The 62,159-nt window shown below is 51.3% G+C and overlaps 1 protein-coding gene across 1 annotated transcript; it reads left to right on the forward strand.

The window, feature by feature from the left end:
* Positions 1–2,370: 2,370 nt before the first annotated feature.
* CASTOR1 (cytosolic arginine sensor for mTORC1 subunit 1) lies at positions 2,371–48,289 on the forward strand. Its single transcript, XM_024197878.2, has 9 exons — positions 2,371–2,505; positions 4,458–4,528; positions 41,821–42,014; positions 42,478–42,610; positions 43,963–44,086; positions 44,939–45,052; positions 45,364–45,446; positions 46,024–46,118; positions 46,989–48,289. Exons 1-9 carry the CDS (start codon positions 2,393–2,395, stop codon positions 47,052–47,054), a joined length of 993 nt encoding a protein of 330 aa, XP_024053646.1. The 5' UTR covers positions 2,371–2,392; the 3' UTR covers positions 47,055–48,289.
* Positions 48,290–62,159: the final 13,870 nt, after the last annotated feature.

Consider the following 62,159-nt stretch of genomic DNA (forward strand, 5'->3'; position numbering starts at 1 on the left):
TAGGGAGGTTGTGGAATCTCCATCTCTGGAGATATTTAAGAGTAGGTTAGATAAATGTCTATCAGGGATGGTCTAGACAGTATTTGGTCCTGCCATGCGGGCAGGGGACTGGACTCAATGACCTCTCGAGGTCCCTTCCAGTCCTAGAATCTATGAATCTATGAATCTATAAACCCCATGAGTGACTATTCAATTATTTAGTGGAACAGTTCCAACAGGAGAGTTGGACTCCACCCATAGTGGTTAGGACACTCACCTGGAATGTAGGACACCCAGATTCTAGTGACTATTCTGCCTGAGCAGGCGCAAGGACTGGAACTTGGTTTTTCCCACATTGTAGGTAAGTGGCCTAACCACTGGGCTATTGACTATTCTAACACAGGGAAGCCCTCTACCCTGATACATTTCAACACACATAAAGCATTTTTGACAAAATTGTATTTTCCAGCAAAGTCTGATTGAAAAATTTCCCATCAGTTCTATCCTGTAATGAGCTCCATGGCATCAGTCCCATTGTCGCCCAGCTGCTTCTGTTTATCATTTGTTAATTAACTTGTATTTCTGTCAATGATGAACTAAAACCTGGATTAACTGGAATTATAACTTTGGTGGGTAGTAGTCATCTAAGATAAATTGCACAATGGTTTTTGCTATGACCTTCTGCCAATAGTTGCTTGTAGCTTTCCACACAATTGTCTTTTGGGTTGAAATTTTCCATGCTTGGGCTCCACGCTAACGTGATGATTGGGTGGGGTTTTATTAGTTTTTTTTTTTAATATATAATTTTGAGCCAGTTGCATTGAGTGGTTTCTGAGGAAGATGAGCTGTCACTCAGCAGTAAACCCAGTTGAGGCCTGTTGGAATAGATACAGAGATTTTTTTCTTGGTTTTCCTTCAAACCCCATTGCCTCCTCCCAAAAATACCTAAGAAATTAAATACAAATAAAACCTTCATTCGTTCAATGTTCCGGACGCACAGCTGAAATCTAAAGAGATCAGATTCCTGCAACAAGGTCAACTGATGATAGGATCCCTGCACATTTCAGAAGCAGGCCTGGGCTCCACGTACCTGCCAACAGTACTAGGTTGACTGAGCCAATCTCAGTGCCTTGGTGTCCTGGCCAATTTCCCAGGACAGTTGACAGCTTGGGAAACCTATTAGTTGTGTTGCATGTCCTGCAAATGAGATACACTGAAGGCCACAATATAGGACAAGGCCCCAATCCTACAATGAGCACTGTGCGGGTGGGCTACACTTACAGTGGTTCTCAACTGGGGGTATGTGAATCCCTGGGGGTACACAGATGTCTTCCAGAGGGTACATCAACTCATCTAAATATTTGCCTAATTTTACAACAGGCTACATAAAAAGCACTAGCGAAGTCAGTACAAACTAAAATTTCATACAGACAATGACTTATTTATACTGCCCTATAGACTATACGCTGGAATGTAAGAACAGTATTTATGTTCCAATTGATTTATTTTATAATTATATGGTTAAATGAGAAAGTAACAATTTTTCAGTAATAGTGTGCTGTGACACTTTTGTATTTTATGTCTGATCAGACTCCTGAAAGGGGTACAATAGTCTGGAAAGGTTGAGAACCACTGGGCATCTGTGTGGAGACCATTGGAGCAGGAGTCTGCCCATGGTGCAGGCATAATAGACTGCACTGCACATTTAAACAGGAAAACAAGACTGGTCTCCAGTTCCTAAGAGTCACATGGCTGAGTTAAAGTCACTGCAGCAGCAGGCATTTTTAGCTGCAACCTAAAAGTACAGCCTGCTTGTTATTTATATCTCACCAGATCAGAGACAGCCTCTGTAGTGTACTGATGTAAAGGAGAGGAATGAGGATGGGGCAGTCAGGTGGAGGTGGTTCTGGGATCCTGTTGGTTTGGGTCTGGTTCTGGGCTGGAATTAGGAAGTGACCTGGTTTGGTGGGCCTTGTGAGTTCAGTTCTGGGCTGGGCTAGGAATAGGTGTTGGCTTTAGTTTGGGAGCAGCTGGGGGATATGGTTCTTCTGGGGTCCCTGTAGGCTCAGCTCTGGGTTGGAATCAGGGGAGGGCTCGGCCCTGGCTCGGGTTCAGGAGCTGAATCTAACGTTGCGGTCCCTGTGGTTGTGGGCCCGGTTCTTGGCTGAGGCTAATGGGTTGGAGCCAGTTCCCAATTCCCGGGCTCACCCACAGATCCACTGGAACCGGAGCCGGGCCGGCTCAGAGTCCGGGCCTGGGAGAGGCGCGGCTTAGCGCTGGGTGCCCTCGCTGTGCGCCCGCTCCCCCGCCTCCCCGAGGCCGGCCCAGGGGAGGATCCGGGGCGGGGCGGGCTGGGGCCGCGGCCCGTTTATAGCTGTGTCTCTTCCCGTGCCTGCTCCGGAGCGGCTCCGCCATGGATCTGCAGATCCTGGAGCATCGCGTGCGGGTGCTGAGCCTCGCCCGCCGCGGCCTCTGGCTCTACACGCACCCGCTCCTCAAGCTGCTGCTCCTGCCCCGCCGCAGCAGGTACCGGGCGGAGGGAGCCTGCCTTGCCCTGGCGTGTTGGGGGCTGGAGGGTCAGAGGGCCCCGGCTTGGCACGGGGAGGGGGGGCAGTGGGCCGGCCGGGAGCAGAGCAGGTGAGCATGGCTGTGGGGCAGCTGATGGAAGAGCTAGTGGCCCAAGTTCAGTCTCTCACTTCCTTTCCAAACTGCAGAGTCCCTGGGGATGTGTATGGGCCTACGGGCCGCCCTTTGTATGTGAGGAGGGGTGATGGACGGCGGGGGCGGTGAAAGCCCTTGGTCTGTGAAACATGTGGTGGGGTCAGGGAGAGAAGGAGATACTGGTGTCGTGTCGGGGGAGGGGATGAGAGTGAGAGGGGTTAGGAGGATTGGTTAATTTGGGGTGCGAAGCTGTGTGCCCCCAGTGAGTCAGGGTAGTAGATAATGGATATGGGGGGAGATGGATACCTTCAATCCTCTCTGGGCATCCTGCTCCCTCTTTCTGATTGTGGTAGGCGCTAATGGGAGTGAACTGTAATTGAAGGATCCCAGGTGGATGAGCTTTAGCTAGATGTCGGGGCCACGATTGAGGGGGGTGGGTGGGCATGGATAATGGGTTGGATTGGGGCAAATTATGGGAGAATGGTTGCTTTGCTTGCAGGGTGAGGTGGGATGCAGTGCGTAGCAGGCTGTATGTGTGGAGATGGCTTGCTGGAGTACATGTTGCTTTGGTAGGCAGCTTCTATGATGAGATGAAACTGGGCCAGGGTGAAGGGAGTCCTGTCTTCCTTTAATATGGAGACCATGACATTCAGACATTTTCTTTCTCCCACATTCCCAGGGTAGGCACACGTTAGAAGTGTGAGTATGAAAAGCTTTTTTGGGTCATATAATACAAGATGCTTTCACAACTATGCACACTCCTGTGCTAGATTGCTCTTTGCACATTCTTGTTCATGGGCTGGTGCTCTGGAACTTTAGCATAACGAGTACTGATGTAAAATAGAACTTTAACCTGTGCAAAAATGCCTAGTATATTTGGAAGCTGATTGTCTGGCACGCACAGCCTCGCTTACCTGACACTTTCACACACAATCATGGATAAGTCCGCTTTGTGCTCACTCCAAGTTGGGTCTTGCTCACTCCTAACACAAGTGAATGTTGGCACCGGGCAGCTGTTTGTTGCCATGCTTGTTGCGTCTCTGGCTTGCATCAAATTTCCTTGTGAGTCAGCAGCTGCGGGATTTCCCCTGTCCTGATATGCCTACAAAACCCAGGTCCATCTGTTGGGTGTCTGTGAATGAAATTGCCCCAGGCTCAGAGAGCCCTAGCTCCCTTCATGAGAACACTTAACTCTGTTGCTGCGTGTCTTCTCTCCACTGAGAAGTGTGCTTCTGAATTCAGGTGTGCTCTTTAAAACCATTCCCTCTCACCCCGAATCCACTGAAACATCCCAGCTGCCCTTGGATGTGGTGCTGTCTGTGGGCATCACTCTATGCCAGAGAGTAGTCATGTTAGCTAGAGTCATGTTTGATGTTGATTCTTGCTAGAACAGTGCTAATGCTTTCAAGTCCTACTGTAGATAATAATGAGGAGGGGTTTATAAAAACATGCTATAGCCTGGGTCTCCCTCCTCAAAGACTGGATGCATCTTTAAAAATCAAAGCCAGTAATCTTGCAGTACTAAACATGATTGGATGGAAGGAAACCGGTCCTGTCTAAGCACTGTTGTGAAACATGAGTGTTTCTAATCCTGTTGGGCCACTGCTGTGTTTCACAACAGTGCTTAAATGTGGCTGTGTAGTGTAGATGGTTCCTTCCAGTTTGCAGAGGGGAAATGGTGGGTGAGGCAAGCATACAGGTCCATGGAAAAGTACCTTAACTATCCTTACCTGAGAGGAATTGCTCTGCCTGTGGCAAGTGAACCAGTACTGGAAAATCTTTCAGTGTGCGCATTACATTCAATTATGTGTTGGTAGGTGCAAGTTCTTCAGCTTGACAGAGACTCCCGAGGACTACACCATTATGCTGGATGAAGAAGGCTTTAAAGGTACCGTGTGACAACTCTCTCATGCTGAAGCTGCAATTCATGGAGACACAATGCTTTCCCCAGTTCTGGCATTAGCATGCTTCCTGTTTCATTGCCATTCAAATGCTGTTCAGGCCCATTGTTTCTCTTTGCTGCTTTGAAAACCCTACGTCAGAGGGCAACTGCAGGACATAGGGTAGATTTTTCTGTAGAGCCCCGTTGCTGTTACTGGCTTTAGGCTTAATACAGGTCTATCAGTATAATGTGTGCCTCGATCCATGTTATGAATGCTCATGTAGATGTGCATTGGGTGCCCTGTAGCTGTCTGTACATGTTAATACTAGATGAGTACTTGTTATCATGTTGCTTGCTAGATGCACTTTGGTATTTAAAGAGGAAATGCAAATATCAACCAGCTTCAGTGTAATGAGCTTGAATGCCCCTCATAACCTGGATATGTGAGGGTGAGGCTTTTCCACATCTGGTGGGGTTCTCAAAACTGGCCATACTTCTACTTCTGGAGTTGTGGCTCCTGCTCAATGCCGTCCTAGCCTGTGATGTGCTGCTGCTGCCACATTCACCATGGAACCTTGCCAGCTGGCCTATAGAGGCCAGGGAAGTGTTGGTGATGTGGTCTTGCCAAGTGTACTTCTAGAGACAAGAAGGTGTGACAACTTAATGCTTTATAGATGGTGCAGTATACAGCGGGGGGGGGGGGCAAGGGGCCATGGCCCCACCACTTTTGAAAGTGGATGGGCCTGCCCTGTGGACTTTTTGCCATGGGCCCAGCCTCCTGCCCCAACTTTCTCCCTGAGGCCCCACCCCACAGTCAGGCTGGAAGCTGAAGCCTGGCCTGCATAAGAGCAGCCCAGGCAGCTGTGGGGAGCCGTGGACTCTCCACTTGCCTGCGGTGGGGGTCATGAGAGCAGCCCTTAGCCCGTGTCCCCAGGCCCCCCCCGCCCAGGGCAGGTGGAGGGTCCATGGCTCCCGGGTGGAGGGCCATGGCCTGCCTGTGGCATTTTGGCCCCCGAGTCCCTGCCCCCCAGCCACGCCGGAGCCGGGTTGGAGTAAGAGCCATGTAGGCAGCTGTGGGGAGAGACACACCCACCCCACCCTGGGCGGGGGACCCCTGGGAATGGGGACATGGCCAGGGTCTGCTCCCAGGCCCTCCCACTCCAGGTAGGTGGAGGGGCCAGTGCTTCCTGGCCCAGCTCTGGCTTCCGGCTTGCTTGGGGGGGACAGGGCGTGGGGGTGGGGGTTGGGGGAGAGCAGGGCCATGGTGGGAACAGAGCTTCGTTGCTCCTCCACTGTTAGGAAGAATCCATTGCCCTGGCATACAGTAGAACTCAAGTGAAAATAAACTCTGGTTGCTTGAGTTGTTGCTGCTACCACAGCTGCTTGTAGACATTTGCTAAGACTTACTATTCCAAATTACTGATATTGCTTCATTACATTGTAGTAATCTAGATAAACTAAGGCTGGAAGAGGATACATGTATTGTTTCTTTAAAACTGTAGCAGTAAGCCAGGCAGGCAGTGTTCCCTCTAATTTTTCCCACCCATGTGCAGAATAAATTATGTGCACCAATATGGAGGTGTTGTGTGACACATCACCTCTATTTTGCTGCACATAACAAAATTTCATGTGGTGGGGGTGGGGCCGAGGGGTTTGGCGTGTGAGAGGGGGGCTTGGCTGGGGCAGAGGATTGGGGTGTGGGTGAGTGAGGGCTCCAGTTGGCGGTGTGGGCTCTGAGGTGGGGCTGGGGATGAGGGGTTTGGGGTGCAAGCTGCCCCAGGGGCTATGATGGGGGAGAGAGGACCCCCCCCCACCTCTCTCCCTGCAGCAGCACCTGGGCTGGGGGGGGAGAGGCGCCTCTCCCCAGGCCACGGCAGGTCTGTGTCAGGGCTGGGTTGGGGCCTGGGGAGGGGCACCCCCTCCCCCGCCATGGCAAGTCCAGGGCAGGTCCCTATCCGGGGCTTAATAGGCAGCTGCACAGCCATGTAGTTGAGAGGGAATTTAGCAGGCAGGAGGTGAGTTCAGGGAGTCTTCAATGAAGCAGAGAGACGATAGATTTAGTAGGTAAATGTTGGTGGTTCTGTACCTTTGTTGCCAGACAGGCTGCATAAAATAAATGACCAAGATGCAGTTTGGTCATTTGGTTTAATCATAGACTATCAGGGTTGGAAGAGACCTCAGGTGGTTATCTAGTCCAATCCCCTGCTCAAAGCAGGACCAACACCAACTAAATCATCCCAGCCAGGGCTTTGTCAAGCCGGGCCTTAAAAACCTAAAAGGAAGGAGATTCCGCCACCTCCCTAGGTAACCCATTCCAGTGCTTCACCACCCTCCTGGTGAAATAGTGTTTCCTAATATCCAGCCTAGACCTCCCCCACTGTAATCAATTCACCATTCGGTACAGGGTTGTCCATACTCTAACCCAGTGATTTCCAAACTGCGGGTTGCAATCAAGTACTGGGTTGCGGACTGTAAGACACTGGGTCATGGCGGCTCTGGTCAGCACCGTCGACCGCGCTGTTAAAAGTCCTATCGGCGGTGCTGCCCAGCAGAGGCAGGCTAGTCCCTATCTGTTCTGACACTGCGCTGCGCCCCGGAAGCAGCCAGCAGCAGGTCCGGCTCCTAGGTGGGGGGGCCACGGGGCTCTGTGCGCTGCCCCCGCCCCAAGCACTGGCTCTGCACTGCCATTGGCCAGTTCCCCTAGGAGCCGGGCCTGCTGCTGGCTGCTTCCGGGGTGTAGTGCGGTCTGTGTTGCCAGGACAGGCAGGAAGCCTGCCTTAGCACCCCCGCTGACCGGGAGCTGCCCAAGGTAAGCCCAATACCCAACCCCACATACCAATCCCCTGCCTGAGCCCCACCAAACCCAGAGCCCCTTCCTCCACCCAAATCCCTCATCCCTGGCCCCACTCCAGAACCTGCACCCCCAGCCCAGAGCCTTGACCCCCCTCCTGCACCCCAACCCACTGTCCCATTCCTGAGCCCCTCAAACCTGGAGCCCCCTCCTGCAGGCCAAACCCTTCATCCCTGGCCCCACCCCTACATCCCAACCAGGGCCGGTGCAACCACTAGGCAGACTAGGCGGCCGCTTAGGGCGCCAAGTGGTTGGGAGCGCCAAAAAGCAGTGCCCCAAATATATATATTTTAAACAGCGGAGCACAAGGCTGCCGCTGCTTCCCAGTTCCAGAGGGGCTGCCTGCAGCGCGAGCAGCCCCTCTCCCCGGGGGAGCAGCCAGCGGCGGAGCGGGGAAGGGGAGGGTCTAGCGCTAGCAGCTGCGCCTTCTTCCCTGTGCCACGGGCCGAGTCGGGCTCCCTGCCACCCCGGGGCTCTCAGCGGCAGCAGCAGGATTGGGCGCAGGGGTCTGGCTGCCTGTACTGCCGCTGAGAGCCCCGGGGGCAGCGGAGAGCCCGGCTCGGCCCGCGGCATGGGGAAGAAGGCGCAGCTGCGCTCTGCTCTTCGGGAGGAGAAGCTGGGTGTCGTCTCCTCCTGCAAGGTACCTAGCCGGGCCGCAGGGAGCCGTACAGGCCCGCAGAGCGCCGGGGAGTGGGCAGGTCCAGTCCCTGGCCTGGGGAATGGTGTATGTGGGAGCAACCCAGGCACCTGTCCCCCAGCCAGCGCCACCCCCTCCAACACCCACCGACCAGCTACCTTTTCCCCTGTGCACCCCATGCCCCAACAACCCATCCTCTCCTGCCACTTTTGCCTCTGGGCAACCTCCACCCAACAATCCCCCCTTCCCAGCCACCACGGTCACCTTCACCCCTGCATCAACCTCGGAACCCCCCCCTCCACCTGCCATCTCCCTTCTGCCCACTCCTCCCTTGTGCAAACCCCTCCGTGCCACCTTCACCCCCCTGCAACAACCCAGGGCACAGACAAACCCCCGCCTGCCAGCCCCTTGCAACAACCCCCTCCTGTCCACTTCTCCCTTGTGCCGCTCCCTCCCTGCCACTGTACCCCCTGCAACAAGCCCCTTTTGCCTCTGTGCAATCTCTTCCCTGCCACTACACCCCCACCACCTCCATCCCCTGCAACAATCCCATGCACCCCCCCCTCTGCCACCTTCACCTCCTGGAAGAGCCCCCATATGACCCCCTCGTTGCAGCCCCCCCCCGTGCTCCCTGCACTTTGTGAACATCTGGGCCCCTGGGGGGAACTTGGCCATAGGAAGGTGGGGGCTGGACATCGGAGGGGGCGCGCAAGGTGGAAGTTTCGCCTAGGGCACAAAATATCCTTGCACCGGCCCTGATCCTAACCCTCTGTCCCAGTCCTGAGCCCCTCCCACACCCCTCCCCAGCTCCGTTGGGTCATGGGCATCAACAATTTTCTTCAACTGGGTCGCCAGAAAAAAAGTTTGAAAACCACTGCTGTAACCTGATGAGGATGCTCTGCAGCACCAAGCCCCTCACTGGCACTCTGTCTGCGACATACCGGTTCTGTGCTGGTGAAACTAGGACCAGAAAGAGATGCTTCCATTCCTTTTCAGTTAGCATATTATACTAGCAAGCACAAATCCAAGTCCCTTCAGTTTATTTTTGTAGGGTTCCCTTGTCTCCCACACCAAAATATGGTGGAGGTGGTAGGGAGTTCATTCCTATATATAGATTTCTGCCTCTCACTCAGTGCTTGTCAGAGGAGTTGGGAAGGGACCTTATCACTGGGAACTGCGTGTGCTGTATATCTGCACGACTCATGCCAGCTATATGCATGATGCAGCCTAAAGCTAACCCAGGCTAACATAGCCCTCTCTTGCACATGGTGTGCATGTATGCTTGGAGAACGAGGCCTCTGATTTGTGCTTGCCAATCTGGGTGTGTTTTCCAACTTCCCACTCCTGTGTCTTCCTGTTGCAGGACAGCACAGGCTGGCAGAGAATAAAATGAATGTCTTATCTTGTTGGATCTGGCCCAGGAGGTGTCACTGACCTGAAAGCTGAACTCAAGTTCCCTGCTTCCCCCAGCTGCAGCATGGCACTAGATTGGGTCTGGTGGATCTATCAGTGGGCACTGGTCTTTCTATTTTAGCTGAGGATCTGGTGGTCACTTAGCTTCTAATCCATTACAAGCTGCCTTGCCTTGCTCAGGCCAATTTGGAATCTCTGCCTTCAGGGCAGGGGGTGGAAAGTAATTCAGTGAAATCGTTTTGGGCTGTGAACACAGAGCTTCACAGCTAGGTCCCTATTGTGAGTTGTACTGTAACAACCAGTCACTTAAAAGCTGTTTTTAATGCATTGTTCATTGATACATATTTATACATAGGACACGCTAACACTGGGGAGGGCAGGAAATGTAGAACAATAGATCTGAGAGCAGCATTCTGGACCCCGCTGAATTGCTACCTCGTCATCCTGAGCTGTAACTTCAACAGAGCAAAAGCGCCTTGGTGGCAGGGCCGGCTTTAGGAAGTGCGGGGCCCAATTCGAACATTTTTGGGGGGGCCCTGGCAGGGATGACTAAAAAAAAAAAGTTTAAAAAAAAAAAGCCTTTCATTTCTTAGCAACCGGTTCCCTATAAAAAGTTCAGATTTAAGGGATGTGCCACAGTATGTATTTTTTGTACCAATAGGGTTACCATACGTCCAAAAAGAACCAAAAAGCCTGACATGTCCGGGAAAATACGGACGTATGTTAACCCTACCTAAAGTTTTTTTTGTTTTTTTTGTTTTTTGTTTTTTTAAAAGATGGGCCTGAACTAGAAATGAGCTCCATTTCACATGTGTGGGTCCCCACCACTCCCTGGGGGTGTGCTAGGGTGACCAGATGTCCCGATTTTATAGGGACAGTCCTGATTTTGGGGTCTTTTTCTTATATAGGATCCTGTTACTGCCCCACCTCCGTCCTGATTTTTCACTCTTGCTGTCTGGTCACCCTAGGTGTGCACATGTGTGGGTCCCAGCTGCTCCCTGTCCCCCTCATTGAAGCAGGTGTGTAGGGTTACTGCCCTGGGAACTGCAGGGCACCACTGGACATGGGGCTGGCTGGTGGCAGGGCAGGGGCTGACTGGAGGTAGGGTCTGGCTGCAGGCAGGGCAAGGGGTGCAGGGCTGGCTGCGGGCAGGGGGTGTGGGGCTGGCTGCGGGCAGGGGGTGTGGGGCTGGCTGGAGACGGGCTGGTGTGGGCAGGGAGAGCAGGGCTGGAGGCAGGGCGGGGCTGGCTGGAGACAGGGTGACCAGATCACCCAGGTCAAATATCGGGACACGGCAGGGCGGAGCAAAAAAAAAACGGTGGCAGAGCAAAAAAACAACCCCCTCCTCCCTCCGCAAGCACTGGAGGGAGACCCCGGAGACGCAGGGGGAGCGCGGGGCTGGGGTAAGTGAGAGTCCGGCCTGGCCCCAAGTGCAGGCAGGACTCAGATGGGCAGTACCTGGAGGGAGAGTAGGGGGGCGGCCCGCGGGGCCAGGCGGCGGCTGTTCTCCCCACCTGGGCAGCGGGACTCAGGAGCAGCCGCTGCTGCAGCTCCCACTGCCGCGGCCGGAGGAAGTGGCCATGGCGCTCGGCGGCTGCAGCTCTGGCGCCCGGGCCCGAATCCCCCGGGCCTGTTGCGGGGACCCAGCAGATTCAGATATAAGGGTTTGGAAACAAGGTTACAGGTAGAAGAAAACCATAAAGCACCTATACTTGGGGCTGGTCTACACTGTGTGGGGGATCGATCTAAGATACACAACGTCAGCTACGAGAATAGTGTAGCTGAAGTCGACGTATTTTAGATCGACTTACCTCGCGTTCTCGCGGCGCAGGATTGACGGCCGCGGCTCCCCATCAACTCCGCTTCCGCCTCTCGCCCTGGTGGCATTCCGGAGTCGACGGGGAGCGCGTTTGGGGATCGATTTACCACGTCTATCCCCGATAGATCGATTACTACCCGCCGATCCGGGTAGTAATCAAGTTACTTTCCTGCCTAAGGTATTTCTCACCCAAGGCTTGGTTCTGACAGTTCTTGCCCAGTCCAGAAAGCTGGGATCCACCTTTCATGAGACACCCCTGCTGGCAGAATCTCCTTCGTAATGGATAAAATCTTGTGCTCTCTTCTCCTGCACAGTTACACACTGTTGTCTCATACCCCGGGGGGTCCCTAGTCAGAAATGTTTCTTGGGGGTTCTTTTGTCTTTGTAAATCTTCATGCCTGCGTGGAGAGGCCGTTCGTCTGGTTATCGACTGAACGGTGCTCTTCTGGGGGGCTTGTCCCCAATCCGATACTGAGACCAACGGGGACACCCTAGTGAATGTGTGCTCTGCCCTGACCAGTGTGACCTTGAATATACCATGCATACAAGGTCATGCTCGTGGGAGTGAAGCGGTGTGCTCCTCCAAATGGCACCCCTGGGTGGTGTGATCTCACATGCAGTGTGTGTGGCGTCACAGCATGGGGGTCATGCCATGCCCAGAAGTACTGAATGTCTGGTGTTCCAGAAAGGTGAGAGTGGCCACCCTAAGCCTGCATGGTCCGAATGATGAATGTAGGGCAGGCTTAATGGAGGTCTGTGCTCACCTGAGGCAAGGCAGGTCTCAGGGCTAAGTTTCACTTTAACTGTTGTTAAACCAAATCTCCTGTGTGTTACAGAATTCCAATTATTTTCCAATCACACATCACAGTAACCAAGGCAATCAGCTAGATGTTGGCTTTCAGCAGAACCCTCCCCAGCACCCTTCAGTGAAATACTGAGGTAGTCACACACAGGGCAACGGGCCTAGGTGTGCCTGGGCATGTCTGTGTTACACGCTCACCTTGCTCTGTACCATGGATACCAGCCCTCTCCATTGAGATGTCAAGCCAAACAGCTGTTTAAAGAAGGGACTAACAGGGTTTGAAGTGGTTGTCCTTAAGCCTCCTTTGAAGTTGGGTGACTATCTCCCTCAAGGGTTCTCTGTACATGAGGGATTGAGGAGGATGTTGAACATCAGTCTGGGATTTGCTAGAGTGCATCCTGTACCAGTGTTGAGTAAAGACCTGTGACAGTTCTGACCATCTCACAACCCATCAGGATTAGGGTTGAATGCTGTGCAATGTTTTTTCTAAACTTGAATCCGATGATTGAGTCTCATTCTCTTTAATAGCTTGTTTTCCCCCATCACTTAAGCTTTGCCATGATTTTAGCAGCCTCTGTCTTTGCTGGAGCTAGAAATCACTGTGGGATAGCTGTCCCATTTAAGAATCAGGTTTCCAGTGGCAGAAAATTCACATCAGATCTGCTGCTTACTGCCATGTTAGAAATGGATGTGGGGGTGGGAGAGCATGATGTTTGGCATTGTGACTTTTAGGGTCTAGTATTGCTCAGCCTGCCATGGCTACAGTGCTCTGGGACAGTACAAAGGTCTTCAAAACCAGTAAGTGTTTTTTAAACAGTGGTCTGGAATCAGTGATGACAGTGCAGATTCCTGATGTTTTTGCCCAAACACTTCCTTGCTTGGTTTGGTCTATCACAGTGGTTCTCAGACCACTTGAAAATTGCAGAGGGTCTTGGCGGATGACTTAATGATCTTTCCAAATGTTGTTTGCACCGTTAGCTAACTATTGTAAAGCACTTTGGATAAAAGCACTATAGTTTAAAAAAAAAAACCCTTAATAATAATTAATAATAATAAACTTTTTTGTTCTACAAATAAAAGCGCACAACCCATATTTTAATATCAGTAGTCTTGCCTTTCTAATGCAATGGATGTGCCCTCTCTCTCCTGCCGCAGCAACCCCCAAGCTGGGGTTGGGAAGGAGGGCCATCTCTCCCCAGCAGCCGCAGCCCCGGAGCAGGGGAAAGTTGTCTTTTGGCCGCCACAGTGCTGCACGTCCCAAATTCCCCTCCACCCCCTCTTCTCGCTCCACTGCCCCCTCCCACCTACCCCTTTTTCCCCCCCCCAAGGCCGCCACCTCACCTTACATGTGCATCTTCTCCAGGGTCCAGGCATCTAATTAGTGGCGCCACACCTGCGCAGCTCCACTAATTAGGTGGGTGGCCCTTCATTCTCTTGTGTGCAGCCGCCCAGATGCGCACCTTAGAGGGAACTATCTGTGGACCACAGTTTGAGAATCTCTGGTCTATCACTAACAGTTATTGTCTTGGAGAAACCCCAAGAAGGTCTGGACTGAATTTGATCCACCAAGGCTTTTATATTGTACTCCTTTAGGTTAGCTGTAGTCAGACAAGCAATCTCTGATCCGTTAGGAGAGCTCAGCTTTGATGTTTCTTTTGCTGCTTAAGGAGCCCTGCATCAAGAAGTAACTAAATTGTTTTCTCCCTTCCCATCACCACTTGAGTTGCCCCGTCTATTCACTGTCTAACTGCATTGCTGAGATCCATCACACTGCTCCCCTTCCCCTGGTCTGATGCAATATCTTGAGTTCTTAGGCATGATGTTTCTATTCTCAGCTCAGTTACAATTAGAGCTTCACTGCTAACCCTGATGCTGCTCTTGATGCAAAGTTACAGCTTGACCCCTCCATCACTGAAGGTCTTTATCCCACACTCCTTCTGCATGGTTTAGCCAGACCAGCTCACTTGGTCAAGCTGGAGAACATCTCACCCTTACAAAGCCTGCATCCATTGCTGACCTTGGCAGTCCCAGCCCCTGGCTGACCCTGCTAGTCACTGCTCTCCCAGATGGCATGGCTCAGCAGTTCTGTTCCCCCTAGTGAAGGCTTGTAGTTGGCCTTTGGCTCTGACGGAGGAGCTCTGTTAACCTTGGGCAGGTGAGAGCCAGGCTGTAGCAGAATAATTTTCTTGGTCAGGTTCCCATCTCCGTGGGAGCTGCATTTTCAGTCTTTACGGGGAAACCTGTTGTCACTCAAGCCTCCGGGTGTCAGGGAGGAGAGTGTTTTGTAATGTGGGGCCTGCATCTGGAATGCTGCTTTGGAAGCAGGGGAAATGTCACCAGGTACCTACCAAAGTATTTTGCAGCTACTTGGCTTTGGCAGCCCTCAGCCTCTCAAGAGAAGCAGATTTTGCAATTAGATGGCTTTTCCTCATGTCAAATGATACAGAGACCAGTTAGCTGGGTCCCCAATGCATTGAAGAAGCTGGGGTCCCAGATGCACAACAGATATTCCCAGAACCTAGCTGGGAGAGAATCACAACCAGGATCTTTGCTCCTTGGGAAGGGGCAGAGGGGGCAGGAAGGAAGCAACAAGGATGCCTGGCTGATGCCCACAAAGGCAGCTTTTGTGTAATTAGTTCCTGGATCCCATCCAGGTGGGCTTGGCTGAATGCTCGGAGCTGAGTTAAGGAACCCTCCATTCATTACATCCCCCTCTTCCTGAGGGGGAGGGCTACCTGCTCTGCACCACTGTGGGAGTATAGATGTGCCTGATCACTGGGGAGCAGGAGAAGGAGGAGGGGCGCTAAACGCAGGAGAGGTCCCTCTCTCCGAGATATGCCTGAGGTTACTATGGGGGCGGCTGCACCCTTGCTGCTCTAACCCAGTCCTGCCTAAGTCCTCTCTTGTACCTGCCAGTGTCTCATGCTGGTGACTGCCAGGGGAATGTCTGACATCCACAGCTGAGAGAGTGGAGCCAGGGCAGCTGAGCGCATGGTTACTGCACTTCAGATTCTGCCTGTGCTACGGGACTGCACAACTTCAAGGGCTTTATTGGTGGGACACGGTGCACCAGGGTGACTGGAGTTGGTGCAACAAAGACCCGTCTAGGATCAGGCCTTGATGGGGGTGTTTGTGGGAGAGGGATGGGGCTAGACACAGTCCAGCTTGCAATGCTATGATGAGACTCTTGCTTTCCCCTCCAAGAGGCTGAGCCCAGTTCTGATGCCACTTCTGCACTTATGCCTGGGGAAATCTTACTGATAGTCTGCATGAGGAGCTTCTCCAGCTGCAGTAGCCCAGGAGTGGCTAGGGAGACTGGAGAAAGACCAGGAAGGGCAAGGAAGCAAATAATCTGTAGTGGAGAGAGAGAGAGAGAGCAACAGAAAGGGAAGGGTATTGACTAGCAAGGACATGCAGCTCTAGGGCTTGTCTACACTGGCAATTTACAGCGCTGCAACTTTCTCACTCGGGTGTGAAAAAACATCCCCGAGCACAGCAAGTTTCAGCACTGTAAAGCGCTAGTGTAGACAATGCACCAGTGCTGGGACCTACACCCCTCATGGAGATGGGTTGTTTTGTTTGATTTATTTATTTATTTAAAGAGCACTGGTGTGCCGCAACCACACAGGGCACGTTAAAGTGCTGCCGGGGCAGCACTTTAGCGTCGCCAGTGTAGACTAGCCCTAACTTATACTAATGACTCCAGCGAAGACAGGCCTTTTAGCCTGCATTCAGGGAAAGGGTGCCTGGATAAAAGAATCTAAAGAGTGATACGTTACTGTTCTCTATTGAGTACTGGTCAGCCAATTCTGGGTTGTTGCCCACCTATTGAGCCTGCTATTTTGGGTTGGAGGGCATGTGTTAAATGCAGGTCAAGGGCCTGGGTTCTCATCAACCTCTTCATTCAGCTCAGCTGTTCCACCCCAATGTGATTTGGGGTGGATCCCTTATGCAGCACTAGCTCTGTAGCTCAAAGGCAAATAAGCACCTTCCAAGAGGCTTCAAAGCTGCAGTCCTCTGGGGTGGCTGGGCTCCTCTCCATGTTCCCTAGGCCCATCCTCCCCCACATCCAAGTCCCAGAGCAGCTTCTGCTGCAGTTTTAACAGGCTGTGTCATGGGAGTGGAAGGAGGGGGGACAAGCCCACAGAGGCTGCTCTGCTGTTGTCATTTGTGCTCATGCTACATGGTGTGGAATGCTGTGACATGGGGACTAAGCTCTGGTGCTCACTTGACCCCCATCCCCACTTCAGGAGTATATGGCAGGTTACCCCTCCTCCTGGTTTAGAATCATAGAGTATCAGGGTTGGAAGGGACCTCAGGAGTAATTAGCTGTATTAAGTCAACATTCAGTTATGGTTCTTTCAAAAAAGTTTACGACGTTTTGTTCAGAGTTCCAACAACCTCCATTCCCAAGGGGTTTGTAACTTCAAAGATGCAAACTTCAACATAAGTTGGCGGTGAAAGGGAATGCTGTAGCCAGTGTTTGAACTGCCTTGTCTACAAGGGGGATTTTTTCACCATAAGCCAAAATGTACATTTAAAGTGAGCTCTACCTGTATAACCCCTCCCCCCTCCATGTAGATACTCTTGCTCTGGAATAAGAGATGTTTTGGTTTAATTTGTCGCTTGGAAAGAGGCTTAAGCTAAACCAAAAGCCATTCTGATACCAGAATAAGGTCTATATGGGGCACTGTACCCATGTGACACATCCATAGGCAGTGAGTTTTATATGGGCTCATGGTGCCCGGGCTCCAGCAATATTCAGGGCCCGGGGGCCCAGCTCCACCAGTGTTCGGGGCCGGGTCTCTCCCCCAGCCCTGCCTGCTGCCCCTGCGCACCTCCCCCGAGTGTCCCCTGGCTCCCATTTGCTGCCTCCGTGCACCTCCCCGGGCCCCTGGAGAGAAGTGTCCCTGTCTCCCCTGCAGCTCCATGCTGCCTCCCTGCATCAACTGCAGCCGCAGGGTCCCCCATCCATACTGCCAGGGCAGACTGACTCTGAGCATGCCCTTCCCCCTTAGACCCTTTCATTTTCCAATGGGACCCTCCACCAGCACGGGGGGGGCCCCCGCCTGCAGTCATCGCTCCTGCCCCAGGCTGGACAAGGGGCAGCAGCAGGGGAGGAGGTGCACATGTGATGGCAGCCCCCCCCTCTGGCACCCACTGCAGGGGAGGCGAGGGGGCTTCCAGTACCTGAGAGGGGCGCTAGGAGCATGTGCAGTGGCAGTGGTGCGAGGCAAGTGTGGTGCAGGGGGGATGTTGGGGGGGGGGGGGGGGGGGGGGGGGGGGCCCCCCCCGGGGGGCTCGCTGCTGCACTCCTCTCTGGCTCTTGCCCTAGGGCAGCCTGTCTGCACCCCAAACTCCTCATCCAGAGCCCTCATCCCCTGCAACCCAACCCTCTGCCCTAGCCTTGAGCCCCCTCCCACACCCCAAACCCATCAACATCAGCCCCACCCCAGAGCCATCACATTTTTTACATTTTTAAAAATATACAGTAATTCCTCACTTAATGTTGTAGTTATGTTCCTGAAAAATGCTACTTTAAGTGAAATGATGTTAAGCGAATCCAATTTCCCCGTAAAAATTAATGTAAATAGGGGGGTTAGGTTCCAGGGAATTTTTTTTTGCCAGACAAGACTGACTCTCTCTCTCTCTTTATTTATTTATTTATTTATTTATTTATATATAGACACACACACACAGAGTATGTTTTAAACAATTTAATACTGTACACAGCAATGATGATTGTGAAGCTTGGTTGAGGTGGTGAAGTCAGGGGTTGGAAGAGGGTGGGATATTTCCCAGGGAATGCCTTACTGCTAAATGATGAACTAACACTCGGCTGACCCCTCAAGGGTTAACACATTGGTTCCAAGCCCCCACCAGCTAGCTCCAACGGGCTGCTCTTTCTGCAAGCAGTGGACAAAGCAGGCGGCTGCCAAACACTCTAAGGGAGCATTGGGCAACTTTAAACAAGCATGTTCTCTAATAATTGATCAGCAACGGTAAACAACGTTAACTGGGATGACTTTAAGTGAGGAGTTACTGTATATTGGCTTACTGTGTGTGTGTGTGTGTGTGTGTGTGTGTGTGTGTGTGTGTGTGGCACTTGGACCTGTTCTGGGCACTACTGAAACTTATACAAACCTGCCGCCCCTGTACACATCTTCCTGTGTATTCCCCCTAGATTTATAACAAACCACTGCTCTTTCCCAGAGCCTGGATAAACAAGCTGGAGTTAGTGATAGAGCCTGGGGCATAGCTCCAGTTGGTTGAGGTTGCAATTGTTCTTTGTTTTGAGATGCATTTTATTAGCAGAGCCCCTGATGTGGGTTCTGCAGAGTTAGCCTCTTCTTTTGATGTGTAATTGGATCTCAGGTGCCCAAGGCCCCTTTAGGCTTATTTATATGATCGTTACTCAGATAGCAGCACATGAAAGCTAATGACTCTATCCTGTTTCAGTGTAACGGGGGCTTTAGACTGTAATTACAAATGCCAATATGAGCTTTCACTCTGGCCTTTTCTACACTGGGATTTTCAGACCTGGTGAAGCTGCACCAGTGTAAGGGCATGTTTTCACTAGCAACGTTAAAGCGCTGGCTGTGGCAGCGCTTTAACATGGCTGTGTAGTCATGGCATAGCGCTGGGAGAGCTCTATTTTAAAAAAACCCCACCTCCACGAGGGGAATAGCTCCCAGCGCTGGGAGCGCTGTCAACACTGGCACTTTACAGTGCTGAAACTTGCAGCGCTCAGGGGAGAAAGTTGCAGTGCTGTAAAGTGCTAGTCTAGACAAGCCCTAAATGCGGTGCCCCGTATAAGCTGTGACTTGCACCTGGTGCAGCTTATCCTAATGCTGTGGGTCTGTGCTAAGGGACAGCTACACTGATGGCTAAAATCCTAATGCAGACAAGTCTTTTGGCTGAATTAAGAAACCTTTTCATCTGTGGGGGAGTGTTGTCTAGTAGTGAGAGCACAGGACTAGGAGGGGTGGGTGCTAGCTTCTACTCCCAGTGCTGCCAGCAACTTGCTGTGGCCTTGAGCAAGTCACTTAATGATTCTTTCTTTCCCCGTCTGCCCTTCCAATCAGAAGGGTTGAGATTAAATTGCTTTGAATTCTGGGAAAGGACCTCACACTTCAATGTTCGTCAAGGAGTTCATAGCTTGTAAATACAGAGGGCTCTGGCTTTGGTCCTGGTTTGAGAATTATCCATCTCACTGGCTCTGAATTGTCCATTAGCTCCTGAGGTACCTGGGGACAGGTGCACTAGAGGCCCTTCCGTTTTTGGCTCCTGCCCCGCTCATGCTGATTTTTGGAGCAGTAAGGCCTTACCTGCACTAGGGAATGGCTCTGATCCAGCACCTGGTGCAGTGCAAAGCAGATGTGCAGGCAAGGGCAAGTCAGGGTGTAGTAACACCGATTGCTGGATCGCGGCTGTTACTATTGTAATTCTGGCCTGAAATACTGACAGACGTAAACGCTGTCAGTCCCTTTGCTTTCATGGGAAAGAGGATTTCTCCCCTTTCTTTTGCAGAGGGGGAGGAGTGCACAGCTTGAGGAAGGGCCAGCTACAGACAGTGCCTTAACAACCATCTGTCCTGCCTTCGCACTAAGCTGCCTGTCTGAACCCACTCTAGCTGGCTGCCTTTGGCTGTTCTGCTTTGCCTATCCAAGTCAAGAAGCTTTCTGTGTGCTCATCCTGATGAGAACTGCTAGTGGGTGTTAACCTGAGCTTATGCCTTTACAACAGGGCTCTGCTGCAGTAATGGTGAGAGACTTGACAACTGACACCAGTGAAAAAAACACAATATGCATAAGGCCATGCAAATAACAGGTCTTCTGGTTTCTGATGTCAGAGCTAGGCATGCTGGGGATTGCAGCAGGCTGAATGGAAGCTAGATGTGAGATAAAACAAATGCGATACGGGATTTGAAAAGCCATATCCAAACCCACTCCTTCGGCCTAAGATCTGACCAAAACCTTGTCATCTGGCTCCTGGCATAACTTCACCCAACCCAAACCGATCCCTGCTGTGGCCTGGAACTGGGCCCATCCCAATGTGGATCGGTGCACACCTTCCTTGGCCTGTCTCAAGCTGGGTCCCCCAATACCATCTGAGTGAGTGAACCATCTCTCCCTACTGATATTGACTGCAGCCCCACCTCCCCAGTCTGCCTCTACCTATGTGGCATTTGCCCTTCAGGTACTGCATAAACATACAGCACTGAATACAAGCTAAGCAGGAAATTCTTTTGGTGCCATGGAGACTGTTCCTGTGTTAGCTCTCTTGTGCAGGGAGAGGTATGCACCAGCAAAGGGACAGGGCTCTGTCCTGGAACTAGCAAGCTCTGTCACCAGTCAGCATGTGTTATACTGCAGCGTGGAAACAGTAAGTCCCCATCCAAGGCAGCTGTTGCCTACATTGGTTCCTTGAGAGGTGTCCTGGCCTGCTTGCATAGTGCCTACAGCTGGTGAGGCTTGGCACAACGAATGGCTGCGTAAGTGGAATGTTACTAGCTGCTGTGGGGAAGGTTCATATGTTGCCCAGGCAGCAGCTGCAGTTGGGTCTCTGTACTTGTTGCAGCAGCCTCATGGCTTCTGCCACACCTCCCTACTCTTGACTGGCTCCGAGGCTGTCTTGCTTTCATCTCCCACACTTCAGCTGAGCTGCCTTGGACCCAGGCTCTGCACAGCTGGACTGCAGGGCCTGGCTTCCTGGTGGAAATGCTGTAGCTGGGCAGGAAGTGCACTGGCAGGAACGCCAGCCCCAGGGAGCATCCTGAGGCAGGAAAGGTGGCAGGGTGTGGGAGCAGTCTTGGCACCTCTTGCTAATGGGGGCTCTTGGATGGCAGGGTCCATCCTGCTGGAGGGGCCGAGGGGCAGGTGTCTCTAGAGCCTAGATGCCATGGAGCTGGCTGGGGTTAAAACTCTGCTGTAGCTAGTGCCGTGGAGCATTTGCTTTTGTTGGCTCATGGGCCTGGGAGCCCTGCTTGCTCTGAGGGGAGAGTGCTGAGCTGCCTGGTTCTCTCTCCTAAGTGCTGATGGCTCCTGTCCTGGCCCTTCTCAAGGGACACTTGGCTGGCTGCTTAGCACAGGCCTGTTCACACAGTACCATGGCTGTGGGGCAGTGTTGAACAGCCTGTGTAGATGCAGAACAGTCCCTGGCCTGGTTCGGAGGGCTGTGCAGACTGACCCACAGTAATGAAGGGGATGTTTGACTCCACACACCTTCCATAGCTTATTGAACAACTGCGACATAAAATTTGCCTCCCAATCAGACAAAATCTCCTTAGGGAAGCCCACTCTGCTGAATATGGTGAGCAGGGCTCTTGCCACTGTTTCAGCATCTGTTAGCGCAATTGCCTCGGGATACCGAGTGGCAAAGTCTACTACCACTAAGATATATTTGTTCCCTCTCCACATGGGGCGTGGCATAGGGCCCACTATGTCCATTTCCACTCTTTGGAACGCCTCCTGGATGACTGGCAGGGGATGCAGCAGAGCCTTCTGGGGACTCCCCCGGTTTCTCTTCCTCTCCTGACACGCTGCACAAGTCCTACAATAATCCCTCACATCGTTCTGTATCCCTGGCCAGTAGAAATTCCTCCTCAGCCTGTCATACGTCCTCTGTACCCCCAAGTGACCAGCAAAGGGACTGTCATGCACTAACAGCACTAATTCCTCCCAGTGTTGGCTGGGTACAACCAACTGCTTATAGGGTTGACTGGGACCCGGTTTTTCCCTACAGGGGCCTCCCTATACAATTTCCCAACCTCTTCCAAAAAAAAAATAAAAACAAAACAAAACAAAAAAACTTCTCTTCCCCCCCCCCCCCCTTTCCTGGAGTTTCCTCCGAGATACACTTTCATATACTCTCAAGGGAGGGGTCCGCCCTTTGTCTAGCTGCAAATTCCTGACAGACAACCCTTGAGATAGCAGTCAGTGCCCTGAGACCGGGATGCATCTCCCCTGCCCCCTCCCCTGGGAGCCTGTTGTCTTCAGCAGGGCAAAGGCTTGGTTCTGCCTTCCCCTATTTGGAAGCATCCTGCCTCCCTGCACTGTGGTGTCAATGGGACCCTCCCCCACCTCCCCTGTGGGTTCCAAGGTCCCCGCCCCATTCTTGGGGACTCCCTCCGAGTCCCCCACCCCCATGTTCCCTGGGGCAGGATGTGTTAGTTGTTCAGTTGCATCAGACCTACAGTCATCAGCTGGAACAGCCTCCCCTTCTAGGAGCCCCCTCACAGCTTTTCTTCATGCTGCGAGTTACCACACTAACAGCCCTAATTTTGCTGAAAAAATCATTTCCCAGCAACATGTCTGCAGGGATATCTTCGAGCATTCCCACCAGTAAATCACTTTCCATACCTTCCCACTCCACATGAACCTTAGCCAGGGGCACAGGGAACCTCTGTGGCCCCAACCCCTTAATGTGGGTCGTCTGCCCCATCAGAACACTAGCATCTGGAACCACACTCAGTCGAACCAGAGAGAACTGAGCCGCAGTATCCCTCCACCCCAGACACTCCATACCATCAATCTTGATAACCTTGATGTGTTCCCTGTCCGCTTCACTAGGCCCCATGTCCACCAAGCTGGTGTGATAAGAGGTAGGAGTGCCCTCTGGGGCCTCAGGGCTGAGGGCAGCCGAGCTAAGCTGGGACAAGGGAGGTTTACTCTCCATTAATTTGTGACAGCTGCTTCTCAGGTGCCCTGGGGAATTGCAGTGAAAGCACCTTCTGGGATCCCCTGCTTGTGCAGGAAACTTGGGACAAGTAACAGGGGAATGGGGAGGTGAATGCCCAGCCTCCTTTTTCCCAGGGGTAAAGCGGTAATTCTGTTTTTCCCCCAACCCTGTACCCCTCTGCCAGTGGTTTGTTTGACTGCAGCTTGTGCTTGCTCATAAGAGTCTGCATACCCAGCTAATTCACCCAGTGCATTTACCTTTTTGTCCCACAAATACTGTCTTACATCATCACTGCACATATTCAGGAATTGTTCCTGAGTAACCAGATCACACATCCCTTCAAAGCTTGTAATGCCTCCCCCCCCCCCCACACCCACTTATCTACCACATCTCTCATTTCATTGGCATAAGCCACATTACTCAATCCAGATCCCCTCTTAAGATTCTTGAATTTAACCCTGGGTTTCAGGTGCAACCTGAAACTGTTTCAAAACCAGTTCCTTAAATTTACCATAGTTTGAAGCATTATCAGTAGGCATCTTATTGAATATGTCCAGAGCTCTGCCAGTCAATTTTGCTATCAATGTGGTCATCTTCAGGGATGGCATGGAGGGTGCACAGTCTCTCAAAGGTGATGAAATATTTGGCAATATCTCTGAACTCATCATACTGTGGACATAGTCACCCCCATTTCTGGATTTTTGGGGAAGTGGAGCCAGCAGGTGGAGGGTTTTGTCTCTTCAACTCCATAACAGCCAGTTCATGTTTCTGGGCCTCCCTCTGGGCCTCCATAGCCCTCTTGTGGGAAGTTTCCTCTGTCTCCATCCTGGCTTTATCTGCCTCCATAGATCTCTTGCGGGCAGCTGCCTCTGCCTCCATAGCTCTCCTGTGGGCAGCCTCCTCCCTCTCCATCAGTCTTTTATGTTCATTTTCTTTCTCTTTTGCTTCCAGTCTAGCCAGCTCTAGTTTGTTAGCTACTTCACTGGTAGTCATTTTCCTGCTTTCTTCTGCTGAGCCACACCCCCTCTGCAGTTCACTGAAACTGGGATGCACTCAGCTCAGGGGATTCTTAGTTAACAGAGACTTTCACAGTGCCCAGTGTTCAGCCTTTCTGGGCAATTTGTACCCTGTGCAGTTTTAGCTTCTGATCTTCAGTCTTATTTATTTTGCTTCCTTTTCTGTCCCTACTTCCCTTACCCGAAATAAGCAAACAGAAAATAACAAACCAGTAACCACTTTGTTCTCCAGCCATCACACTTAAAACTCACTTAAAATCACTACCAGTACCTCCAAAGCAATCAGCTGTGCACAGATCCTGCCAACTATGCTATTGTGACGGGTTGGATCACAGAAACCCTCTTGGGAGCTGCCACCTGATGTGCCAAGACTACTCCTACCCCTGCTTTCCCTGCCAGCTCAGGCCTCCAGCACCCCGTCTTGCTGAGATATGTTACCGAGATATGTTACATGGAACAGGCAGCACAAAACATATTCCAGTTATGTCATATTCCCATAAAGCATTATGGGGTACAGAGTCATAACCTGCTCCATGATTTTGCTGGGGACTGAAGTGGGGCTGACTGGTCTGTAGTTCCCCGGGTTCTCTTTTTTTAAATATGGGCACTATATTTGCCTTTTTCCAATCGTCGACTCTAGGACCTCCCCGGATCGCCACAAATTTTCAAAGATAATAGCCAATGGCTCTGCAATCACATCAGCCAGTGCCCTCAGCACCCTTGGATGCAGTAGATCAGGATCCATGGACTTGTGCATGTCCAGCTTTTCTAAATAGTCCTTAACCTGTTCTTTCACTACTGAGAGCTGCTCACCTCCTCCCCATACTGTGTTGCCCAGTGCAGCAGTCTGGGAGCTGACTTTGTCTGTGAAGACCGAGGCAAAAAAGCATTGAGTACTTCAGCTTTTTCCACATCTGTCACTGTGTTGCCTCTGCCATTCAGTAAGGGTCCCACACTTTCCCTGACCACCTTCTTGTTGCTAACATACCTGTAGAAACCTTCCTTGTTACCCTTCACATCCCTTGCTAGCTGCAACTCCAATTGTGCCTTGGCCTTCCTGATTACACCCCTGCATGCTCTAGCAATTTTGTCAAGACCACTCTGTTTATTAGCACAGCGCTCTGCTAATACATTCAGATAATGTGAGCCCCATACAAGACCCAAACAATCTTATTTATACAGGTAAAAGGGCACAAACTAAACAAAGGGACAAAGAGTAAAATAGTAAAAAATACCTGAGGCACAATATGCATATCCTGCTTCCCTACTAACTCTTATCGATCTAAGGCTAATGCTTCACCAATCGCCCTTAAGTACAGCACTTATTCTACTTTAATGTTTGCCTTCCTGGCACCTGGATTGCAACATTTCTCACTTAAAGGCACATACTGCATTCTTTAATTCATTCTATTTCTTTAATATAATTTATTTCACTTTCACAATCCCTCCTTTTGGTCAAGCTTACGCAAAGACCAATAATTACTGGGTTTCACATATTAACTGTTCTTTATTTCTTTGTTCATCAGTGATATTTAACATTATTATATTAGCACTCTGTTTTGGGGCAGTCACCTAGGTGGCATACCTTACATAATTCTGGATACAGCAGGAGATTAACTGAAAACATACAAAAATCATTAGGCTTTCAAACAGGATAGTCAGGGCTCCCTGAAACAACCAGTCTCCTGTGCCAGAAAAATTGAACAGGTTACTTAGCCACTTTCATAAAGAACTTGGCTCTTTATGGGGAAGATATGCGATTTGTTCTAAGTGACTAGCGCGATCTAGTACCTCATTGGTGTCGTCAGGTATAAACACACACCATTTCTTTTCAATGAGAGCACAGGCCCCTCCTTTGGCTGCCAGCACTATGTTCAATGCCTGGCGATTTTGGAGGGCCATCTGTCGGATCGCCCCTGTTTCTTTGCCCAGGGTTTTTAAACTCTCTCCGGTTTTATTTGCCATTATTTTAACTACTGCTTGTAACCTCAGGAGCCTTTTTGCATGGTGTATTACTCCCCCAATTGGGATAAGGGAACCGCCAATGGCCTTTTCCCAGGTCAAGGGGCTTATGTTATTTACATACCATTGGGCATCTGGTAAGTCCCTTCTTCTTCTTTGCCTGAAATTACGGAGGCGTTCTTGTGGGAAGGACCCTAGCACTCAGAATTGTGGGAAGGGTTGGGCGAGATAACAGATACCTGACCAGTTAGCTGGTAACACAGTATAAGCTTTGGTCCCACAAACCCAATGATGGCCTATTAAGGCTGGGAAGGGTCGGTTGCACCCATTTGTCACATAGGTGCCTGCAAAGGAGGAGTAATATCCTCCAAAGGGCACAGGGTAATTCTCCTTTCGAGGAGTGGTGTTATTTGCATGGCATTGAAAGATTGTATTGTTTTCACTAAGGTTACTGTAGGGGGAACATGAGATTGATTTTTCTGTTTGATCCCAAGTTGAGAAAAAATTCATATTTCCATACCCAGTCCGCCACTCTTCAGTTTTGTTTGAATAATTCCATACACCATTGGCCACAATATGCTGAAGGCAACAGCTTTTTCCCAGATCCAGTCTTGTCCCATTACACACCCAACACCAATGACCTTTTCCCTCCACCACACTTATCCATTTAGATACATTTATTCCCACTGCTTTCCAAGTGGTGGTGGTGTTCTATGTTTTGTCAAACGGGCGAGGTCCTCCAGTGAAGTCTGGGGAATTGAGTGGGATTGCCAGGACAGGAACACCAGCTTGAGAGTGGGCTGGGATGTGGCTACAGACCCAGCATTTAGAAATATTAAGGGTCTGAGCGATCCACACTTGCTGCTGGATAAAAGAATTGTCATTGTGGACTTCCCAGACCTTAAGACACCAGCAGCCGAGGAACAGGCACCACCAGAGGCACATGTTGGAGGCAAGGCCCTTCTGGTTCTGACAACCTCAACTGAGGGAACCATGGTTACGGTTCTACGTTCACCAGACAGCAGGCGCTAGGCTCACTACTGCTCCTTCTCGGGCCTTGCTTTAGGTTGTCGTCTGCTTCTGGCAACCCTTATGAGGACGTAGATTGTAAGGTATTGCAGGCTGTTTCTCTACGTCTTCTTCCGGAGTCAAAATTGACTCTGTGCTGTTCTGAGGTGATGATCGGTTCTCCGGGGAGGGTGTCTTCTTACACTGCAAAGCATGTATCCATGCTGCGATGCCAGATAGTTTAACAGCTGACTGGGTAGTAAGCAGTACCTGATGAGGACCCTTCCATCGGGGTTCCAAGGTGTGTTTTCGATGATGGTGCCGTACGTAGACCCAGTCACCTGGCTCAAGGTCATGGCAAGCGTCAGAGGTGGGTTCCGTTGGCCAGGCAGCTCGAACCTGTGAGTGGAAGTGACTTACGGCTTGCATTAATCCCTTGCAATATTGAAGGAGCGTACTGTGAGTCAAGCTCAAGTCTGGGACTGGAGTAATGGTAGCCATAGCTCGCATAGGGCGTCCCATAACAATTTCAAAGGGACTCAATTTATGCCTTTGGGATGGAGTGGATCGCATTTCCATAAGGGCCAACGGTAAGGCTGCTGGCCAGCTTAACTCTGTGGAGTCACAAATCTTAGCAAGCTTATTCTTAAGTACACCATTTTGCCTTTGCACAGCACCTGCGCTTTGTGGGTGGTAGGGACAGTGCAGCAGGTGTGTGATATGTAATATACGATCCAGGTGTTGAACAATTTGTCTGGTAAAATGTGTACCCCGGTCACTGGACAGAGTGGCAGGAATTCCCTTTGCAGGCATAATATGATTTAACAAACATTTAGCAATAGACAGTGAGTCAGCCTTGCGACAAGGAAAGGCTTCAATCCAACCAGAAAATAAACATACCATAACCAAAATAAATTCATATCGTTGACACTTAGGCATTTGTACAAAATCAAGTTGCCAATGCAAGAATGGTGCTTGGGGCAGGCCCCGGAATCCCTGAGCCACTTTTACAGGTTTACCAATATTGTGGCTTTTGCAGCCTGCCACGGTGCTGCCTGTACCACTTGCCAAAGAGCTGACATGGGGGGCCCACCATCCTGCCTTAGTTAGAGCAGAGACCATCCCCCTCCTTTCCGACATGCGAAACACCGTGTAGCAGGTTGGCCAGCGACGGGTAGAGTGAAAAGGGGGCCACGAAGTCACCAGTAGGCGAACGCCAAAGGAAATCAGGATGTAGAGAGCAACCCTGGGCAACCCAGGAGTCTTTTTCGGCGTCTGGGGCAGAGTCTTGGAGCAGGGTGAGGTCAGTGAGGGACGGTGGTGGTATAGAAGCAGAAAGGGAGCCTAGAAATGCATCTGGGGAAGGTTCTATAGCAGCAGCATGTTTAGCAGAGGCATCAGCAAATGCGTTACCCTTAGCAACATTAGTATTTGCCATTGAGTGTCCAGGGCACTTAACAATAGCTAGGGCAGACGGAAGTAAAACTGCATACAGGACAGCAGCGATGTAGGGGCCATTTTTGATAGGGGTACCGGGGGAGGTAAGGAAACCCCGAGCTTGCCAGAGGGTGCCAGAGTCATGTACAACCCCAAAAGCATAGCGGGAGTCAGTGTAAATAGTGGCGGAGCGTTCCTCTGCCAAAAAGCAGGCACGGGTGAGGGCGACTAATTCGGCAACTTGTGCTGAGGTTACAGAAGGTAAAGGCGCAGCTTCTAGGGTCTCAGAGTGACACTACAGCATATCCTGCAAGGAGACGATCTTGGTTGTCTCAAACAGGAACCATCAGTAAACAAAACCAGCTCAGAGTTAGGGAGAGGGGCATCAGAGAGGTCAGGGCGCGGGACGGTGACAGCAGAAACAGTTGCAAGGCAGTCGTGAGGATCACCGTCATCAGACAAAGGAAAGGGAGTGGCAGGGTTTAACTGAGAGCAACGCTTCATGGTAATATATGAAGCTGACAGCAGTAAAAGTTTATACCTGGTAAGGCGAGCGGAGGAGAGGTGGCCTGTGTTACGTTGTAACAGCAGGGTTTCCACAGAGTGAGGGACCATGAGGGTAAGGGGAGAGCGAAGGACAAGGGATTCAGACATTTTGACTAGGTGCGCTGCGGCAGCCACGGCACGCAGGCAGGGGGGTAAGCCTTAGGCCACAGGGTCCAAAGTGGCAGAGAAATGAGCCACTGGGCGGTTCTTGCCTCCGTGCACCTGAGTGAGAACTCCAAGTGCACACCCAGATTGTTTGTGGCAGAAAAGGGTAAAAGGCTTAGGCTTGGTCTACACTCACCCCCCCAAATCGAACTAAGGTACGCAACTTCAGCTACGTGAATACTTCTCCATTCGAAGTACCTTAGTTCGATCTTACCTCGGTCCACACGCGGCAGGCAGGCTCCCCCGTCGACTCCGCGGTACTCCTCTCGCCGAGCAGGAGTACCGCAGTCGACGGCGAGCACTTTCTGGTTCGACTTATCGCGTCTTGTCTGGACGCGATAAGTCGAACCCAGAACTTCGATTGCCAGCCGCCGAACTAGCGGCTGGGTGTAGATATACCCTTAGAGTAGTCAGGCAGCCCTAATGCGGGGGCAGAAGCCAAACCTTGTTTGAGGGAAACAAAGGCAGTCTGCTTCAGGGGGCCACGGCATGGGGTCAGGCACAGGGTCGAGTGAGTTCCTGGAGAGGTTTTGCAAGGGAGGCATATTGGGGAATTGGATAGCTCAGTGGTTTGAGCATTCACCTGCTAAACCCAGGGTTGTGAGTTCAATCCTTGAGGGGGGCCACTTAGGGATCTGGGGCAAAATCAGTACTTGGTCCTGCTAGTGAAGGCAGGGGGCTGGACTTGATGACCTTTCAAGGTCCCTTCCAGTTCTAGGAGATAGGATATCTCCATTAATTAATTAAAAAAATTAAATTAATTGCCTGCAAAATCCAGCCATGCCCAAAAACTTTCCGACCTGGCGTGGGGAGTGGGGTCGGGGAAAGCTAAGGATAGCCTGGACACGGGCGGGAGAAAGTGTGCGGGAACCCTGGGAGAGGAGAAAACCAAGTTGCTTGACAGAGCTGTAGTTTAGAGTGAGAAGCCTTGTGATCTTTGGTTGCTAGGGCAGTAAGGAGCACTAAAGAATCAGTTTCTGAGGCAGACAACGAAGGGGAACAGAGGAGTAGATTATCTACATATTGGACTAGAGTGGACCCGGACGGGAAAACAAGGTCAGCTAGGTCTTGGGCTAGTGCCTGGGAACAGTAAGACGGGCTTTCCGTATATTCCTGAGTGTAGTCCATGTGTATTGTTGTTCCTTGTAAGAAAAGGCAAAGAGGTACTGGGAGTCAGGGTGAACCGGAACAGAAAAGAAAGCAGAACACAAATTAACAGTAAAATGAGAAGCCAGAATCGTTGCTGGGTTAGGGACAACAGGAAAAGCGGGTATGACAATACGATTAATGGCTCAAAAGTCCTGAACAAATTGCCATGATTTGCCATCAGCTGTTTGAACTGGGAGGATCGGAGTGTTACAGGGACTGGAGCAGGGAACAATAATGCCTTGCTCCCGCAGGGCAGTCATGACCGGAGCAATGCCAGCCTCGGCTTCGGGGTTTAAAGGGTATTGAGACAGGCGAGGCAGGGGTTTGGAGGAGTCAACAGTACTGCAGACGGGGTCAGTATTTAGGCGGCCCACCTCAGAGGGATGGGTTGGCCACAGAGAGGATGGGACCTGTGAAATTAGGTGTTCAAGGGACGGGACCAGTGGGCAACAAGGGACCGGGGTGGAAAGGGGGGTTTCAGACAGCAGGGAGGCCACAGAATCACAGAGAGGACTGGGGAATTTGTAAATAGACCCCATCCGGGGAACAGTATATGGTGCAGCCAAGTTTACATAACAGATCCCGACCCAAAAGGTTTACTGGAGTGGAATCGGAGAGAAGGAAGGCATGATCTGCAGTTAGGGGACCAACCTGGACCGGTAGAGGTTCTGAAAGGGGATAAGGGGTTGGGATTCCTGAAATGCCCACAGCGGACATGTTTTTTCCGGACCGGGGAACCGCAGGCAGGTCGGTAGTACGAACTGCAGAGAGCGAAGCTCCCGTATCAACAAAGAAAGGGAGAGACAAATCATTGATAGTTAACACATACTCACCCGTGGGAGTGAGAGGTAGTAAAGGAGCTAAAATTTCCTGAGGTTCCCCGGCGTCCCTTCATTGCTGTGGGACAAAATAAGGCTGGGGACTGATTGGCTGTGCCGGCAGGGGATTTAGCTGGTTATTTACAGAGCTATCAGGCCGGCTCGGACATTCGTTCTTCCAATGTCCGGGCTGCTTACGGTAATTACAAACATCCCCATAACCCAAAAATCCAGTTCCATGGCCCCTCCCTCGACCCCGTCCCCGGTATTTTCCCCGTCCCCGGTACTGTTTGCCCTGCCCCGAATAATGCTGTATTTGCAGGGCCATTAACTATTGTGCTGATTGTTCCTCCTTTCCTTTTAAAGTACGTTGGCAGTGCTCTGCCACTGTTTGCAATTTGTCCATGGTTTCAGTCTTCCACCCAACACTTATTTGTTTTAGCATATTGCCAACAGCAGGTAGGAGGCCATTAACAAACACATTAGCTAGGGCACCCTGTTCATTTTTGTCCGGTTGCTGTATACCAGAATGTTGCAGAAAAATGTCAGTTAACCGGGAGCGATAGTTGCCCGGGTTTTCTCCCCGTCGTTGCTTACAGCCGTTTATGGCCGTCCAGTTGGTTTTAGGAGTCCATACCCGAGGGATGGCTTCAAATAGATTTTTAGCTTGCTCCTTACACTTTTTCCGGTATTCAGCATTAGGACCGGTGTCTGGTAAAGTAGAGTGACAGTCAGTGGTGAGCCAATTTGCTGCTGTGAGCCATTTTTCATGCTCACTAGGGGTAAGTAGTTTAAACAGCTGCAGGAGGTCTGCCTCAGAGGGTTCATAGGTGTCACATACTAACAAAAATTCCTCTGCGAATTTGGTAGGATTTTCCCGGGGCTTTGGAAAGCCTTTTACAACTGAAAGGAGCTCTGTATGAGTCCAGGGTTTATAGCTCCGAGTGGGACCCCCGTCTTGGCCCCTAGTATGCAGGATTCGGAGGGGAGCCTGGATATTTTTAAGGCCCAAGTGCAAGCTTTTACGGGGCAGAGCGGAATCAGAGGAATGGGCATGGGCGGTATCGGACGATCTGGATGGGTCTGAACTGGAGATCTCTGGAAATTGTTCCTGAGCTGGGGAATCTGGTGACTGTCTATTGACCCGACGCAAGGCTGCCAAGCCAATTAATGCGTCTTCCTCATTATCGTCCCCAGAATTTAACAAGGCGTTTTCTTTATCTTTTTTTCACAGAGAGACAGGAGTATGAAGGGGGATCTGCTCGGAGAACGGGGTAAAGAGGAGCGCTCGGTCTGGTGGTGGGAGAGGAGGTTTTTAATAAAGCTTTTAACTACTTATTTGAATCTTTGAGAGAGGCGAGTTTCGATTCTGTCCACCTACAATTTGCCTCTTCCCACCACTGCATGAAACAATCAACCTCTCCTCTGGCCAATTTAGTTTTAGATTGGCCAAGTTTGTCTTTTAAGACGTCCACTCGGTCCTTGTCCCAAGATCCTAACAGTGGCCACTGAGTTTTGGGATCTCCCTGAGTTAGCCTAGACCATTTTTCCAGAAATTTACAGGATTCCGGACCCTTCCTAAAATACATAAAATGAGCCGGCGTTCCTTTAGGGAGCTGTCCCAACTTAGACGTCTGGTTACCCATACAGGAGGACTTTATACACACACACACACACACACACACACACACACACACCAATCACACAAGAAGGAAATTTGGGTTCATCAGAGCGATGCCCGGTGCAACACACACAAAAAAAGGAGCTCACAGGCTACTGCCTCAATCGCCCTTGCTTTCACACCAAGGGTTTTACCCAAGGTGCGGTGCGCCTGCGATTTGTGCAGATTTCACTCACTCAGACCGCGGGGACAGGAACCCCTTGGTCAGCCGATCCCCGGACGGAGACGGCACCCAGACTCAAACACTCCACAGGAGGACGGATAGACACAGAGACAGGACAGTCCTCAGTCCGGACAAAACACAGAAATAATTACCTGACCAGATTCCTGATGTCAGATCCTGGGATCCCTACCAGAACAGAGTGGGAACCAACAGGTTCGATAGCGTAGACCTCACTGTGGTTGTGCACCCTTCCGTTCAGGAGGAGGACCGCTCGGGCCAAATGCCCAGGTGCCGGCTACCACGGTCGTCCTACAAAAACAGGATTCCGTCAGGAATCACACAGCCCCAGTGAAGACGGTTGCCATCTCAGTAGAACCTCCAAATTGTCAAAGTTAGAATCAGGACTCACAATTTTGTCAAGACTACTCTGTTTATTAGCACAGCGCTCTGCTAATACATTCAGATAATGTGAGCCCCAAAGGGCACGGACTAAACAAAGGGACAAAGAGTAAAATAGTAAAAAATACCTGAGGCACAATATGCATATCCTGCTTCTCTACTAACTCTTATCGATCTAAGACTAATGCTTCACCAATCGCCCTTAAGTACAGCACTTATTCTACCTTAATGTCTGCCTTCCTGGCACCTGGATTGCAACATTTCTCACTTCTACTTAAAGGCACATACTGCATTCTTTAATTCATTCTATTTCTTTAATATAATTTATTTCACTTTCACCGTAAGCAGCAGGTCAAGAGGAGCAAGGCCCCTAGCTGATCCCTCCAGCACTTCTACCAGGAAGTTGTCCCCAACACTCTTCAAAAACTTCCTGGATTGTATGTGCAATTCTGTATTGCTCTTCCAGCAGATGTCAGGGTGATTGAAGTCCACTATTAGAACCAAGGCCTGTGATCTGGAAACTTCAGTTAGTTGTCTGAAGAAAGCCTTGTCTACCTCATCCTTCTGATCCGGTGGTCTATAGCACACGCCCACCACAACATCACTCTTTCCTTTATGGTGCCCCTACATAAAAAGGGTATTAACCTTTCATTTGGCCTGCAAAGCTTCTGGGATGACCAGGCTGGAGAGACAGGTGCTGTTCTGTGCCTCCCAGCATCCATGATCACATCGGATACCCCACTCATTGCAGCATGAACCATCTTGGACAAACCTTTATTTGTTGAGGCTTCAAACCAGTGAATGAGTCTTCCTGCCCCCTGTTCTAGGCCCTGGCTGTCCCACCATACGGGAAACCAGTTCATGGCACTTTCACTTGCAGTGACTCAGAGACCGAAACATTGCAGAGTCATTCCAAGCAATGATTGGCAGAAAATTTGCCTTGCTGCTTGCTCTAGAGGAAGACGTAGAAACAATGACCAACTATTTCAACACTGTAATTTGAAAGGGTCCAGAGAAGAGCAGCAAGAGTGATTAAAGGTCTTGAGAACATGACCTATGAAGGAAGGCTGAAAGAATTGGGTTTGTTTAGTTTGGAAAAGAGAAGACTGAGAGGGGACATGATAGCAGTTTTCAGGTATCTAAAAGGGTGTCATAAGGAGGAGGGAGAAAACTTGTTCACCTTAGCCTCTGAGGATAGAACAAGAAGCAATGGGCTTAAACTGCAGCAAGGGAGGTCTAGGTTGGACATTAGGAAAAAGTTCCTAACTGTCAGGGTGGTTAAACACTGGAATAAATTGCCTAGGGAGGTTGTGGAATCTCCATCTCTGGAGATATTTAAGAGTAGGTTAGATAAATGTCTATCAGGGATGGTCTAGACAGTATTTGGTCCTGCCATGCGGGCAGGGGACTGGACTCGATGACCTCTTGAGGTCCCTTCCAGTCCTAGAATCTATGTAATGAATGAGGCAGCAATGGACATCCTTGGGAACATCATAAGAAGACAAAACCTTGGGTCACAAATGAAATAATACAAATGTGACATTAAAAGAGAACTTAAGAGAGACAAGAACAGCACTGAGGGAGCGGATAAATACAGAGCGAGTGACAGAAAGATCAAGAAAGGAATGAAGGTGACCAAGGAGATATAGATTGAAAAACAATGCTCTAAAATTGAAGAGTGTATCAATAATAAAAATAGCAAACGAGCCTTCCAGGTTGTTAAAGATCTGACAAAGGAAAGATGGACCAAAGCTAACGCAATTCAAGGCAAGGAAGGGAACAGTCTTACAGAAGAAAGGGACATCCTCAATAGGTGGACAAACTACTGCTCTGATCTATACAGCCATCAGACAAATGGAGATCCTAGAGTCTTAGACAGCCCAGATTCAACAGAGGATGATGATGATTTTCCAATACTATGTGAAGAAGTGGAGACAGCTGTGAAATCACTCAAGAATGGAAAGGCTACAGGTATTGACAACATCCCAGCCAAATTGATGAAATTCAGAGGAGTTAGCAATAGATGTACCTACCAAGATCTGCAACAAGATTCAGTAGACCGGTGAGTGGCCCTCCTTGTGGACGAAGTCACTAATCATCACTCTGCCAAAGAAAACCAAACTGCAATTGTGTCAAAATTAACGGATTATAAGCTTAATTAGCCATCCCAGCAAAGTGATGTTGAAGGTCATATTGAATAGATTGAAGCCACAAGCGGAGAATATCATCGCTGAAGAACAGGCTGGCTTTTGTGCTGGAAGAAGTACCACAGAACAGATTTTTCAACCTTCGTGTTCTACGTGAGAAGTACTTACAACACCAGCAGGACATCTACCATGTCTTTGTTGACAGGCAGAAACATGCTGGCTTCCTTTTTGGGAGGGATAGCTCAGTGGTTTGAGCATTAGCTTGCTAAACCCAGGGTTGTGAGTTCAATCCTTGAGGGGGCCATTTGGGGATTTAGTTGGGGATTGGTCCTGCTTTGAGCAGGGGGTTGGACTAGAGGATCTCCTGAGGTCCCTTCCAACCCTGATATTCTATGACTTCAAGAAGGTGTTTGATAGAGTATGGCACGAAGCTCTCTGGGCAACCATGAAGAAGTATAATGTTGGTAATAAGCTTATTCTTACCATTAAACAACTGTATGCCAAGGCCAGCAGTGCAGTTCTCATCAGTGGCACAATAGGAGAGCGGTTTCGCATCACTGTTGAGTCCAGCAAGGCTGCCTTGTTTCGCCCACACTGTTCAACGTCTACTTGGAGCGCGTAATTACTGATGCCCTAGAAGATCTCACATGCACAGTCAGCATGGCGGGGGGGGGGGTGGCGGCAAACAATCTCAAATCTTCGGTTCACTGATGACATTGATGGCCTGGCAGGCAGCGAAGATCAACTTGCCAACCTTGTGAAATGATTGGATGAAACCTCTCCAAAATATGGCATGGAAATCAGTGCAGAGAAAACCAAGCTGATGACAAACAAATGTGATGGGATGAGCTCACATATCCCTGTCAGTGGACGAGAGCTGGAGACAGTGAAACAGTTCAAGTATCTGGGGGCAATCATCACTGATGAAGGATTCAAGGCTGAAATTCGGGCAAGAACTGTGCAAACAACAGCAGCAGTGGCAAAGCTAAAGCCAAATTGGAGGAATAAGAACATCTCCCTGGAATCCAGACTGAAACTGCTGCACACATTGGTCATCTCCATTTTTCTGTATGTGTGCGAGACATAGACCCTTACAGCAGCACTTGAACGGAAAATACAGATAGTAGAGATGAGATATTTCCATAAAATCTTGGGCATCTCCTACTTCGACCATGTCACTAATGAAGAGGTCCGCAACATCATCACCCAATGCGCTGGGTCATATGAAGACCTCCTGACCATGAAGAAGTGCAAGCTGAAGTGGTACGGCCATGTAACAAGATCTGGCCTATCCAAGATCATCCTCCAAGGGACAGTACAGGGGAAGAGAAGAAGAGGTAGACAGAAGAAGAGATGGATTGACAACATAAGAGTGGACAGGAATGGACTTCGCAGAGACTCAAGCACTGACACACAATCGTCAGGGGTGGAAACAATTGGTTGGTTGGGGAACCATCACTGATGAGCAATGACCAATGCGGTTATGGGAGTGCTGGTGGTGATGAAAGCAGTGACTCTGAGCCTCTTGGCTGTGAGCAGAGCTCTCCTTCCTCCCCAGGACTGCATGTTGAGCCAGGCTTGGCCTGGTTTGGATTCTCTTAGATCTAGGCTGAATAAACCAGGCTGTACAGTGCAGTTCTGCAAACGCTGGGGTTAGGTGGTGGCGTGGGCAGCTCAGCCCGTTGGCCTAGGCACAGGACTTAGAGTTGAAAGACTACATAGCTTTTCACAATTGTGCTGCTGACACATTGGACTTCTCTTTACTAGAGAAATCTAATGCTGTAGGAACTGTGGTCTCCATAGCATGCTTGTAAGGGACCATGTGCTCCAACTGGAGGACATGCATGCTAAGAACTAGTTCATTCTGCGGTATGTTCAGCCTGCATCCGTCTGGTGCCAGTGTGGATGCAGACAAGCTTTTTGATTACGAAATTAGAACAATACAGAATTAACATGGCCCACATTGAATGGATTAAAAACTAGCTGATAGGTCTCAATGTAAATGTGGACTTTTCTTCAAGTGGGTGTGTTTCCAGTGGGGGGCCACAGGAATCAGTTCTTGGCCTTGGGCTACTTAACACTTTTTAACAGTGACCTGGTAGAAAACAATCACTGCTGAACGTGTGCTGATGACCCAAAGATTGGGGAGTGGTAAATAAGGAAGAGGACAGGTCACTGATACAGAGAGGTCTGGATCACTCGGGAAGCTGGGCACAAGTAGTGTTTTAATACAACCAAATGTAAAGTCATACGCCTAGGAATAAAGAATGCAGGCCGTACTTACAGGATGGGGGGGACTCTTATCCTGAGAAGCAGTGACTCTGAAAGACTTGGGAGTCATGGGCCAGTCAGCTGAACATGAGCTCCCTCTATCATGCTGTGGCAAAAAGCGCTAATACAATCCTTGGATGCATAAACAGGAGAACACAGAGTAGGAGCAGGGTGGTTATTTTACTTCTGCATTTGGCACTGATGCAATTGCTGCCGGAATCTTCTTCCAGTGTCCATAGTTCAAGACAGATAGTGATAAATTGCAGGGGGTTAAGAGACGAGCCAGGAGAATGATTGCAGGATTGGAAAACCTGCCTTATAGTGGTAGACTCAAGGAGCTTGATCTGTTTTAACAAAGACAATTAAGGGGTAACTTGATCAGTCTAGGTACCTATATGGGGAACACACTTGACAACAGGGGGCTTGTCAGCCTAACAAAGGTATAATGAGCCACTGGCTGGAGACTGAAGCTGGACATGTTGGCTAGACATAAGGTACAAATTTTTGAGGGCAATTAACCAGTGGCACAACTTCCCAAAGGTTGTGGTGGATTCTCAGCGCTGGCAGTTCTTTCAGTTGGATGTTTGAGAGATGCTATGATTCAAACAGGAACTAGTTCGGGGAAAGGTCTCTGGCCAGTGTTAGACAGGCAGTCAGACTGGATCGCAATGCTCCCTTCTGGCCCTGTGGTCTAGGAAGCTGCTATAGTTCACTGGGTCCCAGGTGGCCTTTCAAAACCTTCCAGAACCACCATTTCTGGGAGCGCTGCCAGGAGCTGTGGGGTGGCTAGCCAGAGAGCACTGTAACTGGAATTGTGTAGGACAGCTAGTCCAATGGTTCTCAACCAGGGATGCACATACCCCTAGGGGTACACAGAGGTCTTCCAGGGGGTACATCAACTCAACAGGCTACGTAAAAAGCACTAGCGAAGTCAGTACAAATTAAATTTCATACAAGACTTGTTTATACTGCTCTATATAATATACACAGAAATGCAAGTACAATATTCTGTTCTGTTTGATTTATTTTATAATTATATGGTAAAAATGAGGGAGGAAGCAAATTTTCAATAATAGTGTGCCGTGACACTTTTATATTTTTAGATCTGATTTTGTAAGCAAGTTGTTTTTAAGCGAGGTGAAACTTGGGGGCAGGCAAGACGAATCAGACTCCTAAAAGAGGCACAGTCGTTTGGGAAGGTTGAGAGCCACTGACTTAGTGGTTGTGGAGTGTCAAAGTGCAAGCTCTTTCTGTCCTCTCTGTACATCACCTCGCACAACAGGGTCCTGGTCCGTGACTGGGCTCTTATGTGCTACTGCAATACAAATAATTTAATAAAGTTGCTTAAATAGTCAGCGTAGCTAATGGGAATGCATTGAATGTACTGAAACAGTTCTATGCAACTGGCTTATTTCCCTCGGGCTGCGTGATGTTGAGCAGCTCAGTGAGAGCTTGTGCCTCAGTTTCCCAATTTGTATACTGGCTGATAACCTCTAACTGCTTGGTAAAGCACTCTGAGCTGTGGCTGGGAATGGATAGGTGCTAGGTGACCTAGTCATTAGGTGGCCTGATATGTCCGTTTCTAATGCTGCAGTCTGAATCCCTGCTTGGAGTCCCAGATATAGATTGGGGAACAAATGCTAGTAACAATAATAGGGCTCAGATGTTCCTAGACGTGCTAGCAGATGAATTCCTTCATCAAGTGGTAACTGAACCGACGAGGGGGGATGCAATTTTAGATTTGGTGCTGGTGAGTGGTGAGGACCTCGTTGAGGAAATGGTTGTAGGGGACAACCTTGGCTCGAGTGACCATGAGCTAATTCGGTTTAAACTAAATGGAAGGATTAACAGAAATAAAACTGTGACTAAGGTTTATGATTTCAAAAAGGCCAACTTTAATAAATTAAGGCGACTACTTAGGGAAGTGAATTGGGCTAACATACTTAGGGATCTAAAGGCAGATGACGCCTGGGATTGTTTCAAGTTGAAGTTGCACGAGCTGTCCGAGGCCTGTATCCCGAGAAAGGGAAAACGGTTAGTAGGCAGGAGATTTAGACCTAGCTGGATGAGCGGGCGTCTCAAACAGGCGATTAAGAAAAAACAGAAAGCGTACAAAGAATGGAAGAGGGGAGGGATCGGCAAGGAAACCTATCTTATTGAGGTCAGAGCATGTAGGGATGCAGTGAGAAAGGCCAAAAGCCGTGTAGAGTTGGACCTTGCGAGGGGAATTAAATCCAATAGTAAGAGGTTTTATAGCCATATAAATAGGAAGAAAACAAAGAAAGAGGAAGTGGGACCGCTGAAGAATGTAGATGGAGTGGAGATTAAGGATAATTTAGGCATGGCACAATATCTAAATGAATATTTTGCATCGGTCTTTAATAAGGCTAATGAAGGGCTTAGGAATAGAGGGAGCAGGACAGAGGGGAATAAAGGAGGGGGGATTGACATTACAGTATTAGAGGTGGAAGCCAAACTTCACCAGCTAAACGGGACTAAATCGGGAGGACCGGATGATCTTCATCCTAGAATATTGAAGGAACTGGCACGAGAAATTGCGAGCCCCTTGGCGACAATTTTTAATGAATCTGTAAACTCGGGGGTGGTACCGTTGGACTGGAGAATAGCTAATGTGGTTCCTATTTTCAAGAAGGGGAAAAAAAGGGACCCGGGTAACTACAGGCCTGTTAGTTTAACATCTGTAGTATGCAAGGTCTTGGAAAAAATTTTGAAGGAGAAAGTAGTTAAGGACCTTGAGGTGAATGGCAATTGGGACAGATTACAACATGGGTTTACGAAAGGCAGATCGTGCCAAACCAACCTGATCTCCTTCTTTGAGAAAGTAACAGACCTTCTAGATAAAGGAAATGCGGTGGATCTAATATACCTCGATTTTTAGTAAAGCGTTTGATACGGTACCGCATGAGGAATTACTGGTTAAATTAGAAAAGATGGGGATCGATATAAAAATCCAGAAGTGGATAAAGAACTGGTTAAAGGGGAGACTACAGCGGGTAGTACTGAAAGGTGAACTGTCAGGTTGGAGGGAGGTCACCAGTGGGGTTCCTCAAGGTTCGGTTTTGGGTCCGGTTTTATTTAATCTATTTATTACTGACCTCGGAACCGAATGTAGGAGTGGGCTTATAAAGTTTGCAGATGACACAAAGTTGGGAGGCATTGCCAATTCGGAGAAGGATCGGGATATTCTGCAGGGAGACTTGGATGACCTTGTAAATTGGAGTAATAATAATAGGATGAGATTTAATAGTGAGAAGTGTAAGGTGATGCATTTAGGGATGACTAACAAGAATTTTAGTTATAAGCTGGGGACGCATCGGTTGGAAGTGATGGAGGAGGAGAAGGACCTCGGAGTCCTGGTTGATCGCAGGATGACTATGAGTCGGCAATGTGACGTGGCCGTGAAAAAAGCTAATGCGATCTTGGGATGCATTAGGCGAGGTATTTCTAGTAGGGACAAGGAGGTGCTGCTTCCGTTATACAAGGCGCTGGTGAGACCTCATTTGGAGTACTGCGTGCATTTAAAAAGGATGAACTCAAACTGGAATGGGTACAGAGAAGGGCCACTAGGTTGATCCGAGGAATGGAAAACCTTTCCTATGAAAGGAGACTCGAGGAGCTCGGTTTGTTTAGCCTAACCAAAAGAAGGCTGAGGGGGGATATGATTGCTCTCTTTAAATATATCAGAGGGATAAATACCAGGGAGGGAGAGGAATTATTTCAGCTCAGTACTAATGTGGACACGAGAACGAATGGATATAAACTGGCCGTGGGGAAGTTTAGGCTTGAAATTAGATGAAGGTTTCTAACCGTCAGAGGGGTGAAATTCTGGAACAGCCTTCCGAGGGAAACGGTGGGGGCGAAAGACCTCTCTGGCTTCAAGATTAGGCTAGATAAGTTTATGGAGGGAATGGTTTGATGGGATAACGTGATTTTAGTCAATTAGGCAATAACGTGCCATCGCTGGTAAAATGTGGGTCCGGCTGGAGAATCTTGCCTGTATGCTCGGGGTTCTACTGATCGCCATATTTGGGGTCGGGAAGGAATTTTCCTCCAGGGTAGATTGGCAGAGGCCCTGGAGGTTTTTTGCCTTCCTCCGCAGCATAGGGCAGGGGTCACAAGCTGGAGGATTCTCTGCGACTTGAAGTCTTTAAATCACGATCTGGAGACTTCAACAGCTGAGATAAGGGAAATTGGGTGGGTCAGCTTTTGTGGCCTGCATCATGCGGGAGGTCAGACTAGATGACCATAATGGTCCCTTCTGACCTTAAAGTCTATGAGTCTATGAGTCTCACCTCAGCCTCTTGGCATTTCAGAGTTGCCCCCGTCAGAGTTCATGCAGGTGGTGGATTCCACCTGGCTGGTGCTCAACGTCTTGTCCAACGGCAGGTCCTCCACCAGCTCCCAGGCCATAGGAGTGACGAAGATTGCCAAGTCTGTCATCGCGCCACTGGCCGAGCACAACGTCTCGGTGCTGATGCTGTCTACCTACCAAACGGACTTCATCCTGGTGAGCCCCCCACCTTCTCCCCATGGCCATCCCCTGTAGCAAGCGGGAGTGTGGGTGGAGGACTCTAATTGGCCCTAAGGGGAGAGGTGGGAGAGCAACTACACAAGGAGTGTGACGGAGTAACCTTCATTAGGTGAATGGTGCAAGCTCTCCTATGGCAACAGTCTGATGAACGTATCCACCTCAACACTGGGATGTGATTCAGAGGGTACTGGGTGCCATTCTAAGAACAGCAGAGGTCAGGCTACCCTCGCCATAGCAATATGAGACGCCCTAGAAGGGTCGTGCATGAGATTTTCCCTGCATGCTGTTCAGTTGAATGGGCAGTGGGCTAGGTGAGATGTGGGATTAGAAGCTCACCTCTTCCTTCCTTGGGGGGTAGAGAAGAATGGCAAGGAGACAGCAGGCTTTCAGGGGGAGGTTAAGCTGAAGGGTGAGGTTTGAGGCCTATTGCTCTCCCCAGGTGCGGGAGAAGGACCTGCCTGTGGTGATCCACACGCTGGCCGGCGAGTTTGATATCTACAAGGAGGTGAAGGGAGAGTCCATTCCTGTTAACTGTGATGACATGAGCAACGGCTTCTTGAAACCCAAGCATGGTGAGTCCAGGACCGCTCCCCTGGGCTCTCGCCCTGTCTGCCCTCTGCAGAATGGAGGAGGGGTTTGAATGAACAACTTCACTGTCCCCTGCAACAGAAAACTGCCTATTGTGCGCTGACCCTGCCAGCGTGAACAGTTCTGTTCTCTGGCTCCGGCCACTCCAGCTCAGATCAGTTACTGAATGGGTCAGACTGTGGTAAACCAGGGGGGTCCCCAGACACGCCTTGTGGGTATGAACCATTCGCACTTCAACTTAACTGGCACCACTCAGCTTTGGCCCAGTGGCCCAGCCCCTCTGTGATGGACAGGCCAAAACTCTGAGTGGCATTGTGACCCAGTGTGCCAGGTCACCGTGCCACTTGGCTTGGGGTCCTGTCAAACAGAGGGCCTAGCGCAAACTGCTTTCCTTCCCCCTCCACCTTGGGCAGTCCTGCTTCTGCCAGTGGTATGCACCAGGCATTACATGCATATGGCTGCGGGTGCCACTCTGGTAGACACCAGAAATGCTTGGGGATCCAGGGAGAGACTGGAGTCCAGCTAGGGGACAATCAGAAATGTGCTCTCACATGTATTAAGGTTCCATTTATAAATGGTTTATAGAGAGAATACATGTTTTTTAATAAATGGTGATTTTAGTCCAATCTGTCATGCCTTCTGCTGGTTTGCCTGTAACAATGTATAGCACATAATACTGCTATCTGTAACATCTGATCTATTAACCCATTCTAATCCACTTATAAATGGAGCGTTAATAGACCATGTGACCAAAGGTACATTTTTACTGATGGCCCAGAGTAGCAGTAGCATAGTTCTGCCACTGGAGGGCATTAGTACCTCAAGTTTGAGTTCCTCCATTGAGCACCTGCTCTGTGCACAGAAGCGGCTGTCTGTGCAGGTGGCTTGAGCTGGCCTGGCCTGGCCTGACCCCTTGCACTGCCTACAGCATATGCTGCTCTGCTGATTTGTTTCTATTTGCTCCTTATCAATGTAGCTGTAGAAATTGAGCCCTGTTGATTTTTCCTCTTCCACATCCGGATGTCAGTCTCTGTGCAGTACCTCCTCAAGGTGGTGCTGCTGTGCTATCATTGCTCACATCTGTAGTGTCTAGTCTCCCCAGGGTAAGCTGGTCTGTCTGGCCAGATACTGATCACACAGCTCAACCCTCCTGGAGGCTGACATGCTAGTCCCACAACTGGTTTGAGTTCATGAGAGCTGCTTAGTGCTGCCAGCTCAGACTCCCGCTATGCTGCTGCGCCATCAGCTCCATGATATGGCATTCATCGCCATGCATGAGAAGGGTGCTTCGTGCTCTGACAGTCCAGGCTGTATGAGTGATTGTGTTTCCTCCCAGCTGCGAGCCCTACCGTGCACCCTGTGCAGAGTCCCCAGAACAGGTTCTGCATCCTGACCGTGGCTCCTGACACCCTGCCGGCCATTGCGACCATGCTCATAGATGTCCTGTTCTATTCACACAGGTAGGCAGCTGCGTGGGGCAGTGGGAGGAGACTGTGTTAGCCCCACCCCTTAGCATAGGCATTCTCAGTACTAAAATGCACTGCAGTGCAGGTGTGAGTACAGCTAGAAGTGGGGGGGGCAGCCTCTCACCTCAACACAGGCCCTGAAGAGAAGGGTGGAGGGCTGGAGTGTGGCCAAAAACCTCCAGATCCCTGAAGAATTTATGAACTGCTAAAGAACCTTCAGGCACCCAAGGGCTCTGATGGGCAGGGGACCAAGGCCTTTGCAGTGCACCTGGGGGTGCCCATAATGCCCTATGAGGGCATTAGGGGCTACAGTGGTGATGTCAAGCCTGCCAGCACCTGGCTTGGATGGCACTTGGGACATTGCGTGCAGCACTGGGGTTTAAAGAACCTTGTCAAAGGCAGAGATGGAGAAAGGCTCTTCCCACAGGACAGCATCCCCCAGCAGAGGGTGGGCTGGAGTTCAGCCTTAGCTCAGCTGGGCTGTTGGTGCGGGAGGGAAAGGGGGGGACCTTCCTGACCAGCAGGAGGTGGATCAGACAACAAGTGCTCAAGGTGAGGGGAGATGGCTTTGTAGATAGAGCAGCTGGGTCTGACCTGGCTTGTTTCAGGGGCTGGCCCAGAAGATCTGTTACTCACAGCACTGGGCTAGACATGGCATCACCAGCCAGCTGGTATTAGAGATGCCAACAAGGCACTTCACTGACTCCCAGTGAAGGCACCTCTTGGGGGGGCTGCACGTCTAACTCTCCAGGAGCCAGCCATGAAATGGCTGCTGTGTTCTGCTGTGTGCTCCTGGGGCTCAGCCTGCCTCTGGGGCTAACCCCTCTGTCCCCTGTGTGTTTGCAGCCCTCCAAAGGAAGCTGCCCCAGGCAGTCAGGATCTCGACTCCATCAGGTTCTTCGCTTTCTCATTGATCGAGGGCTATATCTCCATCGTCATGGATGCGGAGACTCAGAAGAAGTAGGTACCATTCATCCACCAGAAGATGGACCCAGTGTCCTTCACCCCATCTAAAGCTGCCCACATGCTCTGAAGATTTGGCCTTGGGATTGGGAGGCTGGTGTTCTGGAGGTGTCACGTTCCCTTTGGCTCCTGCCTGCTCCCGTTCTCCCCCCGCTGTGATGTTTGTGGGAGAGGTGTGGCGTTTCTCCTCCTAGCAGGGCCTCCTCTAGGAGCAGCTTCATGGGAGTCTGCCCTGGCTCATGCCAGCTAGTGGGGGAATGAGGAACGGTCTTAGGGCGGGAGTGATGTACTCCATTAAACGCTTCTAGGTTCCCCAGTGACCTGCTGCTGACCAGCTCCTCTGGGGAGCTCTGGCGGATGGTGAGAATTGGCGGGCAGCCACTGGGCTTCGGTAAGTGGAACAGGATGTAAGCTCTCCTGCCCAGCGGATCAGCTGCCTTAGCGCAGCATTGAGCCCTCCCAGGCTGAGATGTTCAATGCACTCCGGGGGGCAGGGTGGGCTGTTATCCCCAGGGGATAGGTGTGCCCAGAGTGACCTGCCCAAAGTCACAGAAGCCAGTGGCAGAGCAGTCTTGAAGCCTGGGCTCCCCTGTTCCAGGTCAGTGCTGTAACTAGGGAACCATTCCGCCCATCACTATTGGGGCCCCAGAGAGCAACAAAGCATGCTGGTACTGTGGCTGCTCAATGGCGGGGAGTGCAATGGCTGTGGGCTGCCTGGCCAGGAGCCAAGAGGCACTCATTTCATGGTGTCATCATATCAGAGATCATAGAAGATTAGGGTTGGAAGAGCCCTCAAGAGGTCATCTAGTCCAGCCCCCTGCTCAAACCCCATTTTAGGCATGGGTCTGCCAGCTCGGTCTTAGAGAGCCCCTTGCCTAGGGGGCAGGGGCACATGGGTGATAGGCAGAGGTTGTCCCTAGAGGCACTGGGCTGGTACCCATGCTGGCCCCTCTGTTCCCCTTCCTCAGATGAGTGTGGGATAGTGGCTCAGATCGCCGAGCCTCTGGCCGATGCAGACATATCGGCGTATTACATCAGCACCTTTAACTTCGACCATGCCCTGGTAAGTCGACTCCCCTGCCCAGATCCCAGCATGCTGGAAATGAACCAGGCAAACAGATGCTGCTAATTGACCAGCTTCTCAGCCCCTTAACTGAGGAGTTCTCTCCCAGCCCCTAGCAGAGCCCCCTGCTGGGAACAGACATTCCAAGGGGATGAGGCCACCTGACTGCCTTGTTGTCTGAATAGGCCTCTCCCCATTGGGCTGCGGCTCAGTGCTAGCCTTACTCCTCAGTCTCCTAGCCCTGCATGGCTCCCTGGATGGTGGCATTTCAGCCTGGCTGCTCTGACACTAGCGCAGGGTTCAATGCCCCATTGTGTGGGGCCTGCTCGGTGTGTGAGGCACAGGAATGCATCTCATCCGAAGAATGAACCTCATTGGCTCTGGCTCCCGCTCCCTGGCATTAGTGCCAAGCCAGGGCTGCAGCATGAGAAATGCTGGTAACAGGAATGTGTGGGGAAGCGGGAGGGACCCCAGGTGGGTCCAGGAGGACGTCTGTTGCTGAACTGTTGGCTGTCAGTCCCTGCCCCACAAAGGCTGGGGAAAAGGGGTGCCGTGAGGATTGTGGGAGCCCTGCCTAGCTGCCACCTTGCCCCAAGGCTATGAAGCACCATCTCCATCTTGTGTGGAAAAGGCAGGGGATAACTAGCTTGGTCCTGATCTTGCTTTCCTTGCCAAGGGGAGGATAAATAGAGCTGGGGAGTCAGCTCTGATCCCACCTTGCAGTGGGAGCTGGCGATCCCTGTGGAGCTGCATGGGAACAGACTTCTGGGGTTCACCCAGTCCTCCCTCCAGTACAGTTGGCAAGGGAGTGACCGGCCATGCAGTTCTGTCTCTGGTAACATAGCTCTGGCTTCCTCTCTCTGCTGCTAGGTCCCAGAGGAAGGCATTGACAGCATCATCGAGCTGCTCCAGAAGCGCCAGGAGAGCAGTAGATAGCTGGCATGGCAGCTCCCGTGCGCTCTGACACCTGTCCGGAAAGGCGACGGGGAGCTCAACACTGAGAGCAGGGCAGAGAACACTCCAGTCTCCTGTTTCTGATGGCTGGCTCCACATCAGCGGGGGCCTCTTGTTTGTCTTCAAGTTTCTGGGTGTGGCTTGCCTGGGGCGTGGCACGGCTCCAGCTGTGGCGCGAGCCCTGGGCTCCAGCAGGAGAGTCCTTGCATTCTCCACGGGAGTGCCGGCTCTGACAGGCTCCCGGAGCGTCCCACTGGGGAACTGAGTGTTACCTGCCCCAGGGCTCCTTGTATCCCCAGACCTACCCCTCAGGGAGCGGAGTCCACCATGAACTGGTGTTGGGCAGACGTTGCCCATCCCTGGACTGTAACTCTCCCGGCTTGGAGTCAAGCCTGTCACATTGGTTTTTTCCTTTGACTGTTTTTGTAGCCAACTGCCTAGTTGCATAGAACCTCCAGTATTTAGTATTTCATTTGCGATGCCAGGCTTAGGCAGCAGTGGGGCTCTCTCCCTAGAGGCTGGCTGGTGGGCATCTCTGTGTATGTGGTAGGGGATAGGGAGTTTCTTCCCTTCACGTGTCGGGGGCAGTGGCTGGCTGCATGAGAAGAGGTGCTGGGCATTGGGTTGTCTAGCGGCTGAGTTGCCAAGGAAGAGGGTTGATATGGTACAATCATTCCTGACACATGGTCAAGGGTGTGGGAGAAATGATTTGCTTGGGATTGTGTGGTCTTGGAGCAGTGTTAACAGCCCTGCCAGGTGCTCAAGACAGGCGCTCGGCCTCTTGGACAGTCCTGGCTTAGTACAGTATTAAGAATTGCAGGTAACCTAAAGCATGTAAGAATGGCTCCTATTTGTAGCATGGCCCTCCCAAGGAAGGAGGAGCAGAGAGCATGCTGGGAAATGTCGTCGTGTGACCCATCCCCCTCTGTGGCTGCCTAGCTGCACTCGGATACGATACTTTTATTACTTTTATAAGCCCCCTCTCCTTAGGGCAGGGGAGAAGGGATTGATTGGCCCAGACTCCCATCTGATGGGCGGGATGGCGTCTGTGCCAGAATGGGGTGTGCTAGTCAGTTGAGTTCTTTTAGGATTTCCAGGGTACATGCAACTCCAGGTGGGGAAGGGAGGATGGTGGGAAATATACAAATCTCCTGGTTGTGAAGCTGAGAATTTCCCCAGATTGGCACAAGACAGTTGTGGAAGAAAAGCATGTCTTAGTTGTGGAAGTGCCTGCATTGCAGCTGGAGTGCGCATTGGGATAGCTGGAGCTACCCTTGTGATGGATGCTGAGAGATCCAGGAGCCTGGTGTGTGTTTTCACATTCCCCACAGATTGGAGTAGGAAAGCCACAACATTACCTACGGTTACAAGAGGAATCCAGGGAGGTGGAATTCCCTCTTTGTGTCTCCTGCACCCCTGTTTCCTGGAGCATTGTCATGGCAGTGGCTTTCAAGGGACCCCCTGCCGCCCCAGCCTCTGCCAAGACCTGCTGCTACCCAGAGACGGGGGTGGTCCTCCCAAAAGTGGTGAGGCTGTTCCTCCTGGGCGGCCAGGAAAGCTGCCTCTAGGTGAATGAGTAGCTTGTTACCATATAGAGATATTCCTTGTTTCTGCAAGGGAGTGGCTGTCAATCTCCAGTTCATCGCAAGGGCACTCTTCCTCTCAAAACTCATTCCCCTTTGAAGCACAGCTGTGCCTCTTACATGAGGGAACAGCTGCCAGCAGTGACTGGAAGAGATTCTCCCAGAGCCTGTTCTTGGATTTCAACCTACCGCTCAACTCTTTTCTGTGAGCCTTCAAGACAGCAAGCTGGGAGGCAGCAGTAGCACTTCTCAGCCAGGATGAACACTCCCACCACGGCTTAGCTTAGGAAAACCCCTGAGAAATTTGCCATGGTCCACTGCCCAGTGTCCAAGCCAGGCCTGGGCTGCTGGAAGCACTCTCTAGATGGGGCATCCTGTGTGCCACAATGAAGAGTTTAGGGGTGGACTAGGCGTGATCAGGGAGGCCATGTGCAGGTTCTCAGAACAGCAGGGTGTTGTGATGTAGGGTCACCTTCTGGGAAAGGGCAACTGTCCTCTGTCGGCGACTCTTGTTCATCTGTTTAGTGTGCATAGGAAAGGCCTCTGGCTGCTAGCCCAGTGGCTGAATGGTTCATCCTCAAGTCACTTTATCCCTGTTGAGTTTCTTGCCGATGCAGCAAGGCACACACCAGTTTGTGCAGCAAAACCAGATTTCCTTAATCTTCTAGTTTTGCATAGTTTTTTAATGTCAATAAATCTCCCATTTGAAGAACGTTTGGTGGCTGCTGCTGTGTATCTGCCAGGTGTTGGAGGGGAATAGCCCCTCTCATCCGCCGAGTGTCCAGCTTTGCAGTGTCAGAGCATAAACTTCAGGGGACACCGGCTTCCCTGAGGAGTGAGGCCCTGAACAAGGATGAAAGGGCACTTCACTGGTATTGCCTAGAGACAGATTTTTGGTCTGTGTAGTAAAGTTCTAACCCCTGCACTTCATTGCCAAAGGGAATGGGGACCTAGCTGTGTTGTTTCCAGCTGTACCGGAGTGGGAAGAAGGGGAAAGTAGGTAGCAGGGGTTTAGGGAAATGGTCTTTGGGCCAGCACCATTATGGATTCTCAACACATCAAGGAGGCAAGCTGGCCTTGGGGGTGTGGGGAGAGGCACACTGCAGCAAAGGTTGCTCAGGAATTAAACAAGCATCTGGGGGTGGGAGCCAAATACTGATAAGCCAGCTCTTCCTTTCCTAGGAAAGGAGAAGGGCAGCTGTCTAACTGGTAATCTCTCTCTATCTCTCAGCAAATCTGCTACAGCAAGCAACAAACTACAGGCCTGTAGTTCTTAAGAAGATCGCATTACCCAATTCCCTTGTTAGTAGGTTTCACTTCTACTGCAACTGCCCTGAGTCGCTCCTAAAGTGCTACTGGGTGCTGCAGTCTAGGGCCAGGCTAATTCAAAAGCCCTTGTGTTATGGTAGCACAGCCATTTGGGAAATTGGAAAAGCCCCAGCAGCTCCTGGTGCACGTGGTACAGAATAAGCAGTAGGACATTGAAACAGAACCAGAACATACTGGTTCTGGTGTCCTTACCAGGACGGGAAGTCACTTTTCCTTTTAACTCAAAAATAGCTGCTGGGTCCTGGCAGGAGTTCATAGTGGAGCAGAGACAGCTGCAGCCCCAATGGAACATGCTGACTGGGATGGCAGTGGGTTCCTGGAATGGAGGTGTGTTCCTGTAGTGAGTGTGACAAACACAGGGCCTAGCGCATTTTTGAACAGTCTTCAGGCAGAGAACAGCAGTTCCATTCTGCAAAGGATTTTGGAACTTGGTATCTAAATTGGAGCAAACCCGAAAATCTTAATTCTCCAAAGGAAAATTTAAAAATCATTTTGGGTCAATTGTACCATTTTCTTTCAATTTTGACTGATTGTGTTATAACACAATCACAAACTTTGTATCTAAATCTTTTTTTACTGAACTTCAAAATGGAAGTGTCTTTGTCCTGAAAATGTCCTAATGGGGCATTTGACATGGCTGGAACTTTTTGGTTTTCTTAAGTGAAATTTTGGCAAAACTGACTTGATTTCATGCAGCATTTTGACTTGTGCCTGAACTGCCTATTCTGATGGACTAAGGCTCTGTCGAAGCTTCTCCCAACAGCTCTGCTGGATGCATTTGGTATAGTGGAGCTGAAAGACCATGAACAGGTGCTAAGCTGCCTATGGCCATATGGCTGATGTTGGGGGAAACAGGGGAAAGCCATCAGAGCTCAGCGGCTCTGGGCAGGGGAGATGCCAGCAAGAGGAGGATGCTGGGGAGGACAGATGAGGTGCCCTGATTCTGCCACGCGGAGCTGTTGGTAAATGTCCGAATGATCAGCGCCAGGAGGGATGGGTTGGGAGGGAGGTCAGGTAACGTTCCATGAAAAGTCTTCCCGCAAACCAGCCTGGGGAGCTAATCCCCATCCTTCTAAAGAGCCCTGCTACTTCTGCAGCCCATGGCACTGACTGACCTAGAGCACTTTCCTCCAGCCAGGGCCGGATTAACTCTCCTGGGGGCTATTAGATTTTGTGGGGCCCCTGTATACGAGTCTTTTTCCTGGCAGGGAGTTTGGTGCAGGAGGGCAATTCTGCTCTGGGGCAGGGGGCTGGAGTCCAGGAGGGGGTGCAGGGTCCAGGAGGGAGTCTGGGTGTGGGAGGAGGCTCAAGGCTGGGGCAGGAGGTTGCGGTGTGGGCTCTGCAAGGGGGCTGGGGTGCGAGGTGTAGGCTCTGGCCAGGAGGTGCATACCACAGGTGGCTCCCAGGGGGCGGCGCAGCAGGGCTTAGGCAGCCATCCGCTTCCGGGGGTGGCGTGGGGCCACAGCATGGAGGCAGCCTGTCTAAGCGCCCCGCTGCGCTGTGGGACTTAGTGGCCTGGAGTTGGAGATCGCTGCCTGTGATTTATTTTTGTGGATCCCCCCTCGAGCCGGGGCCTGCTGCAACCCCTAAAGCCCCTGCCTTAATCTAGCCCTGCCTTCAGCACTCTGCTTGTGGTGTGGGAGCAAGGATCAGATGTCTCATAGGGCTTCCTCCTGGCAAGCTATGGTGTGAATTGACAGCGCCCAGTCCCCTCCCGTGTGGACGCTACTAGAGCGCAGGGAAAGTCCCAGCTGGCGCTTTGACATACTAATTCCAAGGGCAATAAGCCAAACTGCATTCTGAGACTCTTGCTTAACAGCATCCAGAGGGGATGTTATTGCACACAGGGCCAGTGCAACCTATTAGGTGACCTAGGCGGTCGCCTAGGACGCTAGCATTTGGGGGGCGGCATTTTCTTCTGCGGCGGCCTGATCTTCAGCCACCCCAGTCATCGTCTGCATTTAGGCGGAGGGAGCTGGGGCAGGGGGGCGCGGGGAGGGGGCGGAGCAGAGGTGAGCTGGGGTGGGGAGCTGCCACGGGGGGGGGAGGGGTGCCTCAGGGCGGAGGGGGACAGGGAGCTGCCGCAGGGCTCGGGGAGGGTGCAAGGTAGAAGTTTCTCCCCACTCCGTCCCATGTTATTGCCTCTCTCTGAGGGGCTCTCTTGGCTGTGTTTCTCCCCCCCCCCCCTTTTGCTGGCTAGGTGGATGGGCAGCATCAGTAGTTCAGGGAAGGGGGCGGCTGCTGGCTTCCCCTTGAAGCCGGGGGCAGTGAGGATGCTGGGGGGTTGGGGGAGCTGGTGCATATGAATAACCTGTGATCTTTAGGGGAAATCCCTTGTGGTTTTATAAACTGAAATCACCCCCCCCCCTTCTGTTTTGAGGCACAGCTTGTTCTTTGCCCAAAGGCAATGTTGGATTCTGCCAAGCAGAGCTCTTGGTTCCTGGCATGTAGGGGCAAGCTTGTTTCACACCCATGGCACCTGGGCTGTGAGCAGGTCAAAGCCAACTACTGCTGGTTCTGGAGAATGGAGCCAGCTTGCAGAATGGGAGCAAGGAGGCAAAGTCCTCTTGCTGTTGAGGTTTTTCTAGTTTGCTGGGAATGTTTCCCATGATCATAAACAACAGCTGGAGGGCTCAGGTCCCTGTGTACTAATGAACCACACCCTGTGATCTGATGGGTCCCCCACACCGAGTTGAGTGAGATTGGGGAAGTGGTGGTGATGGGAGGTGCCCCATGCTTTACCATGAGGCCTGTCTATCCCCCAAGGTCAGGCGTCTCTCACCTCGGTTACAACCTGCTGCTTCCACCTCAGCAGCGAGTGCTGACACACTGCACCGGAGGGAGGACCTGTTAACCACAGACTTGGCAGCCTGCTTAAGGGAAGGTGTGGGGAGCCCTGACGCCATTTCCCCAGCCTCAAGGGATTTTCACTCGTGGGGGGGATGGAAAGTATGCTCTATGTTAGCCAGCTTCCCTGGAGGGGCAGGGCCATTTCCCAGGGCATGGTGAACTCTGGCATGCCGGGTTGGCTAGGCAGCATTAAACAGCTGCAGCTGTCTTCATGGCAGTGCCATGCTAGCAAATCGGGCCAGGAGAGTGCTGAGCCAAGGGCTGCGTTGAGCCAGTGGATGGATAGCCAAGGGGTTCTAGTCTCACCCCTGCTTCAGTTTCCCCTTTGTCTTCTATACTCAGGGGCTTTAAATTGCACTAATTCAAATGACTTGTGTACACATGATGCGATTCTTCCAAGGGGCCTAACTGGCCAGGTAATACGTGTTCTATGATCCAGTTTGAAAGTGCATGAAATTCATTGGGGATTGAGGTTAGACTGTAAACTCTCAGGTCAAAGATTCTCTTACTCTGTATAGCGCCCAGTACAAGGAGGTTCTCTAGGTGCTACTGAAATCAACATAATGCAGTGATGAGTTGAAAAGGAACAAACTAGCAGTAGGCTGAGAGCATGGGGCGGGGAGGAGAGCTGGCAGCCAGAAGGTGTGGTGGCCATTCCTGTCTGTGGGATGTGTCAGTTCCCCTCTGTAAGATGGGGACCCTTCCCACCTGTGCAAAGAGCTGTGAGGAGTACAGGGGAGAGGCACTCCATCTGCAAGGAGGCTCTGTCCCCTTGGCCCTTGCCATGACAATTTCTTCAGCTTCCATTCACAGAAGATTAGGGTTGGAAGAGACCTCAGGAGGTCATCTAGTCCAACCCCCTGCTCAAAGCAGGACCAATCCCTAACTAAATCATCCCAGCCAGGGCTTTGTCAAGCCTGACCTTAAAAACCTCTAAGGATGGAGATTCCACCATCACCCTACGTAACCCATTCCAGTGCTTCACCACCCTCCTAGTGAAATAGTGTTTCCTAATATCTTAACCTGGACCGTACCCACTGCAACTTGAGACCATTGCTTCTTGTTCTGTCGTCTGCCACCCCTGAGAACAGCCTAGCTCCATCCTCTTTGGACCCCCCCCCCTTTTCAGGTAGTTAGAATCATAGAAGTGTAGGACTGGAAGGGACCTTGAAAGGTCATCGAGTCCAGTTCCCTGCCTTCACAGCAGGACCAAGTACCATCCCTTGAAGGCTGCTATCAAATCCCCCCTCACTCTTCTCGTCTGCAGACTAAATAACCCCTGTTCCCTCAGCCTCTCCTTGTAAGTCATGTGCCTCAGCCCCCTAATCAGTTTTGTTGCCCTCCGCTGGACTCTCTCCAATTTGGCCACATCCCTTCTGTAGTAGGGAGACCAAAAGTGGACGCAATACTCCAGGTGTGGCCTCACCAGTGCCAAATAGAGGGGAATAATCACTTCCCTATGGCTTGTACCCTAACAGCTCTGCTGCCCAGCCCAGGCCTTCCATGAGTCCTGTGGCTTTTGAACCTGGAGCAGAATTTTGCTGACTCTGGAATGCTGTAGATGATATGCTAATTTGCATACTATCCAGAATGCTCTCCCTATTCACACCTATTTATTGTGGGAACAGTTTGTGCTTGTGTAAGCCCAAATTCCTCATCCACAGAGATGTGAATCTGGCTTCCCCTCCTTTTTAGCCCCCAAGCAATAACCTGTGGAGCCTGATGAGGTGATGCCAGCAGAGGGTATAAAAGCAAGTGAGGTTTAGAGTTATCTAGATCTTAAAGGTGCTAGGCTCAAAATGACATGAGGTTCCTTTTAATTGAGCTGGCCCTAAGGGTGGAGGAACCCTACACCAAGAGGCCCAGGTGGGGCTGGGAGAGGTGAGTGAAATAGTTTCAAGGAAATCCCAAATGCAGGAACTCTTGCTATGTTGCAGGTTTTCAGGCTGCTCCCCTTTTTTGCAAAATGTTCCTATTAAGGCAGCATGGAAGTGAAACTTTTGCTCATTACGAATCAATCTAAGGTCCTTCTCTGGCTCCCATTCCTAGAGTGTCTGAGCACCTCATAATCTTCAATGCCTTTATTTACAGCCCGGTGAGGTAGGGATGTGTCATTATTCTCATGTTAGAGATGGGAAACAGGTACTGATTTCAATGGGCGTTGGGCGTCTAAATACCTCTGAGCAGTTGGGCCAAAGTCACATAGAAAGTCTACGACAGAGCAGGAGCTTGAACCCAGGCCTTCCAGGGCCTAGGCTACTGCCCGAACCACTGTGCTGTCCTTCCTGTCCGATGGGAGAGTTCCCAGTGAGGTGGAATTTTGAAAAATAATTTGGAAAATAAAACACCTCTATGTGGATCTGGTTCCCTGTCTAGCGCTCCCCCCTCCCCCTTTCCTTAATACCCCATCTGCCTCGCTGGGTGTGGAATGGAACAGGTTAATGAACTGAAGTTGTTGACTAGAGCAAAAATGGGGGGAAATGTTCAGTTTTTTGGCCAGCAGATGTGGAGCGACTGAACTGTGCAGATGTGTCAAATTTGCCCAGTTGTGTTGGTGAACCACACCCCCCAAGTACAATGTTTATGTTAACATTTTCCAGACCCACCAGTCAGACTTTGTTTCAAATTTTATCACTTTTCATTAAAAAAAAAAAAAAATCCTTCAAAAACCAAACCAAAAAGCCCCTCAAACAAATTCAAATTTCAATCGCAGCTCTAAGGGAACGTTTTGTTTGAGTGAAAGAAAAAAATTGACCTTAGCTACCCCCTGCACCTGAACCATTCATCCCTTTGCCCGGCTCTGCAACAGCCTGGCACTCAGGCAGTGTCAGTATTGGCGTCCGCCAGAACCAACTGAGCAAACCCCCGGCCCCCATCTGAAACCCTCACTGTGCCTGTGCCTTCTACTGTCGCAGGCTCTTGCAGAGCCCAGCATTACCGCTGGTGCTATCCCATCCCTTCTCTTAGGCAGAATGTTCTAAACCCCTCCTTGGATGAGCAGCTTTCACGGTGGAGCCAGCTTGGAAAATAAGGAGAACTTGAAGGAGAAGAACTGGGCTTGGCCCTATTATCCCTGCTGCGCCCTTTGTGCCACTATTAAAGCACAGTGAAGGCTGTTAGAGAGGTAAGGAAACTGAGGCACAGAAGGGGGAAGTGAGTGGCCCAAGGTTGCACAATGAGGCTGGGGCAGAGCTGGGGTGAGACTGGGTGTTCCTGGCTCACTGGGCCATAACATCCCTGTATCTCGCTAAGAACGTTCTTCCTCTTAGTCCAAACCTACGGCGCAATCTCAGTCCTGCGCATCTGCCCTCGCTGCTACATGCACAGGCCCACGCTCTCCTTCGCGCTGCAGCAGCGTCTCCCTGAGTCGGCAGGAGCCTGCGCCAGGAGGAAGCTGGCCTGTAGCAGTGAGAGGCATGGTCTGAGGGCAGCCTGCTGAGCATCATGGGCCGCTATTCTCCAACTCTCCCTCTTCCTCATTCCAGGGCAGTGAGTGAGCCCCCAAGCAATCCAGAGGCATTTCCTCAGGGGGCTGTGAACAGAGGGGAGAGGGTGGGGGTCATTCATTCCCAAGGCCCCCGGAGAGTCTGCTGGGCTCATTAATAACACCCATGTGGCTGTATCTCATCAGGCCGTGCCCTTGCATAGCTCGCTGTTATCTGCAGCTGTGACGTCCTCTCCTGGCCCGCGCTGCTCCACTCACCACCCAGGACGATCTGAACATGTCATTGCAGTCGGAGCATGAAAAAGGGCCAGGATGTGACAGCACTGGGGGAGAATCTCCTGGGCCTAGAGCGAGCACTCTGCACTGCGTTCTTCCGGCCGCCCCCTGCTCCTGCTCCGGGTCTGGCTGTGCGTGCTCATGCTCTGCTCTGCAGGGAAATTCCTGGAGATCCTGGCAGCCCAGCCCAGGCTGAGCTGAGCGGCGTGGGAAACTGCCCACACATGCGCTAAGCCAGAGAATCCTTTGGAGGGCAGAGGGAGGGAATGAGCCTGGATTCTTAAGTGTAATTCTCAGTGATTTGGAAATGACTGAAGGGAGAGTGCGTTATCCCTGCGTGTCACAGGAGTACGGGGGCCTGAGAGGAGCTAGCTGGGCTGCTGCTGCTAAGGGCCCTAAAATCGAGGATGTGCCTCAGTTTCCATTCCCCTCCTCTACAATTGCTCCACCAGGAGCCACCCTCCCAGCACGTTAACAGCAGGCTGCCTGCACCGCTGCAGCCTCCCAGCTCCTGGGAGAACATGGCCCTGAGGCCCATTACTCAGCCGAGGGACGTTCCAGCTCGGAATCTCCTGTCGTGCTTCGTAGAGCCGGTGCTGGGCGGCTCAGGCAGCAGCAAGCTGCTCCTTATGTCCTTTCGGGGCCGTGCCAGGCTCCTGTTAGTCCTTGGGATCTGCACTGTGCACAACAGGGGAGAGAATTTCCCCTTGAGCAGGTTAGGAGAGCAGAGGAATTGCCATGTTTATCAATCTAGACACTTACGTTATAGGACCCTGCTCACTGTAGTATGTGAGTGCCTTACAATCGCTCCTGGATTTTATCCTCGCTGCCCCATTAGGTAGGGAAGTGCTATTCTCATTTTACAGATGGGGAAACTGAGGTACAGGCTAGTGACTTGACTTGTGCAGGCAAGCTATGGCTGAGCTAGGACTTGAACCCAAGTCTCTATCTATTAAATCATAGAAATCCAGGACTGGCCGCAATCTCCACTAGACAGTCCTCCTTACAATGCCATGCTGCCTCCAAGCCGAGCTCCAGCTACTGCGCTAGCCTGTCTCACTTGGTCCCAGACAGGGCCGGCTTTAGGAAGTGCGGGGCCCGATTCGAATAGTTTCGACGGGGCCCCGGCAGGGATGACTAAAAAAAAAAACTTAAAAAAAACACCTGGGGCTTGTACTCACCGGGCCGCACTCCTAGTCTTTGGCGGCGGGTCCTTCACTCGCTCTGGGTCTTCGGTGGCACTGAAGGACCCACCGCCAAAGACCCGGAGCGCCGTCGGGTGAGTAAAAATTAAAAAGGCACCTCTAGCCAGGGAAGGGATTCTCTGCCACTTGCCCCCCACTCTGGGCGGCCCTGCCACTGGGCACGGGGCCCTTTTAGGCGCGGGGCCCGATTCAGGGGAATTGGTGGAATTGGCCTAAAGCCGGCCCTGGTCCCAGACTATGATGGACTAGCCCCACCCCCCCATGCTTCCTACCCACCATCAGCTGGCTCATTACATGGAGCTCAGCAGGTCCCCCAGTGAAGCTGATCTTTGACCACGGTAACAATCTGACACAAGCAATTGGTTTCCGCTGCCTGCTAGAGCCCCACCCAGCCCAAGGGCCCAGGGAGGGTGGGGGCACATTCACTGTGGGGGGGAAGGCGAGTTCCAGACAGCCTGTCTCCTGCCAGGACTGAACCAGTCTCCAGAGAATGAGAGATGTGGAGGGAGGGGTGCGGGAGAGGGAGGTGCAGTATCTGGCTGACTAGAGAAAGGTGTCTGCATGGGGAGATTGACCAGAGCAGCTGTGCAGCGCATCCTGTTAGACCCCTTTCCCCACCCTGCATCGGGCTGGTCTCTTTAGCTTGTAAATTCTTCAGGGCTACTCTGCATATATGCAGGGCCTAGCACAATGGTGCCCTGATCTTGGTTGGCCCTCAGCCCCTCCTGTAATAAACACAGTTACTAATGGTGGACTACGCTGTCTGTACGCTCTAAAGAGTCACTTTATTCCAAAATAATTGGTGAGCTTCCAAAGTGGAGTAATTATGTTGCAATTAAATCACATTTATTCCGGAACTGTGTCCATATGGCAAGCAACTCTGCAATAACTGCTGCAAAATAGCTTAGTCCCCCCTATTGGGGTCAGTTCCCCTGTGTCATCAAACTCTCAGCTACGCTGCTCCAAGTGGGACGATTGGTGCCCAGGGTGAAATTCAGCCTGTACCCAGAGAGCCAGCGCAAGGAGTGGGCCTTGCTGCTACCATCCCCCAACAACACCCATCAGCGTTGCACAGGGGGGATTTCATTCATTATGAATAAAATAGCCTTGGGGGAAATCATGCTGCACCCCTCTGTATCGCTGAATTCTCTCCCCCGACAAAGTCTCTGACTCTCCTTCCTCCTCGCCTCCCCTTTAATGTGTCTCAACTGCTGCCTAAAAAGGACAAACTAGAAGAGTATCATACAGCAGATGGGTGCTGGAGGGGGGTTGAGCGGCTGTAGCTCCTGCAGCCTGATGTGAATGACGGCTGCTGCTCTGGATCTTGCCCTGTGCAGTCAGTGGGGACTGGATTTAAGTAAAAACCCTAAAATTGGTTTAAAAGTCTGAGGCTCAACTCCCCACCCCACCCATGCTGAGCGAGGATCCTGACTCCTTATGGTCATAAGCAGCATTAATGCTGATGAGTCTTGGAGTCTGTAGCAGTCCCTGTGCTAAGGTGCTGTGTGGGGGTCTCTCACGGGAATGCATGGTGGGCACCTACATACAGACGTAGGCTTGGAGCTCAGGACCTTAAGCACCAATCCCTGCTCCTGGAGCTTTCGTGCTCCTTTAGCACCTCAAGCCCATCTCCTGCAAAGCAAAGGGTGGGACTGGGAGGTCTAGGAACTCCCTGCCCCTACTAGGGAGAATTTGACTGGGTGCTGGGAACCCTGCCCAGCTCTGAGCATGCCATCCGGTGTGCCTGTCTCCTGAGCTGGACGCTGTGCTGATAATCCCTGAGGCACAGGGAACAGGGATACCACTGGAGGGAGGCCCCAAGTCATAGGAGCAGACCCCCCTGGACCAGGCTAAGTGGATGGATCAGATGGGCCAGCGTCGTGGGCCTGTATTTGGGGATGGCCCCAACGAGCAGCCTGCAGAGGAAACAGGGAGCTTCAGACAATGCGACTGCCTTCTTATCTGGGATTAAAAATGGGAGGGATTTCCGGGCTGTGCCCATGCAATTGGTATTAGACAGAAAATTACAAGCAGGGGGTTGAATTTTGCTTCTCTTGAGGGCGGAAGCTGCACCATTGCACCCCCCTTCCCACCTCCCATGGGATCCAAAATGGGTTCCAAGCCAGGGGAAAAATTAAGCAAGCAGCCAGTGATGACATTTTACTAGTGTAACTAGATACACACTTCCTATGTGAAAGAGGGAGCAGGGAATTAGCCTTCGCAAGCATGGATGCGTATTTCAGCCTGTTGGGCTCGGTTCATCGGCATGCACGCCTGGCATCGCTGCAGTGTCTGAGCTGCCTGGATTATCAGCACCAGTGGCCGTGGCAGGTGGATTTTGTTTCCTGGGTTCCATCTGCTCATGGCATGCTGTCTAGTGTTGTCCAGTGTGGGAGGTGGGTTGTCAGGAAACTATAAGGTATAAGGTTAGGGTTACCATATTTCAACAATTAAAAAAGAGGACGGGAGGAGCCCCGCCCTAGCCCCGCCCCTGTCCTGCCCTAGCCCCGCCCTTGCCCCTTCCACTCCCTCCCACTTCCCGCCCCCCTCAGAACCCCCAACCCTCCCCCCGCTCCTTGTCCCCTGACTGCCCCCTCCTGAGACCCTCCCCCCATCCTAACTGGCCCACTAGAACCCTACCCCCTACCTGTCCCCTGATTGCCCCAACCCTTATCCACACCCCCACCCCCAGACAGCCCCCCCCAGAACTCCTGACCCATCCAACCCTCCCCCTGCTCCCTGTCTCTTGACTGCCCCCTCCAGAACCCCCCTGCCCCTTCTCCGACCCTCTGGCCCCCTTACCGTGCCGCTCAGAACAGCGTGTCGGGCTCCACGTGTAGCCCGACACGCTGCCGCGCTCCCCCACGGAGCGCATAGCCCGGTTCCCGCCCTTGCAGAGTGCTGCGGAGCGGCGCGCTGGGCAGCGGGGGGGGGGGGGGGGGCCCCCCCCGCTGGGGGCTCGAGGGGAACGGCCAGCCGGCGATCTGCAAATGCAGGGTGGGAGGGAGGGAGAGAGAGGAGGGGAGTGATCTCAAGCTGCAGGAGAGAGGAGGGGGAAGCGGAGGAGGGGCTCTGGCTGTCGGAGCCCCGTGCGAGTGGCACGATCCGTCTGGCTGCCCTGTCAGCCGCGCGCGCTCTGCATGGGGGGGAAATCCGGACATTTACAAATTCCCCCTGACGCTATTTTTAACTCAGAAAAGCCGGACATGTCCCGGAGAACCGGACGAATGATAACCCTATATAAGGTAGCGCAGCATTGTATCGATTTGCCTATGAATGTTCACCCCCTCTGGGCTGGTGGTGCAGGAAAACTTCCCATGCATTGCCAGCTCTGGATGGGCAGTTAGATTTTGGGCAGGGTGTACTTACTATGGCTGCTGATATAGCTAACCTGTCCCCTCCATTCGTAGCTCTGCTATTCTGTCACCAGATGCTGGAAACTCTCCTTTGCTCAGCTGGTTGGTATTCCGTCCTCTGCTGGCCTCTTCCATGCTGATTGCTGTCTTCCAAGGCTGGCCCAGCCTGAAATGATCTTAAAATTGAAACTAGTCACAGGGCCTTTGATAGGAATGTGATGGGTTCCCCCTGGGGTGCCACCTGGAATTGGGGTACTACTGAGCCCCCTTGACCCACCAGCCTGGGCTCCCTTTACACTATACTGCTGTGACCAGCCTGCACTTTCACCAGCACACATACAGGTAGGGACACACCCAGCTGCAGTTAACATGCAGACCCTGAGATCAGCGCGCTGCATGGGAATGCTCCAGCTACGGAACTTCCCACCTACTCAGGCACGCGCCCCTCCTCTGGAGTGTAAACCCCAAATTATACTGTCTTGCACCACACAGGGAACTGTACAGCTTAAGCTCATGAAATTTGCTCCCTCCCTCAATGTGGAGAGGAATATACAACAGCTTTCTGCCCTGAGTTATAACTCCCACACACTGGTTTTAGACAAAGCAAAAACAAATGTATTAACTACAAAAGAGAAATTTTAAGTGATTATAAGGGATAGCAAACAGATCAAAGCAGATCACCTAGCATATAAACAAAACACGCAAACTGAGCTTAAAATGCTACATAGATCGGATATGAATAGCAAATCCTCACCCTAAGTGATGATACAAGCAGGCTGCAGATTCTTAAGGGGCAGATGCATTTGCTTACAGCTTGGAATCCCCAGGCAGGGCCGGCTCCAGGCACCAGCGCAGCAAGCAGGTGCTTGGGGCGGCCAACAGAGAGGGGCGGCACATCCGGCTCTTGGGTGGCAATTCGGCGGCGGGTCCCTCGGTCCCTCTCGGAGCAAAGGACCTGCCACCGAATTGCCGCTGAAGAATGAAGCGGCGGTAGAAGTGCCGCAGATCGCGATCGCAGCTTTTTTTTTTTTTTTTTTTTTTTT

This window comes from Terrapene carolina, unplaced genomic scaffold, assembly GCF_002925995.2.
Source record: "Terrapene carolina triunguis isolate 2854851 unplaced genomic scaffold, T_m_triunguis-2.0 Scaffold782, whole genome shotgun sequence".
NCBI classification, from domain to species: Eukaryota; Metazoa; Chordata; order Testudines; family Emydidae; genus Terrapene; species Terrapene triunguis.

Excerpts from the sequence above, each read along its gene's own strand:
- CASTOR1 (XM_024197878.2), top strand. The coding sequence starts at position 2,393 with ATGGATCTGCAGATCCTGGAGCATCGCGTGCGGGTGCTGAGCCTCGCC. Across the intron at positions 42,015-42,477 it reads ACCAAACGGACTTCATCCTG|GTGCGGGAGAAGGACCTGCC; the intron begins GTGAGCCCCCCA and ends TGCTCTCCCCAG. Across the intron at positions 45,447-46,023 it reads CGGGCAGCCACTGGGCTTCG|ATGAGTGTGGGATAGTGGCT; the intron begins GTAAGTGGAACA and ends CCCCTTCCTCAG.